Genomic DNA, 72,089 nt, shown 5'->3' with positions numbered 1-72,089 from the left:
CATTGTTTTTGTCCAGGGTAATAAAACATGAATAATCTCTTTCTGAATGAAATGTTCAACTTCCAGAAAGTGTGATGGGAATTGCTGTTAATGATGGAGAAGTCGATTTCTTCATCATGCTTTTATACCTGTACATCCACTATGCTATAAACATGGTTTCCCAGTGATTATAAAAGACCCTTAATGGAGACGGACATAGAGAGAAGAAAGGTAGAAAGACTTTCCTTATGGCCATCAGTTAACCCTACAATATAGCTCCACAATAGCCCACTTTGAACACTAAATGAGGTTATTTATCCTGCCTCTCCACATGGATCTTGAAGACTGCATTGTGATTTTTACTCAGTAAGTTGTGGATACCTAAAAAACTAACTTTCTAGACTAGAAACTACACAGAGCATGAAAAAACAGGGGTTACTGGACAGCTTTTTAACATCTTAAGTGGGATCTGTCATTTGCAAGAGGTCCAGCTCATCTTGTTTGGATGACTATTTTGATGTTGCTGTAGCTTATTGTCCTTGGGCCTCCAGTTCCCCAGGGTAGAGTTGGCTCTAATGAGCCAATAAGAGAAAATTTCCAGAGAACCTTAGGGCCATACAGGTGGACAAAAGATCTTCATCAGGTCCTGCCCATCTGGGTCCAAGGTTATTCTTCATATGGAATGTGTCTGTGTGTAGGTCAGTGTTGGTCTGGGAGCCAGCTTTAAAGAAACTTAAGAGTAGAAATGACACTCCCTCCATAATACTAGCTTGAAGATTTCATATGAGCTGAGCCCTATAGTTGGATAAATTTCAATTTACAAATTTATCACCATAATTGAAAGTGTCTTAAGCCACTTAAGGTCAATTTAATTGCAAGGATTACTTTTTTTTTTTTTCTTGTTTAATGTCCTAACTTTTTGTTCTACCTTGCCAAAGCTTTAGCTGTGGTACAAAATATATGGTTGGAATTTGTTGTTTATGGATTCACATGTATGTTGGGAAATGTGTGCCTTAAAAGACATATGGAAATAGTATTTGCCTTCCTGAGGGGGAAAACCTTGGCCTACCTCAAGAATAAGGATGCTCCCATTAAGATACTATAGTATCACTGATCTGGAATGTCATTTTGCAAGTGGATGAATGACCCTGACTTCCTGATGTTGCCCTTCATGGTACTTGGACCTGCTTCCCTGCATTAAAAGGAGAACAAGGACACCACGCAAAATGAGAAATGGTTATAGTGTAAAATGAAGTGTAAACTAAGAATTTTTTATTTGTTCTCTCATCTCCCTTTTGTCCAAGTGTGAAACTGAATGTGGTTCATGCTTTAGGATAGGAAGATGGGATTTAGGAAATGTAAGGAACTCTTCTAGGTATGTCTAGATGTTGTGAATAGGGTGAGGAAGGAGTTCACTGATGTTGAGGCAGATTTTTTCCTTGTTGATGGCTGCCTATTATAGTCAAGCATTTAGTGGCCAGAGAATGGACAGGGTGCCAAGGTTATTAGTTAATAGCTTGTGTGTGAAGTGGTTTAGCAGCTGCATTACCTCAAGAATTTCCTACATAAATATTTATATTGCATAATTTAACAAATACTACTTTCCTGAATACTAAACAATTCTTGCAAATCTAATATACTGAACATACAAGCACACTGAATTTAAAGTTATCTTAGATGAATACTTAGTAAAATTTAGACCTTAAATTTTGCACCATTGTTGGGATCCTTAGAAGTCTAACTACAAAAATCTTTGGAAGGGATTTAAGCTTTCATTCATTTATATTTTTAGTACCATACAACTCTAAAAGATACTTAATATTTTATCTAAGTGAATTTCCTACATTTAACTTGGTGTGGTCTGCCTCCAGGTCATACTTGTATGTGTGTTGTGTGTGTGTGTGTGTATGTGTATATATAACTATTTCTCATGATTCAGAAAATGTCATTTAATTGAGCTACTTAACAGTTACAGTTTCTCTAACCTTCACTGACATAATAAAATAGTTATACCACATGAACGGAAAACTTTATTTTAAAACACTTTATGACTCATAGCTTTTTAGATTTAATATGTTTCAATAAACCATAGCTATTTTTCTCCTTTTGACACTCAAATCCTCAAACTTTGGCCTGAAAGAACCCCTTTAAGGTTGGCTTCTATGTTCTTTTGGCATGATGCCTTTAATACTGAAAAGCCTCCTCGCTTTCAGGCACAAGAATTTCCAGAAGCATTTATACTTTCCGTCTGCTGGCATGGAATCATCCTTATCCAATTCTGGTTGATTAGTAGAAAACTACAATTAAAAATCAGAATCTGGGCACCAAGGTACATCATAACATTAAATTACTATTGAACTATTTCAGTAGACAGAGCCAGAGAAGAAATGTATTTTTTCTTACAAAGGCATGTAATCTATATTGATATTTCCAATTAAATTCTAATAGTTAATAGTTACCATTTAAAATTTTAATTCCGTATCTGTATCTCCTTAGCTTTAATACTGAAAAATCATACCTAATTAAAAATCATTACCTTTTTGTTTTATATAACAGTACTTACATTTGTTGTTTCATTTCCCTTTTGCCCACGTGTGAAACTGAATGTGGTTCATGCAATAAGATAGGAAAATGGGATTTAGGAGATGTAAGGATTCAAAAGATATATAGATACAAAATCATATGACATTAGAGTAAACAATAAAGTAATTGAATAAAGTTCAAGATTTTTCTATTGTTTTTAGGATGTATCTCACTAATGATAATTACCTAATTATTTTGTTCTAGAGTCACTCTTAATTCTTCATTCTGTGTGACAATATAAGTATTATCTGATGGATAGTTAACTGAGAACCAGTTAACTGATTTTGGTTAACTAAAAACAGATATTTCCAGTTCATTTCAATTTGAAATTGTTGACATTCTAACAACAGTTCTAAGCTCATAAACTATGGAGGCCTTTAGCTACTAGTCTTTTCTTGGCAGAGGTAACACCTCTTGGAGAAAAGATGAGAGTCTGCTCTACTTGACCATAAGTTAAAACTCAGCAAAAAAAAATTTTTGTTTACTGCTTTTATTTCACTATATTGCCTGATACATCTATGATGACTTGATAGTTACAGGTACAAGATCCTTAGATATATAATATCTAATTGAATAAAACAATTCTACTTCCTATTATTTAATTTTCAGTACTATTAGAATCCATGTATTTTCACATATTTAGTTAAGTTTTAACTTTCCTAAATGCCTTCCTAATTTTAACACTTTTTAATTTATCTTGTTACCTTTTCTAAGTTACAAGCTCTTCTTCATTTTATAATCAGCATTACCTTACCAACCTAATATACCGTGCTGTGTTTTGTAATATCAAGATCTACTACTTGAAATTATTCTTTCAATATTTGTCAGAGACTTTAATTTTCCTGCAGGGAGATTAAAAAAAATATGCATAGTCTTGGAATTCCATTCAATTGGTAATAAGTACAGACATTTGAGGTTTTGCCTGAAATCTTTTGATTCATGACCAGAATTCATACTTATAGAATAGAAACTTTAGAATATATTGCTGATATCTTTACTGTAATTTTTTAACCTAGAGCAGAACTTCCATTTTTAAGAGGCCCTTGGATAAACACAGTTATCTTTTTTTTTTTTTTTTAATCATCATTTTATTGAGATATATTCACATACCACGCAGTCATACAAAACAAATTGTACTTTCGATTGTTTACAGTACCATTACATAGTTGTACATTCATCACCTAAATCAATCCCTGACACCTTCATTAGCACACACACAAAAATAACAAGAATAATAATTAGAGTGAAAAAGAGCAATTGAAGTAAAAAAGAACACTAGGTACCTTTGTCTGTTTGTTTGCTTCCCCTACTTTTCTACACATCCATCCATAAACTAGACAAAGTGGAGTTTGGTCCTTATGGCATTCCCAATCCCACTGTCACTCCTCATAAGCTACATTTTTATACAACTGTCTTCGAGATTCATGGGTTCTGGGTTGTAGTTTAATAGTTTCAGGTATCCACCACCAGCTACCCCAATTCTTTAGAACCTAAAAAAGGTTGTCTAAAGTGTGCGTAAGAGTGCCCACCAGAGTGATCTCTCGGCTCGTTTTGGAATCTCTCTGCCACTGAAGCTTATTTCATTTCCTTTCACATCCCCCTTTTCACAGTTATCTTTTACCTTATACTATGTGAATTCTAATTCCCAAATGCCAACAAAGGGATGTTAGATCATATAACAAATGTATGCTACATACATTGTAATTAAATTTCTAAAAATAGTTAGAAAATGTGTCAGAGATGACACTTTAAATTTACCCAGAAAGGTGAGGTAGCAACATTTTATTCAATTCATATCAATTCAAGATTATTTGGATGAATTTTCACAATTATACCATACTTCAATTGCATTATATTTCATTTGCAATCCATTACATCTTTTTAGTGGGAACAAATTATTTCGTTTATAAAACAGATTAACTTACAAGTTAAAATAGAGCTGTTTACAGTTATATACATTTAAATGTAAGCATTTATTCAATGCCTCCTGATAGATAAAGATTCTTTATTTAAAATACAAATAATTCCTCGGCCACTTGGCACTTTTCAATCTAGGCTTTTTCTGAGAAGGGATTGCTTCCAATCATATCTATGTCCACTTGCTCAAAAGCTAACTTTAGTAAAATAAGCTTCTCCTGAGGAGGAATCTTTGTCCACTCAGTGAAGCAGTAAGGCCTCCATTGAGTATAGAATGTCTTCCCAGCACCAGCACTTGAGGACTCCAGTACGATTCTAAGCTATTACTTAAAAGTTAAAGGACATTTGTGATAATACCTTGAGGCTTAAACATTTATCCAGGCATTTTGACAAGTATTCCCGGGCACATTTAGAGAAGGGAAATTGGGAGACTTACAGGGACTTGATACAAGTGTCAAGTAGATCCAGGAACAGGGCTGCTGAGATTTATTTCTGTGTTCATTTTTTTTCAGTGGTTCTGTGTAGTTGTTGTTGTGGTTGTTTTAATAATAGTTACATTTTCCTCAGTGTGACTGATAGAATAAATCAGGTCCACATCTCCCCTAAGGTATGCTCTCTTGAACTTGGTAACCTGTGGCAGGTATCTGAGAAGAATTCTATCCAAATTCTATCCGTAAAGAGGTTTGGTGATGTATTTATATGTAAAGATAATTATGATTGATTTTTTCTTTTCATTCTTTTTCAGCCTAACCTCTTAGGGCAACTAGAATACAGAACCACTGGAGAACCCTGCAAGGCAGTAAAGAATATGCCTCAGAAATATCCAAAACTGAAAGCAAGGAAACTAAAGTATTTATCTCTCAATGCCCTGATTGTAGTTGGTTGATGGAAGTTTCCAAGGACAGACATTAGCTAGCTCTTCAGCATTTCCAATTTTCCCTGCATCAGGCTGGACACACTCCAGTGGCTAGAAGAAAAACATTCAGGTGGTGAGCTCCAAGATTCACAAAATGCAGCCTTCGGCAAATAGAGCTGAATGGACATGGGCAGAGAAAAAAAAACTTTTGCAATAAGGCTTATCTCAGGTAAACCAATTCCAAATTATACTGAAGGTGAGCCTAATGTTTTGCAATGAACTGAGGAGGCACGGGGTTTCATTCTTGACTTTGGACTGAGAAGCCCTCATAGACAGTTCATCTACTGTAAAGAACAAAATAATACACCTACTTTTTTTTAGTTCCAGGTAGTGAGGGGCCATATAGAGGCCAAAGAGACAGGAAAGAAGATAAAGACAGACAAACAGATAGGCGGGAGGCTCAGTTTATAGTCCATAACTGCCACTACTATTCCAGATTTATTGGGAAAGAGTAAACAGACTTGGAATTTAAAACAAAACAAAACAAAACAAAAGGCTGTATTGTTTATGAGTATTGCAAAAAGGATAGAGTCCACATTCACCATCCAGGACAATTAATTATATTTTAATATAATCATATTTCTTGATAATCTATATGCACATTTTTTATATTGAGATTTTTTCTAGCAGAGTTGCTAAGGTCTCTCATTAATCCTAATAATTAATCTATAGATTCTCTTGGGTTTTACTTCTACATAGGCAATCATGTCAGCTTTGAAATTTTTTATTTTTTTCTTCCTTTCCAATTCTTATATCTTTTATTTACTTACTTTTTTCTTACTGCTTTAGCTAGGACTGCCAGTATGATGGTGAATAAAATGGTGAGGATGCATAAGTATTGTACTAATTAAAGAGGTTTGGTGTTTTACCAAGAACTGTGATATTTACTGCATGTTCTTTTCTCCTTTCTTTTAAAGAGTCTTTTTATCAGGTTAAGAAAGTTTCCTCTGTGACAGTGAGATGTTGGTGAAAATGATTGTGTACAACATCTAGATCACATTTTTAGAAGGAAATCATTTACCTTCCATCTCTTCTTTGCCCTTTCCTGTGGCCTGCACCAGAGACATGATGATGCAAGCTAGCCTCATCCATACAGATGAGGACAGCACTGTCAGAGCAACATCTATAGAGATGAGGACAGCATTCTAAGGAATGTCAGAGTGACAAGGGAAAAGGAATATGGTTTTCTACACACATCATCTACCTTCCCGGAACTTTTCCTACCTATGGTTTGTAACATGAGGGATAAATAAACTTGTATTTTTTTTTGAGTCACACTGTATTTTAGGGACTATTTCATATAGCAATCCATCCTATGCCCTAAACAAAAGAAATGATTGATATCTAGCAGGGTGATTTCAGATCAAAATTCTAAAAGAATACCACCTCCCTTCTAAGCCAGTACATGTTTGAAGTGGTCAGAAAAACTCATTATTGTTGGACGACACTGATGTGCATTGGCTGCTTCTTGCTGCTCTTAGAAAGATATACAAAACAAAGAATTCAGATGAGCTTGGCATGCAAGTCATACATAATTAATTTAATGAATGAATGAACAAATAAATTAATGCATAAATGAACAAAGGCTAGTTATGTACTCATGAAGAGAAAAATATACTTATTTTTCTAAAACTACAACCCAGCATGACCTCCGTATTGACAAATGTCATAGTAGATTGAAACCCAGTTAATACCTGGGTAGATCAAACAAATTTAACTTACATAAAGAATACCAAAAGAAGTAAGCACAGTCAGGATATACAATAGAGGGCTAATAATTGTATTCAAAGCTGGACCAAGTTGTAAGCTTATGAGTCTCCCAAAAATGGCCACTCACACAATTGTAGATAATTAGCTTGAATGAACATTTCATCAGACCATTTGAAAGTCTAACAATCCCCATACCAAACCAGCTGTATGTACACAAGAATGGAACATTTCTGCACATGGTCTGGTCTGTATACATACTGGAGACTACCTCATTTGAGACAGTTGCACTTCATGTATTGGACTTTTGCAATATAAAATGATAATCTGCGGTCTCTAGTTAAAATACATGCAAATATGATAAAGCTTGAACCTAGTCCTCACTATCATTCCCAGCCCTCCCAGGATAACACATCCTGACTCAGGTATTCTCATGAACTGAGATCTCTGGAACTAGAATTAGAGTCAGTTGCTTGAGTCTCTGGCAGCAGACAATCCAGTCCTCTTACCCAACTGTAGTACTTGTATTACAGCTGCTACTCCTAATCCTTGCTGAAAGAAACAAAAATAACTAGGAAAGAGACTATGGAATGATTTGGATTAAAATGTCAAAAATATTAAAACCATTAACTTGCTACACTTTCCAAATCATAAAACTGTTGTCCTTATGTGTCCTATTTTGCTTTATATCAAACTCCATAATTATGGGAGAATCTCAACCTTAGCACATCTCAAAGGTACCCAACTACTTCCTGTCACCAAACTTGTTCTTCTTCCTCTAGTCTTACTTTGGTTGTTGGACTTTTCTGTGTGTCTAACTCAAAACCCAGAAGTCATTCTTAACATTTCATTCATGGTACATCCAACCAGTCTTAAGGGACTTTCAATTTCATCTTATCAGTATTGAGAATCTGTCCCTCACTGTTCATATCCACTACTTTATTTTCAGCCCTCGTCCTTCCTCAACTGAGCTACTTCAGTAGCTTCTTATTGGATTTATTGTTCCAGTGTCACCCCACCTAAATCCATTAGCCTCAATGGAGATTTCAGAGTGATTTTCTAAATTCAGAACTAATCATTTTACTTGGTCAACCTGATCAATTAATGCAGCTCTCAGAGTGACTTTCTAAATTTCGACCTAATCATTTTATTTGATTTTATTTGAAAAAGCCTTCCCTGACTTTCTCTATGAAACATTTTGTACATGCAGTCTCACTACCAAGAATAATCTGCCCCTTGTCTTCCCAACAACCACCAACTTCCACTTTAATCCTGCTGAGCAAACCTCAAATTGTTCAGGTTATAGGTATAGATCTCTTGACCTCATGGAGATTTTGACATGATTGGTCTAAACAAGTCATGGTTGCCTCATTCCCATTGGCCATGGCCAAAGTTATCTCCTTCCTCTTGGTTTAAGGTTATGCATATAACCCAGTTCTCAATGAGACAGGAAAGCATACCACAAAAAATTTTCTTTCCCCAAGTAATATGGAAAAGTCTCACAAGTAGAAAGTCCTTCATCCCACTGTTCTTTTTGTTTTTTCAAAAGTAAGCATGGTGCCTAGAAATCCAGCAATCATCTTGCCATTTGCAGTGACAAGCCAACATGCTGGAAAGGATGGAGAAGAAAGATACGTGTAACCTGGGACATCAGTGTCATCACTGATTCCACGAACAATTTATACTGAATTGCCTGCTGTTCTAGTTTGCTAATGCTGTGGAATGCAAAACACCAGAGATGGACTGGCTTTTATAAAAAGGGGGTTTATTTGGCTACACAGTTACAGTCTTAAGGCCATAAAGTGTCCAAGGTAACACATCAGTAATCGGGTACCTTCACTGGAGGATGGCCAAAGCATCCGGAAAATCTCTGTTAGCTGGGAAGGCACGTGGCTGGCATCTGCTCCCAAGTTCTGGTTTCAAAATGGCTTTCTCCCAGGACATTCCTCTCTAGCAAGCTTGCTCCTCTTCAAAACGTTACTCACCGCTGCACTGAGTTCCTTCTCTTTGAGTCAGCTCATTTATATGGCTCCACTGATCAAGGCTCACCCTGAATGGGTGGGGCCATGCCTCCATGGGAATATCTCATCAGAGTCATCACCCACAGCTGGGTGGGGCACATTCCAAGCAAATCTAATCAGCATCAAAACATTTGCCCCACAAGACTACATCAAAGATAATGGCATTTGGGGGACACAATACATTCAAACTGGCATACCTGCCTTCAGACTTCGTGAGAAAAATAAATTCTACTCTTAATTGGGTGTTCTGGTACTTACAATTAAATAAAATCTCAACTTATTCACCTTCAAAACCTTGATGAAGCCTCATCTTTTATACGAAGCTTACTTGAGTCCTAATATTTTGTTTATTGATCAAAAGTGTAAATATCCCATTATTCTTAATTACTTCTGTTTCTTAAATACATTTTATTTATTTTACTTGTCAAATGTATTGCAATTTCTATATTCTCTTTCATTAACTAGAATATGAGCTCTTTATGAGCAAGAAATATAATAGTATTCAGATACTTGACCCTAACCTAACTGATTTGAGCCTGTTCTATCATAAATTCAAGATGACATTATTATGGAATTGTGTCAGTTAGGATGTGTTTAGCTGAAAGTTATAGAAAAGCTCTGACACAAAGTGCTTTAAGCACTAAAGGAGTTTATAATCTCAAAAGAAAAAAGAAATGAAAAGAAAAGGAAAACCCACACAAGAAATCCACAAGAAGGGCAAGTTTGGGGGTTTGCTAGTCAGGGCTCTGGCTCACTTTCTCTGCAATCCTCTTAATTCTACTCTCTGTGTGTTGGAAGCATCCTTATGTTTGTAGCAAAAGACTGCATCAGTTTCAAGCAACACATCCAGATGCAATCTTATAGCAGGCTTACTCATGTCTCATTGGATGAGAATCCCATCACTGCTCATAATTAAATGCAATCACTGGTAAAGAAAATGGAAATCCTATGATTTGACTTAGAATAATCAAGACCCTCTATCTGGGGCTTGAGCTGGGACAAACATCCCCTGAAGCATATATGTGCAGAGTGATTAGACACATGGATAAGACTAAAATTATGTTAGGAAGGAAGGAATATGGATGCTTGGAAAGCCACAAGCATTATCACTGACAACCTGCAAATGAAACTATACGGGGTGATTTTGTTGGTGATATTTAATGGCATTGAAAAGTGTATTTTACACAGTCACCAAAGTTTCAGTAGTCTTTCATTTTTCTTTCATACAGTATCAGTTATTTGAGCATTATGAAGTTTACATATATCATAGATTGTAAAATTTGAAGCGAAAGTATCACTAGTCAAAACATAAACAAATGGAATTCCAGTTTAAAAGGATCATCTTGATATGTCATGCAATAGAGTTTTTCTCCTCTTATTATTCCAGGAGTAAGTTTAATCTGAAATTTGAAATCCATAATATTGAATAGTATTTTAGAGACTAATTATATTGATAATTTAATATATTAAGTAATGAATATCATTGCAATAGAAAATATTAAGGATCATAATTACTATTAGGAAAGATTTATCATTTATCTGTGAAAGGAAAAAGTCAAAATTATTTTAAACTGGCAAATACATTTCTAATTATTACTTAATATCATGCTATATTGTTGTATCCTTTGCCTCCTATGGAATGACACCAGAATTTTGCATACTTTTGGTTGTAATTTGCTTTTTTTCCTATCTCAAATTTGTCTTTGCTGCAGTTTGCAGTAGAGGAACCAAGGACTAATTAAATATTAAAAATACACAAATGTGGTTAAAATAAAAAATCATTGCAAAGACACATACAGCCTCTATATAAATAATACAATCACCATTGAACAAATTCATGTACTTTGTAGAATCTGAAATCTAAGCGTATGGGAATGAGGTTTACATTTGGTGGACACTAATATAAGAAATAATTCTGAGCACAATGAAATTATTGCACTATCAGCTTTTAATATAGTCTCAATATGGAAAATGAGGAAACTTTTATTTATTTAAATGTGTGTCCTTGTTTGATTAGCTTACATTTCAAAAAAAAAAAAAAAAACACAAAGCATATTTTTTTTTTTACTACTGCATGAGATTATGCCTGTAAGGCAAAAACCTACTAGCAAATTGTTGTTAGAAAAGTCAAGACACAAAAGAGAATCATTTATGTACTTAGCCATGATTTCCCAGTTCACCATTCGGCAACCTCTCCTTTCTAATACTATCAATTACATGTTCAACTACGGAAAGGAAACAAGCTTAAGGTGATTATTGAGAATACTCAGAAAAAAAGACAATTGAATTTTAGTCCCCAGAAAACTAATTCACAAATACTGTCCCTCATGTACAAATGCAAACACTGAAGAAGCTATTGCTTATGTATGTACTGTTTATTCATTCAGTCAGCAGCTTACTAAGTGCCAGGCAACATGCCAGTTACCACTGAAATCAAGATGAAAACAAAAGTACTACCCTCAAAGAATTCTAAGACAAATGGAGGAGATATACAAGTGAATAAAGAGGTAAAAAATGAATGTCACATTGGATAGCTATGTTATGGAAAAGGTCCTATAAAAGCCCAAAGGAGTGAGAGGGAAATGAAAGTAGGGGAAGACTACATGGGGTAGGTGACACTTAAGCTGATCCTTGAAGAATCTATAGGAGCTCACCGGGGGCAGCAGAGGGTGGGGGAGGGAAAGAAGGAAGGAAGACTTTCTAGACCAAAAGGCATTGTGACACCAAGTAATTTAGCAAAGTCAGAAGACCATGTAAGTATAGGGAAACAGCAAAAGAAGAGTCAGATATGGGAGACCAGATCATGAAGGACTTTGCATATCAAGCGAAAGAGGTACATACATAGGAAATGGAGCATCACTGTAGGGTTTAAAGAAGCAAGGAATATCTTTGGGTTTTTTGATAGAATCCTTTTGTAGGCACATATAAGATAAATTTGAAGGGACAAGACAGGAGACAGGGACATGAGTTATGATTTATTGCAATAGTCCTAGTGAGAAACAATCTAAGTCAGTCAATGTCTAAACTAAAGCAGATAGACAAGGCAGAGAGAAGGGAGTCGATCTTGAATCAGAGGAAATAAAATAGAATTTTAGACACTATGGATTTTAGCTCTGAGGGTGAGAATGGAGAAGTTCGACACTTATATGGTTGCATTCCATTTACTAAAGAACTACAGAAGGAAGACATATTTTGTCATTATTCTCATTTTTGTTTGTAATTTTTGTTTGTTTTGAGAATGATAGAGGAGGCAAAGTAAATTTGGTGATCTCCAATAGTCAGAAATATATGCATTCAGTAGCAATTTTCTAAATGTTTAACAATCAGTTCAAGAGGCATATAAACTGATGTCAGCTGGAGGGGAGATTGTGGTGCAGAATCTTAGGGCCACCTTGCTGTACCAGGTGTCAGGTCTTTAGCTACTTAGTTGTAGGAACATTTGGACCAGAATATTGTGGGGAGATGATGTGGTAATAGAGTTTAGAGAATAACTGTTAACCAACTGGTATGGAAATATCTCAAACTTTTAGCAATTGTTGTGGCTGTAGAATTCATACAAGCTAAATATCTTTCCTGAGTGAAGTGGGAAATTAGCTCAATTTTTTAAAACTGTAGTGCTTTCCACATTTAAGGCATATGGGGCAGAATACATCTTCAGCAAAGAATGTTCCTGTGCTTGAAAACACTTTAATTGGTATTTTATTTATAAAAGGGTTAAGTCTCAGGGCCTGACGCTACTCTGGAAGGTTGAGGTTGAGAGAAAGAGAGCTAAAAGCCTTTTCATAATAAGCCAAAAGACTTTATCATATATTGGAGAGAAGACATATTACCCCAAACAGATTATTTTAATGCTGGGAAATTTCAGCTTCCTCTCAGGAGCAATGAAATAAGAAATGAAAAAGGATGAGTGAGTCCAACAACATGGTTGTTGACAAGGCCTGAGTAGGAGGATGGTCAGTAGTGCAACTCCTAGTGAAAGAGAAGGGTAAATGTCATACATGGAGCAAAGGGGTCTGGAGACAGCTACAAAACACAAAAGAGCAATGATTTTGTAACCAAAAGTAACAAAGCAGAAGTTAAAAAAGATAAATAATGAGCTGTAATTTAAGATCCCTCTGAGAATATTAAGAATAACTCTGAGAAAGTACTGGATTTCTCGAAGTCAGGCAGGATGTTGGCTTGGCCCATGGTTAAAATGAATGTTAAATGAGAGGTAAAGGAAAACTGGGAAACTTGGTGAAAGCTTGTGTGATATACAGATCTAGTACTTAAGAAAACTTGGGAGTTACAGGATTAAGAGTATTTGACTAAGGGGTCAGTTTTATAATTCAATGATTTATAGATTTAATGATTGAGAGTTTGCAGAATTAGGAGGACTGAAGACAAAATTCTGTAGGACATTAACATCTAGGAAACAGATAGAAAAAGAGGCATCTTTAGAGAAAACCAAGGAATGGGTCTGAAATGTAGAACTGGAGGAATGGATTGTTGCAGAAATTAAGATTTTGAAAATGTACGTGATCAGATAAGTTAATTAATATAGTAGTGAAAAGAATCCATGGTGTTTGGTAATAAAAACACCATTCATAAGAAACATGAGGTGACTCTCATTGACATGGTGGTGACTGTTATGCCTACTTGTTGTGAATTATGGAAAGAATGGGTGATAGGATAGGAAAAGTTAAATAGTATATTTAGACCACATTCTTTTTCTAAATAGATGTAAAAGGAAGAAATGGTGTAAGGCAAGAGCAAAAGAAATTACTTGGTAAAGAGAGGTATTTCTTATAAGATGGGGTGAAACCAAACATATTGATGAGGCAGGAAAGGTAGGAGGAAGAAAAAGAGAGAGGTGGGGAGAAATAAATAGCAATGGGAGGGTCTCAGAAGAGCAAGAAAAGGTAATCCTCTTCTATTATTGCAATCCTTGTCTCTTTACCTTCTGTTTCAGAACTATTAAATACAGAGTACTAAAATGTGGGAGATTACTAAGTGAGAAATTATTTAAAGAGTAAAATTCTCTGTTAATAAGTCATGTAATAATAACTGAAGTTCTCTGGTACAACTTTAAAATAGCTTTCATTATCTAACACTTTCATATGGAAAAGTTATTCCCCTGAGAAGCTGTATAGTCAGGGTTCTCTAGGGAAACAGAACCAACAAGAGATATCTGTAAATATGAGATTTATAAAAGTGTATCATGCAACTGTGGAGATGCATAAGTCCAAATTCTGTAGGGCAGGTTGTGAGCTGGCAACTCTGATAAAGTTCTTTGATGAACACCACACTCCCAATACCAAAATCTGTTCCAGTTTGCTAGAGCTGCTAGAATTGCAATATACCAGAAATGGATTGGCTTTTACAATGGGGGTTTATTAGCTCACAAGTTTACAGTTTTAAGGCCATAAAAGTGTCCAAACTAAGGCATCTACAAGAGAATACCATTGCTGAAGAAAAGCCAAGATGGTGTCCAGAACACCTCTGTCAGCTGGAAAGGCACATGGCTGGTGTCTGCTGGTCCTTTGCTCCTAGGTTTTGGTTTCAAAATTGCTTTCTTCAAAATGTCTCTGGGCTTCTGTCTCTCTTAGCTTCTCACTCTCAACTCCTATGCATTCTTTGTTTTTCTCCCAGGGTGTTTCTCTCTAAATGTCTGGTGATCCTCTCTTAGCTTCTCTGGGGCAAACTCTGGGCTCCATCTCTTAGCGTAGCATCTCCAAATGTCTTTCTGTCTGCATATCCAAATGTCTGTGTCTGTGTCAGCCCCTTAGCTCTCTTAAGGACTACAGTAAACTAATCAACACCCACCTTTTTTTTGGTGATTAACTGCTGCCACATGGCCTTTCCCAATTCAGGATAAAACTTACCCCATTGTGTTTAAGGATTCCAGCTCAGTGACAGCCATTCCCACAGTAATATCTGACCTACAGAGAAGGGCAACTACAGAGCTCTTCAGGGATGACAGAGATAGTCTCACAAATTTATTCCTTTCCGTCCTGGTAAAAGGTGTGCCCTCTGGACATTCCTGGGATGTGTGAGCAGGTCTTCCATGATAAATCCACTCTCAGATTCCAATTTTTCTAAGCCTTTGGGTTCCCTCCTCTACATTATGCCAGGGTATTTCAGCCTTAGTTAATGTCAGCCACCTTTTGACCCATGTTTCAGTCAACCATCCGAACAAACTGTTAATGCCCTTTCTAACCCTTTGAGTGACAACACTGAATGCAGAATCTCTGCTTAGTGGGCCCATATCAATACATTCAGTGTGATCCAACTTTATATTCCTTCCTCCATTATCCCACACCCTTAATATCCATTCCCACACATATTCCCCTGATATTTGTCTACATAAACTGAAAAACTCATGCAGTTCATTTGGAGTAGAGTGTACTTCCTCATGGGTCATACTTTGTTCCTCTCTTTTTGGAGCTTGTTGAGACTTTCATCTGATTACAGGTCTTGAAGAAAAAAGTGGTTGTGGTGGGGGTCATGAAAAGAATTAGAAATATCTTTCAACCCAATTACCTGAGAGTATTCTGTTACAGTTTCATCTGGTGAAACAGGATTAATCTCTCCAGACAGAAGAGTGAGGGCTGTTTCTCCAGGGGAGGTGATTTCAGATTTAGCAAGCACTGAAGGATTAATCTCTTTAGGTGGAGGTTGGATGGCAGGCTCCTCAGGGTAGACTGGAGGTGAGGAAGCTGTTTCCTCAAGGCAGGCTGGAGGTTTGGTAGCTGTCTCCTCAGGGCAGACTGGAGATTGGGTGGCTTTTACCTCAGGTCAGGCTGGAGGTGCGTGAGCTGTTTCCTCAGGGCAGACCATCACAGGTATATCTGGCAAAAACTCAGCAGAATTCAGGTTTCCAAAGTCCCCACTGTCATCATTGTCAACCCACATGTCCCCATCCCAATTTTCAAGATCCCATTCTTTTCCAATCAATACCTTTAGTTTAACAACAGACGTGCTGCAAGGTTGAGATATTAGTTTACTATATAAATCTGCTACTCACACAATGAGATTCTGGGTCTGGCTTTCAGAGATCTTAAGTCCGTGGCCACAGGAAATAAGATTTTCTTTCAGGGCACACATGGAAACCTTTACTTCTTTCACACAGCATTTAAATTGCAAATTTGAAGACTTCAGCTCATCCCTTTCTCTTGTAACTCTATCTCGCATATCTAAGAACAATCAACCAACATCATTATACCTATTAACACCACAAATCTCTGTTAAGGTGTCAAAAACTCTGTCACCCAGAGCCTTGCCTCATAAAAGAGTATGATTAGGAGAATCAAATGATGATATTTGCATATCTCTATTGCCAACCCACACCTTGGACTGTCAGGGCCATCTTGATTAGAGTGATTAGTGCCTTTGAAGGTAATCAGAGTAGAAGACCAATTGCAAAAGCCTATTTTAAGATTCTTTTTCTCAGGAACCACTCCTGGTATCAACCTGTATTAGTCACGGTTCTCTAGAGAAACAGAACCAACAGGAGATATCTGTAAATATGAGATTTATAAAAGTGTCTCATGCAACTGTGGATATGCATGAATCCAAATTCTGTAGGGCAGGATTCACAAGTCCAAATTCCATAGGGCAGATTGTGAGCTGACAAGTCTGATGAAGGTCTTTGATGAACTCCCCAGGAGAGTCTGGCTAGTTCAAGAAGAAAAGTTCTCTCTTCTCCCTTAAAATCTTCAACTGATTGGATTAAATCCAACTGATTGTATTTTCTCATTGCTGAAGACACTCCCTTAGTTGATTGTAGATGAAATCAACCACAGATGCAATCAATTGACCAATGATTTAATAAAACAGCCTTCTGGTTTATTAACTAGGCACAAAATGTCCTTGCAATAATGGTTACTCCAGTGTTTGCCTGACTAAATGACTGGGCACCATCACCTGGCCAAGTTGATACATGAACCTAGCCATCACAGATGCTATTAGAATCATGATTCTGTTTTAAGGACAAATATTTAAATCATTTGTCCAGAATTATTATGAAAGGTCATTTCATTTATGGAGAGACAATTTTACCTGTCTCCCATCAAGGTAGAAAAATTGTTAGTTGTTTTAAAAAGCAGAGTTTCCATTTTGTTGACCTCTTTCTAATGTGAAACTTTTATTTTTTCTTAGCATTTTGACAATTATGTGTTTCTTAAAAATCAGGAAAATGGTTGAATTTTGTACATATGGGTTTGTACATGGCTGAATCTTATCACTGAGAAGAAACTTACCATAGAGGTCAAGAGGGTGGAATCTGAAACTAGACTGCCTAGGTTTGAAACCCTTTCTTTGAGCAAATGTTGGGAATTGAATCATATTCCCTACAAAAGACATATTCAAGACCCAATCTTTGGGTCCTGTGTGAACCCATTTGTAAACAGGACCTTTGAAGGTGTTGTTGCTTAAGGTGTGCCCAAACTGAATGAGGGAAGACCTTAATCCAATAAGGCTGAAGTTCATATAAGCAAAGGAAATTGGCCCAAAAGGAGAAGCTAGAGAGAGAGACAGCCATCTGATGGAGATTTGCCATCACCAGAACACTATATGCTTTGGAGAAAGCATGGTCTTGCTGATACCTTAATTTTGAACTTTTAACCTCCAAAAGTGTAAGCCCATAAATTCCTGTTCTTTAAGCCAAATAGCACATGATATTTCATAGTAGCCCTGGCCAACTAAGACAGAAAGTTACTTATTCTAAGTCACAGATTCTTCATCTGAAATATAGGGGCATAAGAATAGTAACTAACTCAAGAAATTTTTGCAAGTTTTAAGAGAGTGTTTTTGTGTGTGCACACATGTGTTTGTGACGCTTAGAACAGTGCCCCACAAAATAGTGAGTGCTTTATGAGTACTTGCTGTTATTACTATTAAAAATGCATTTTAGGTGGATAGGAAAATGCATTCATTCCAGGACATACTGGGTTCTCTCACTGGAGGAACTCAAGAATCAACTAGAAAACAAAATTATTAAACTGGGTGCTTTCTAGAACCCATAAAAATTCTAAGATTTTGAGATTTTTATGATCTTAATATTAAACATAGAAAAATGCATGGAAGACATTTATTTTACCCATGGCAAGTAGTAAATAAATAAATCCAAAGCTTCTAGACCACCTACTTAATCAAGATTAGCTTAACTTGGAAAATCAACTTAGATTTATTGTGTGTTTGTGTACATGTGCATGATGGCAAATATCACTGAAAGGAATTTGAATAGCAGGTTCTATTATCAAAAAGCTGGTCACTGACAGTTCACAATGCATCTGAATGCCTCTTCTGAGGTAAACAAGCCACTGGAAATATGGAAATTCAGTTATGAATCTCAACAGAGCCATAGAAGACCTATAGATGGATACAGAGCAGGGATGCATATTCTAAATGGATGACATTTTGGTAACACATTCTTTTGAAAGTGACATGAAGAAAGGAAGACCTTTACTAGCTCTGTCTTGGAATGTCAGTGTGGTGCTTCAGGGATTCACTGAACTCCTTATCCTGTTGAACCTCTAACCTTCAATGATCTAAAATTCTTGTTATAAAACAACAAAAAATTGCTTTTCTCTCATAAATTCCTCAAGGAGAAACAGAGACATGAAGTTATAAATTATTGATTCCCTGCCTTTTTAAAAATGGAAAAGTGCACTTTGTACAATGTCTGCAACCTGATTATTTTTTATCTTTTCTCCACACACTACTACCTCAGAATTATCATGCTACAATGAGATTAGGAATCTATATTCAGAAACCAAATAGAGATCCAGGAGGTAGGGAGGGGCTGACTTGCCTGGGGAAAGGATGCACTTTTTATTGAATGTCAAAGTGATAGTCTAATGACAGTTTTAAATGTAAGTTGATCTAAAAGTTCTTGATTACTTCTGATGAAAATAGCCAACTTACAGCATGGTTTGTAAATAACTCCATTGGTCTGAACCAATGTTAATGAGCTCCTCAAACTCAACTTCCATTTTGTGTCTCTCTTTTTCATATTTATGAGAGAAATCTCTAACCCTACTAGACACATGAGTTTCTTAATGAGACTGTCTATCTAAATCTGTGTCTATACTTGGAAAACAAGTCAAAGAAAAATGTAATTTTCCATTAAAAATGTATTTCTAAACCATTTTCATCTTTGTTCTCACTAAAGTGGATGAGGCATGCCTTCTCCATCAAAAGGCAAATTGTACCTCACATGTGCTTTGATTCCATCCCCCTTATTTTCTCTAACACTATTTCTTAACTCTTCTACATCTTCAACATTTTATTTTATTTTTTAACAGCTTTATGGAGATATAATTTGCAGACCACAAATCCACCCGTTCAAAGTATACAATATTTGGGTTTTTAATATTGTCACAGAGTTGTGCAACCATCACCAGAATCTAATTTTAGAACATTTTCTTCACCCTTAAAATAGACCCCAAACCCATTAGCAGTCACTTCCCCATTCCCCCGCCCCTTACATGCCCATCTTCTAGCTCTAGGCAACCACTAATCTACTTTCCATATCTATAAATTTGCTTATTCTGGAAATTTCACATAAATTGATTCAGGCACTATGTGTCTGGCTTCTTTCACTCAGCATAAAGTTTTCAAGATCATCCATGTGTAACAATATTTCCTTTCTGTCTGTGACTGAATAATATTCCATCATATAGATATACTACATTTTGTTTATCCATTCATCAGTTGATGGACATTTGGGTTGTTTCCAACTTTTGGCTATTATGAATAATATTGCTATAAACATTCATATATAAGTTTTGTGTGGACATATGTTTTTACCTCTCTTGAGAATATAGGTTGGGTAACTCTATATTTAACATTTTGAGGAACTGTCAAACTGTTTTCCATAGCAGCTGTATCATTTCATTCTGGTCTTGAGTTTAATTTCCCTGATGCCTAATGATGTTGAACATCTTTTCATGTGTTTATTGGCCATTTGTATATCTTCTTTGGAGAAATGTCTATTCAGATCCTTCATCTATTTATTAATTGGGCTATTTACTTTTTTAATATTAAGTTGTAAGAGTAGTTTATACATTATGCATACATGTCCCTTTAATTTTGATGAAGTCCCTTTTATCTACCTTTTTTCTTTTGTTACTTGTGCTTTTTGGTGCCATATCTACAAAACCATTGCCTAGCAACAAATCACAAATATTTAACCTCTTCTCTTCTCAATTCTTCCCCACTCAAGTTCCAACATCCACATCTCTATGTATTGATCATACATTTTTTGTCTCCTCTCCCCTGATTAAAATATAAGTTCCTTGAAGGCAAGGATTTTGATCTGACTTCTTCCCTGCTGTATCACCAGCATCTAGATAAGAGACAACCATATAATAATTATTCAATACTTAATTGCTGAGTATTTTAAAAGCCTTCTTGTAACAAGGGAGTTAAGGGGAGGTTATACTACAACCTCACATATCACAAGAGTAAAGGAGCAGCACTACAACTTCCTCCAGTTACTTAATTATTTCTCTATGCCATTTCAAAGCCAGTTTCCTTAAAAATTTGTCCAAGCTTAAGAAGGATTCTTTAAAATAATTCACTTAACAATTTATCAACTCCAAACATTCTTATTTAAGTTAGTAATATACACTTATTGTAGAAATAATTGATCTATTTCCACAAGGTTTTCTGCAGTGCTTGGAAGTAAGGCTACCAAACATATGAAACAAACGTTGAGACCCTTCAACCCAGGGGAATTTTTTTCCATTTACTGTTTATAATCAATTTCTGGCATATTTCTCTTTCATAACCTTAAAATTATCTTTTGTGAATTTGAAAATGCATAAATTTAATTATTAAATGTCTTTCCTGGATTAAATATTCAATCTCAAGTTCAATTAAATCTTATCACCTATTCTACCCTTGCAAAAGCTGGACTTCTGGCTCTGTTTTAGTTTCCTTGGTTGCTGAAGCAAATACTATACAATGGATTGGCTTAAACAACAGGAATTTAATGGCTCATGGTTTTGAGGTTTGGAGAAGCCCAAATCAAGGCATCCTCAAGGCAGTGCTTTCTTCTCCAAAACTGGTGCTCTGAGGCTAGCTGCCAGGGATCCTTGATCATGGGCTCCTCTGTCACATGGCAGTGCATATGGCAGCCTCTCCTGGACTCTCCCTTCTCTTTTGATTTCCACTGATGTTCAGCTTCTGGCTGTTCCCTTTGTGGTTTTCTTTTTGTCTGAATTTCATTCTGCTAATAAAGGACTTCAGTAATAGGATTAAGATCTAACTAATTGAGTTGGGTCATGCCTAACAGAAGTAACCTAATTATAATGGGCTTATACCAACAGAAATGGATTAAGCTTAAGAACATGTCTCTCTGGGTATATAACTCTAAACCATCACAGTCCACCATTTGGGTCCCAAAAAGACATGTTCTTTCCACATGCAAAATACACAACATCCCTAAAACCTTAAGTCATTTCAAAAACAATGCTAAGAACAAAGTCTCAACAAAATCAGGTATGGGTGTGGTCTGTCCTGGGGCACAACTCCCCTCAGTCTGTGAACCTGTGAAAACTAGAGAACAAGTTACCTGCTTCTAATATACAATGGAGGGACAGGTAGTGAATAGGCATTCCCATTCCAGAAGGGAGAAGTTGGAAGAAAAACAGGAGTCACACCAACCAATTCCGATATCCAGCTTGGCAAATTCCATTAGATTGCAAGGTCTGAGATATTTTGTCCTCTGTGCCTGACAGGATGGCAGACCCACCCTTCCAAATGCTTACACAATGGCCATGCTCTCCCCTAACAGTGGAGGTGAAGGCCCCAACCTCTCTAAGCACCAGGATGATGGCCAGGCTTTCTGCAAACCCCAGGCACAGGCCCCACCTTCTCTGAGTCCTGAGGTGGCAGCACTCTTCCTGAACAATGGTATAGAAAGCCTGCCCCATCAGTAAGGGGCAGACCTCTCTTTTTTACACACTTGGGTGGGCCCACTCTCCTGACCAAAGGAGATCTCTTCAGTTCAGAAGTTGGCTTCAAAAGTTCTAACCTTGAAGTCATTCTTCCTTGACTTCATCTCTTCTCAGACTCTGGCAATGGTGCTCATACAAGTTTTTCAAAAACCTTGTTGATTTCTTGTGAAGTTCACAGGAATCCAAGCCATCAGAGAGAAGGACTTTCCACAGATCCTCACTGCATAAATGTATTTCCAATCCTGACTTCCACTGAAATGGCTGACTAGATCTGTGTTCAGTTAAATCCTCACATGGAGCCCTACTCTCCAGGACTCACTTTCCAGAAGCTCAGGGAGGTCCCTGATAGAGCCACTTCTGGCCCCAGTCTCAGAGCACACCCTATTTGGATAGGCTCAGAATTTCCCAAACTATCAATTTATGGTTTCTTTGTGTTTAAGAGTTCAGTTTTCAGTTTATCCCTTTCCTCTCACATTTTACTATACGCTGCAAGGAGAAACCAGGCTGTATCTTCTACACTCAGTTTGGAAATCTCCTCAGCTAAATATCCAAGTTCATCACTTTCAGGTTTTGCCCTCCATATAACATAAAAACTCAATTTTGCCAAGTTCTTTGCCACTTTAAAACAAGAATCACCTTTGCTATAGTTTCCAATAACATATTCATCATTTCCTTTTAAGGCCTCATCGGAAGTAACTTTAGTATCCATACATCTATCAACAGTCTCTTCAAACCAATCTGTTTTTTTTTTTTTTTCTATCAGCACCTCACAATTCTTCTAGCCTCTACCCACTGTCAATTCCAAATGCTAGTTCCACGTTTATTGGTATTTGCTATAGCAGCAACCCACTCTACTGGTACCAAAATCTGTCTTTAGTTTCCTTGGCTGCTCAAGCAAATACCATGCAGTGGGGTGGTTTAAACAATGGGAATTTATTGACTCACAGTTTTGAGGCTTGGAGAAATCCAAATCAATGGGGTGCTTTCTTTCTGAAGACTGGCAGTCTGGGGCTGGTTGCCAGTGACCTTTAGTACTTGGCTCCTCTGTCACATAGTAATGCATATGGCATCCTCTTCTGGAATCTCCATTCTCTTTTGGGTTCCACTGATGCAGTGATGTTAAGCTTCTGGCTGCTTCCTCTGTGGCTTTTTTTTTTTCTATCTGCCTTAATTATATTCTACTTATAAAGGACTCCAGTAACAAGATTAAGACCCATTCTGATTGAATTTGGCCATGCCTACCTGAAATGACCTTACCAAAATATACTACTTACATTGGGCTTACACTCACAGGAATGGATTAAGTTTAAGAACATGTTGTTCAGGGGTACACAGCTCCAAACCCGGGGAGTGTGTGAGGGCCTGGTCTTTCATTTAACTCTTCTTCCTGCCCAGAACATTGTCAGTACTTTATCTGACAAAGTTTATATCTGTAATATCTATCCCTCTCAACCCACTGACACAGCACCAAATTTTCAGAGCAAAGAAGAGAAACAGTGGACATGAGCCATCTTTCATTATCGGTGCCTTATTGGTTGTCTAGTAGAATTTGCTGATGTGAGGTTCTCTGCATCATTTTGGGGGAGGGGAGGGTAAGCAGCACTAAAGTTCTTCCTCTCTGAGGTTCTTCTTAGATAGGGATAACTATATGGATTTAGGTGTCCTTCTTGGAGGTCCAGGATGGACTCCATTCTTTAGTCCCTTCAACAATTTTGTAAGCAACTTAATTCCCTGTATTAACTCTATTCCTGCTAAAAAATATTTATAATACTTTCTATTTCTGGAACTGAACCCTGACTGATAGACTCATCATTTTCTGACATAACTGAAAATGTCATCCTTTTGACACTCTACATTTTTAACTCCTGATACATAATTCATCTTAGTTTCTTTCTGACCTTTCAGCCATTCCTGTTAACTGTTCTTTCCTAGATGTTCCTCCCATATCAAACATCTAAATGTTATTCTCCACAGGTACGTCCTAGATGCTCTTTTCATTCTACCATTTATTCCTAGGTGATAGCCCCATACAAATGATTTAACTGTCATCTGTATGTCATCAGCACTTACATTTATATTTTGAACTCAAAGCACTCATGAGTTTCAAATCTGTATATTCAATTCTACAGCTGTACCTCCACTTGGATTTCTTACAGCTATATCAATCTTCAGCAACCTCCTAGCTAGTGTTCCTGCTTACTCTCCTGACCCACCCACTCTCTTGCTTACTCTATATCTCAGCCAGAATCATCATTTAAAATGCAAACCAGTCTTTTTAGGAAACAATCCATAGCACCAAATTAGCTTAGGTCAAGATTTTATAATCTCTCAATCCAAACAATTTTTTTAATGAAATTATGAGTCTGAAGTAGTTACTCATATAACTCTTTTCACACTCCAACCAAAATACAATTCACTATTCAAATTCAGCAATATCATTGTTATTGGGTCTATAATTTACTTTAAATTATTTCAGCACAAAGCATGACTATATATATATATATATATATATATATATATATACATACATATTATATATAAATATATATATGCATTAATTTTAATTTATACAATAGAGGTGACCAATTGCTCCAATGGGAATATACAATTGAGGGCTTACTCCAGAGGCAGCTGTCATAAGCACTTCAGCTAACCCTAGAGGCTGAGAAGATTCTAGACACAGTTTTGTAATGGTAAAATTAGTGGTGTTAAAATTATGTAGAGTAGTTGTCCTGGGCTTTGCCTGGGGAGCGCTGTGAAACCTGGTTCACCACTAGGAGCTCCAGGACTGAACTGGACTGAACCAAACTCATCATCTGAGCTGCAGAATGGACTCCTGTAAATCATAGTAATGGGAAACATATGAACACTTACATGTAATAGTACAGGATCAAGAAAATCCAGCTCATTAAGAAACAAACAATGTGACCTTCTGCCTGAAATATCTCAACTGCTTTAGAAGTATCAGTGCACACAGCAGGTCATGGGATGGTCCTAGTGCCTCCAGAATCACAGCAGGGCTGTCAGGCTGGCTTTTCTTTGTGGACCTGCCCTGCTCTTCTCCCAGACATGTTCCTGCTTCTGAGCCACAGAGCTTCAGCCTCCCAGGACCATGGGCTCAGTCTGCCCTGACTTAGCCTCCCTTGGCATCCAGAACTCTGGGACAGAGGGTCACCAACTCCTGCTCTAGAAGCAGCAATAATATTGGAAATTATAACCAGACCTCCTGGTACTAACAGCATGACAGTTGCAAAAACAATACACAGTGGAGAGGGGCCAAATAACAACATAGAGAGGAGTGGTATTTAGTTAGTCCCCTGAAGCAACTAATGAACAACCAGGAACAACTAGTAAATAATTTGGAATAACTGCTGGGGGACAACCATGACTGTCCACACATCATATACCAACCTGCATTGGGAGGAATGCCAGAGATCACAGCATAAAATATGTAAGTAAAAGCTGCAGAACCACACCAGAAGCCTCCTCCCCCCATGGCAGGCTGAGCTGTAAAATCTCACTATGGTAGAAAGCAGCACTCTCTGAGCAAGTGAATGTAGCTCAGCCCAGCTCCAACTGGGGTTTTAATTAACAAATGTGGACTGCTGAATACAAGCTACAAAACCTTAACAAGCAGACAGAGGCTTTTAGTGATGACTGATCTTAAAGAACTAGAGGACTCATCTGTCCTGGGAGGTGGAACCCAGAAGACAAGGTGTTACCTTAGGCCAATGAGTGAAACTGGTGGTCCGTTTGATTCAGATTGGCTCTGAAAGGGGGCCTTCTTTTCCTTTGTCTCTCTCTCAATCTGCAGGGCTCAATGGAGAGAGCCTCTGCCATTTTCAGTTTACAGTGCTCTGACCCAGACAGGAGTGGAGATAACAGAGTCAGAGAGACAAAGGATATATTCAAATGCAGGTGAAAACTCCCTAGGGGGTGTATTTTTCCTAAGAGGAAGGAGGTGGGGCCCAGCCTTACTATCGGTCTTCCCTTCAGAAAAACACCACAGAACCTGGGGGAAAGCAATCAAAACAGAAACTAAAGGGCCACACCTCCTTACATCTAGTCAGGAGTGGCAGGCTGACAGGCACCACCTGGGGGGCAGGTTAGAAGAAGCACAGTGGCTAGAGACCTCACAGGAAAGTCTTTCAATCTCTAAGACAAACCTGCAGGGAGGGAGACTTGGAACTAAATATAACACCATTCTGAGATCTGAACCCATTCTGGTATGGGAAAAGCTGATTGAGGTAATCAAAGAAACCAGACGCCTATACAACAGAAAACTACAATCTACACTAAGGAAGAAAAAGATATGTCCCAGTAAAAAGAACAAACAAACCTCAATCAAGATACAGTGGCGATATTGTTTCACTTTAATGAAACAATCTATTAAAGATTTTCAAAGAAATATGCAAAATCAAATCAAAAATCAAATCAATGAGTTCATGGAAGATATGGCAAAATAGATGAAGGCTATAAAGAAAACACTGGGAGAACATAAGGTAGAAATTGAAAGTTTGAAAAAAACAATGGGCAGAAACTATGGAAATGAAAGGCACAACAAAAGAGATGAAAAACACAATGGAGACATACAGCAGATCTCAAGAGGCAGAAAAAAACACTCAAGAACTGAAGAACAAGACACCTGAAATCCTATACACAACAGAACAGATAGGGAAAAGAATGGAAAAATATGAGCAATGTCTCAGGGAATTGAATATCAATATGAAGCACAGGAATGTACATGTCATGGATGTCCCAGAAGGAGAAGAGTAGGGAAAGGGAGCAGAAGCAGTAATAGAGGAAATAATCAATGAAAATTTCTCATCTCTTATGAAAGACATAAAATTACAGATCCAAGAAGTGCAGTGTACACAAAACAGAATAGATCAGAATAGACCTACGCCAAGACACTTATTAATCAGACATCAAACATCAAAGACAAAGAGAGAATCCTGAAAGCAGCAAGAGAAAAGTTATCCATCACATATAAAGGAAGCTTGATATGACTATGTGTGGTTTTCTCAGTAGAAACCATGGAGGCAAGAAGGAAGTGGTGTGATACATTTAAGATACTGAAAGAGAAAAACCTCCAACCAAAAATCCTATATCCTGCAAACTGTTTTTCAAATATGAGAGTTTAAAATATTCTCTGACAAACAGACAATGAGAGAGTTTGTGAACAAGATACCTGTGCTACAGGAATTATTAAAGGGCACACTATAGACAGAAAGGAAAAGACAGGAGAGAGAGGTTTGGAACACAATTTTGGGTGATGGTGGCACAGCAATGTGGGTACACTGAATAGGGATGACTATGAGTATGGTTGAGAGAGAAAGGTTAGAAGCATGTGGGACACCAGAAGGAAAGAGGAAAGATAAAGACCAGGACTGTATAACTCAGTGAAACCTAGAGTGCTCAACAATTGCGATAAAATGTACAAACATGTTTTTGCATGGGGGAGAGCAAATGAATGTCAACCTTGCAAGGTGTTAAAAATGGGGTAGTATTAGGGAAAAAATATGGTAAATGCAAACTGGAGAATGTAGTTAACAGAAACATTGTATTATGCTTCCTTTAATGTAGCAGAGGCAATATACCAAAACTAAATGCCTATAAGAGAGGAACATAAGGGAGGGGTATGGGACTCTCGGCATTGGTGATGCTGTCTGACTCTTTGATTCTACTTTAGTTTAACTCTGTCTTTCCTTTTGTTGCTTTTTAGCTATCATGTTTTTTTTCTTTCTTTTTCTTTCTCTTTTGTCTCTCTACCTTCTATGACTCTTCCTCCTTTGTTGTGGAAGAAATGGAGATGTCCTTATGTAGATAGTGGTGATGGTGGTGATGCATAAATATGTGACTATACAGGGAACCACTGATTGTTTACTTAGGACAGAAAGTATGGTCGGTGAACAAATGCATCTTAAAAAAAAAAACATGGATGTAGAAACTTTGAGGGCATTATATTGAGTGAAATAAGTCAGACACATAAGGACAAATATTGCATTGTCTCACTGATATGAACTAATTATAGTAGGTAAACTCATAGACATGAAATATAAGTTACCAGAATATAGAACAAGGCTAAAGAATGGGGAGTGGTTGCTTATTATGAGCAGAATGTTCAACTAGGTTGAACTTAAGTGTTTGGAAATGGACAGAGATGAGAGTAGTGCATTATTGTGAGAATAACTAACAGTGCTGAATGGTGTGTGAATGTGATGGAAAAGGGAAGCTTAGAGTCACGTCTGTCACCAGAAGGAAAGTGGGAGGTTAAAATATGGGAATGTATAAAACAGTGAATCTTGTGGTAGACAATGTCTGTGATTAACTGTACAAATATTAGAAATTTCTTTCATGGTCTAGAACAAATGTATGACAATATAACTAGAAGTTAATAATAGAGGGGCATATAGGGAAAAAATATGCCTATTGTAAGCTATGTCCTGCAGTTAGTATTTTAACATTCTTTCAGCACAGTAACAAATGTACTATAACAATACTATGAGTCAATAATAGAGGGGGGTGGGTGGTTAGGGACATGGGAGGATTTGAGTTTTCTTTTTATTTTTTTGTCTTTATCTACTTTCTGGAGTAATGAAAATGTTCTAAAAGTTGTAAAAACAATTAACTGTGGTGATGGATGCACAGCTGTATGATGGTACCATGGGCAATTTATTGTGTACTTTGGATCTTAGGATAATTGTATGGTATGTGAACCATCTCAATAAAACTAAATTTAAAAAAAATATGTAGACTATTTTATTGTAGAGAATCCCCCCACCCCCACCCTTGCCTGAATAGGGCCTAGAGAGCTCAGGAGATCAATGCCTTTAGGAAAAGCACTCCAGGCTTGAATTATAATAGTCTTGCTTTCAGCCACTTCCTCAAAATTCTTGGTCACCTGGCTTTGGCTGGATGATTAGCTAAATCCTCAGTTGTCTGAGATGAATGGTTTATGCAACGTGCTGTTTGAACCCCTAAAGGACAGAAATGTTGGGCTTCACATAGCTTATAGAACCAGTAATATGACTTTATGACTTTTGTTTGTGGTGTGTGTGTGTGTGTGTGTTTGCTAGTAAATGTCTGCATGTACAGCAGTATACAGTCTGGGACTTTCTCTCACTGTAACCTTTTCTCAGGTTTGTAGGAAAGAGAATAATAATCCACCCCTTCTCCTATCGGAGGCTACCTTTATTTACCATGACCAAATTGGCTTATGTCAATTTGCACCATCAATAACAGAGACATTAAAAGAAGGTCAGGAGGGGAAGAAACCAATCTTTGTGTCAACTTTACTGTAGGGCAGGCACCACACCAGGTATATTACCTCATTATTTCCCTCAATATTATTATTCAATGAGGCAGTTTTTCACAGAAAGGAAATCAGAAGTATTAAATAATTTATCCATATTCACAGTTGATAAATACTAATATTGAGCACATGTCTGAGTTCAAATTTTGTGGTTTTCCACAAAGTCCTGATCACAGACCATTTACAGGGATCAGAAGGAACCAGCTTGATATCTCCCAGTGGACAATGACAGAATATCCACCAAGGCTGACTCTGGGAGAAGATATATAATTCAACTTCTCTCTACACATTCTACCTTTCACATTTAAAATCAGTCAGGAGACAATCCACCTCTAGCCCTCTCCCTTAGGGTGACACCTGGATTCCAGGGTTTAGGATCATAAGATTACAGATAAATAGTAGGAAGGAAAAGCAAAATAATGATTAAATTGAGCTATTGATAATAAAGTTACATTGGCTGGCTGAGTTCATAGACAGAAATCTGCACCTACTACATTCAAAAGTAATTAAAATAAAGTTTATTATATATATATATAGGTAAGATCATTGATAATTTTAAAACCTGGGAAGTTGTATCTGAGGAAATGACTAATATACTTTTAACTGGCTGAAGAAAACATTCTTGAGGCTGTGAGATTAACAGTTTTAATGACAGGAAGCAGAAGATTTGGCAGGCTTGAGCAGCAGTGTTTCAAGAGGAAAGCTGGAAATTTAATGGAGATAATTGGAAGCAAACAAGCAGACTGGAAGAATCATGAACACTTGGATAAACAGATTTAAAATAGCATCTTAGTCTAAATGTGTAGGTCATTTGAAAAGCCACTATGTAGTGTAAACGAGGCAGGTGACGAGGTTAAAGCAGAGGACAAATTGATGGTTTACAGCAGTTTTAAGAAATTACTAGTCAGGCAGGACTAAAGTCTGAGAATGAAAAGATATTAAACTAGACCAGGTGGAAGTTGCTGGCTCCAAGTCTTGGCAGCTGAGATGCTTGGTTGAAAAAATTTGATAAAAATCTACAGGCTCCTGAAAAGCCAATTGGAAAATAACAAAAAATGGATAGTTTGGAAGACTTGCTTTTGGTCCTCTTTTATGTCCATCTTTTACATAGATTGATGAGAAAAGAAAAAATACAAACTTAGATGATTATGGAAATTCTCCTTCCAAACATCCAAACTGGATCTGTTGTCTCTAAACACACTTGGTGATAGGAATTACCTGGCAGCAAGGACAAAATATCTTTCAGTAAACAGAAGGTTTTTCAAAAACTATTCAGTCAAGCAAATGGCTACCTCATTAACCAAACTGGGAAAGATTCCAAGTGTTTACAAAATCACCGTATATACACCTACAGACACAAACTAAGCTTCTTTTGTGGGCTTTCTTTTTAGCTGCATTGAAGCAGTCCACCATTTTCCTAGGTGGCATTTTAATACACTTGTTTTCTGTTTGACAAAGAGTGACTGACAGTGATAAAGAAAATTATATATTAATTTCCCCACCAAAAGCAAATGAATTAAAAAAGACAAGCTCAGATGCTCCATGCTTCCACTGAGATTGGAGTGTGAATTCCAAGCCATTCATTTAAATGAGTTCACGTCATTCTTTGTTTAGCTTTGTATGCAAGCTGAACCAGTTAGATTGCAGAAGACTTATAATTACCATGAATATTCTAGTTCTAAAAATCACTTTAAATACTTTCTGTAAGTGAAATGATTTCAAAGAGCAGCATCCTGTTTTTATTCAGTCCCAGAACCTCTTACTTAAATACATATTGAATGGAAAAAAATCAGGGTTGCTTAATTTTCTTGCAGCAATTCAGAGTATCAAAACAAGTCCAGACTTGAGCAAAAAGATTTTTGTCTGGCATCTCCCTCAACTCCATTAAAGCCAACCTTCTGTTTTCTGTAGATATCTACCCTTAGGCTCTTAGTGACCTGCAATTTCCTCTTTCCTTTTATTAGAACCTTAATAGTGACAACAGTCCACAAGACCTCATGCTTCAGATGGTTCTACCCACTCCACCATGAAAATGCACCAGTCTTTGGCTTTAATTCTTCAGAATTTTGCTCTCTGAGAGGAATCTTGGTATTCAAATGGATTTATTTGTTATGCCTAGCTGTTGATATCATCACCTCTCCAAGAAAGTATATTTAAAACAGAAGAGGGATTTCTACTGATATTGCCTTAGTTCAAAGAAATAAGCCTAACTGTAGTAATGCCAAGCACTATGACAAGCCACTCTGGATACATTCTGAACAAAACATAGGTAACCACATTTTCTGCCTTTGCATCAGGCTGTCTCAGTCCAGAAAATAAATGCACATGGGTAACAAATCTCAAAAGAGCAAACCCTAAGAGGCTAAGTCACAGGAGTCATTCATCACAGTATTAGGCAATTCTTGAGCTTTAGGATGATTGATGTGTTTAATTTAAACTGGCCTGGGTACACTGGATGTGTCCCTGAAGTGGTAATAAGGTGAGTGGGTGAGGTGGAGGAGGAGATTTTTAATGGAAAACAGTTTTCTCTTACAAGCTCTTTTGTGCACATCTTTAAAAAAAAAAAAAAAAAGTTTAATTGTCTCAATATTATACAATCCTAACCTGATCTCTGAGTTTTTCCTAAAATGCCAATGAGGTAAAATTGGTTTTAAGTCTTATTACCTAAGACATTCTTTTTTAAAGTAATAAAGCCATTCATAGAAAACTTGTTTCAGTTTATCATAATTATGGAGTAGAATCAGAAGGACCAATTAAAATTCCACTAATGAAATGTTAAAAGATTTTAACATAATCATGTTCATAGTGATGGACTTAACTTTAGTCTTACTGTTTAAAGGAACACACAGGGAAATTACTGAATTGGAGATAGATGTTACAACAACAGATCCTATTGTATGACTTCCTGGCCTTCACCAGGAATAAATGCTTGTCTATAAAAAAGCTTTTCTATATTTGTAATTTAGTATTTCCAATATTAGATAGTAAAATATGACTATTTTAGAGTTTTCATACTCTAGTATTAAAATTTGGTGCAAACATAAAATATCTAACTAGATTTGAATAAGGAAATGCCTCAGAGTTGGTCTGTTTTGACTGATTACTTCCACATATTAAATACTTAGTCTACTGTGGCCCAAACAGTGTGTGAGATTCTGAATATGAGATGGCAATCTGCTTTAAATGTTACCATTTAGATGAGTATATAGGTATTAATAAAAAAAATTATAATATGTATTTAGTGCTGTGAAAGAAAATTATAGGGTGCTTTGAGAGCATGTCATAGAGATCCTAATGTAGACTGGGAGATCAGGAAAACTCTCCCTAAGGAAGTATCTGAGAAAGTTGTGAAGGATGCTTGTCAACTACATGGTTGGATTAATAATTGGAGGGAGAGCACTATGGGAAGAGGACCTAAGTGGGAAGTGTGCTGCATTTGAGAAATGAAGAAAGATGGCAGTGACTGGAAAGTAGTGGACCAGGAGGATAATTGTGAGAGATAAGGATGAAAATACAGGCAGCAGGAAAATCATGGAGGGCCTCCTAAGCCATTCTAGACATTTTATTTTCATTCTAAAGGCACTGGAGAATTAAATGTTTTAATAGCAGCATGGCATGAGTACACATTCATGTTCACAACATGCTGGCTCCAGCATAGAGTATGAGCTAGAATAGGGCCAGAGTCAAAATGGAAAGATTAATTAGAAGGCTATTAGAAGGAGAAGAGATTGTAAGTTCAAATTTTTTGTTTAATTTTATTTTTTTTAGAGAAGTTGTGAATTTATAGAGCAATCATGTATGAAATACAGGATTGTCATACACCACCCCACCACCAACACCTTGTATTGGTATGGAGAATTTACTATTGATTATAGCACCTTTTTATAATTGTATTATTTATTAAAGTCCATGGTTTAACTTAGGATTCCCTGTTTATGTAGTGTAGTTCCATGGATTTTGTTTTTAAAAAAAATTATTCCATTGTCATATACACAATCTATCATTCCCCCTTTTAATCATATTCAGATATGTATTTTGGTGTTGTTAATTGCATTCAAAATGTGCTACCATCACCACCATCACCACCATCCATTATCTAAGCATTTCCATCTTTCCCAAATTTTCAAATGTACATTTGAAGCCTTAACTTCCCATTCCCTATCCACACCCCATCCCCTGGTAATCTACATTCTAGATTCTGACTTTACAAGTTTGCTAATTGTTTCAAATCATGGGCTCATACAATATTTGCCCTGCACCTTTGACTTTGATGGAAATGACAAAATGGAGAGAAGTGGACAGATATGAGGAATATTTAAGAAGTATGGTGGACAAGATTTAGCAAAGGATGAGTGAAAAATACAGATGTTTTAGAGTTAATACACAGGTATTTGCCTTGTGAAACTGAGTGGATATGGGGTCATTTGCCAAAACAAAGAACATAAGAGGGACATTTGGTTTTGTGTGTATGAGAGTGAATTCAGTTTTGATGATTTTGATTTTTAAGTTCCTTTGTGACATCAAAGGGGGATGTGCTGGTTTTAATCTATTATATATCTCAGAAAAAGCCACGTTCTTTTAATCCAATCTTGTGGGAGCAGACTTATTGGGGGTGGGACATTTTGCTGAGATTGTTTCCATGAAGATGTGACCCCACCCATTCAAGGTTGGTCTTAATTCATTTACTGCCATCTCTATGAAAGGATAAAAGGCAGAGACATTTTGAAAAGAGCAAAGAGATGCTTAGAAAATGCCCAGACATATTTTGGAGAAAGCTATTTTGAGACTGGAGCCCAGGAGAGAACAGCAGACATTGCCGTGTGACTTGCCATATGACAGAGGAACCCCAGATGCCATCATCCCTTCTTCAGTGAGGGTATCCTCTTGTTGATGCCTTAGTTTGGGAACTTTTATGGCCTTAGAACTGTAAATTTGTAACCTAATAAACTCCCTTTATAAATCCAATCCATTTCTGGTATTTGGCATTCCAGCAACTTTAGCAAACTGGAACAGATTTTAGAACTAGAGAAGTGGGGTGCTGCTGAGTTTGCAATTACCAAACATGTTGGAACAGTTTTTTAAATGGATAAGGGGAAGACTCTGGAAGAGTTGTGATATGTTTGATAGAAAAGGCCCAGATTGCTCTGAAGACATGGTTGTTAGAAACATGGACGCTAAAGATGCTTATGACAAGGTCTTAGACAGGAATAATGAATGTGTCATTGCAAACCGGAAGAAAGGCAATACTTATTCTAAACTGGCAGAGAATTTGGCAAAATTGAGTTCTGGTGTCAGATGGAAGGCAGAATTTGAAAGTGATGAGCCGGGACATCTAGCTGAGGAGATTCCCAAACGGAATATGAAAAATGCAGCCTGGCTTCTCCTTGCAGCTTACAGTAAAATGCAAGAGGGAAGAGATAGACTGAGAACTGAACTCTTGGGTACAAAGAAACCAGAAATTAATGGTCTGGAAAACTGTGGGCTTCCAGAATGTGAGACCCCAGTAGATAGTGCACCATGTGAGGATTTAATGAAATCTGGAACCAGCCAGCCATTGCAGGACAAGCCAGGATTGGAGATGGAGTTCTCTAGGAAGGATTTCTTGGAAGTCCTGTTGTCTGGTTTTGACCCCTGTGTGCTGCATGCCAATCCAACCAATTTTTTGCAAGATCTTTATAGATGGAACCACTGCCAGTCTGGACTAAAAGGGATAGCAAAGGGATAGATTGAAGGGAAAATTTCTTCAAAGAAGGCAGAACTAGGAAGCAAAGCTGTGGAGCTAAGATACCTCAGGCCAGGAGAGCAGACCCATCCATGCATGTGAGTTTGCCCTACAGTTCAAAGAGGGTGGAACACATATCCCTGGGATTGGGGAGAGCCTGGCCACCACCCCACTGTTCAGAGAGGGTTGCGCATGTGCCCAGAGGTGGCAGAGAGTCCGAGTGCCTACCCAGATGCTTGAGAAGGGTGAGGCTTAGAACAAGATGGTCTCCCCAATACTTTAGATATGTTGGAGCAATTAGCCCACATTTAGAGAGAGCAAGGCCACTGTGTAAGCATTGGAAAGGGTGAGACTACTGCTCTCTCAAGCCCCAAGGGTAAAACTTCTTTCTATAAGTGACTCTTTGACTTTGATATCTAATGGAGTTTGCCCTGTGGGTTTTCAAAACTGCTTAAGTCTGGTGACCGCTGTTTTTCTTTTAATTTCTTCTTATGGCCATAGGAATGTTTATCCTATTACTGTCCCTCCTTTGTACATTGGAAGCAGATAACCTGTTCTAAGTTTCACAGGTCCAAAACCAGAGGGAAATTTTGCCATGCTTGTAATTGATTTTGATAATACTTTATACTTATCTATTATTCCTAAAATCATTTAACCTTTTGTGATAATGTGATGGAGTGTATTTTGCATATGGAAAAAACATGTCTTTTTGAGATCCAAAGGGTGGAGCATGCTGGTTTGAATCTATTATGTATCCCAGAAAAAGCCATATTCTTTTAATCCAATCTTGTGGGGACAGACCTGTTGAGGGTGGGAACTTTTGATTAGATCATTTACATGGAGATATGACTCCACCCATTCAAGGTGGGTCTTAATTAGTTTACTGGTATCATCTGTGAGAGGATAAAAGGCAGATATATTTTGAAAAGAGCAGAGAGACACTTAAAGGAAAAATGCCCAGAGACACTTTGGAAACAGCCATTGAAACCAGATGTTTGGAGATGCTAAGCTAAGAGATGAAGCCCAGAGTCTTCCCTGGAGAAGCTAAGTGAGAACCCACAGATGCTTAAGGAGAAGGCCACTGGAATCAGAAGCTGAAAGCAATGCAACCCAGGAGCAAAAGACCAGCAGATACCAGCATGTGCCTTCCCAGCTATCAGAGGTGTTCTGGGTGCCATCAGCATTTCCTCAGTAAAAGTATCCTCTTGTTGATAGCTTAGTTTGGACACTTTAATGGCTTCAGAACTGTAAATTTTTAACCTAATAAATCCCCTTCATAAAAGCCAATCCGTTTCTGGTATTTTGCATAATGGCAGTTTTAGCAAACCAGAACAGGGGGATATTGGATAAATACTTGCATATATAAACCTGAAGCTCAGAAGATAAATTGGGTAAGAAATATAAACTGGGAGTTAGTGGCATGGGGATGGCAAAAAAATACTGTGGATTTAGAGAGAAGGACCTAAGAGTTTTGAGGAACAGCATATTTAGAGACAGTAGGAAAAATGAATAACAAAGACTGACTAGGAGATTCCATAAAAGACCAATATGGATCCTTCAGAACTTCATGATGGAGAAAAAGCTGCAAAAATATAAAACCAGTGTTGTTGAAACAATAATGTGTTGTACTGTGAAAGTAGGATGGAAAATTAAGGGTAGATAGGTCTTTTTTTAACTCCATGAGCACAGAGCACAATTACCTGAGAAGAAAGAACAATAGTATACCCAAAACAAATGGAAAGTAAGTTTTCTTTCTTACTTCCCCATAAATTTAAGAAGTGTCCTCAGTGAAGCCACAGAGAGGCATAAAATCTCTGTGTCAGTTATAGCCTTTAGAGTAGCAGATTGAAACATATATAGCAAAGAAGTTGCTTGGGATTTAAAGAGACTATAAAAATTAGGGTATTCCATGAATATTCTGTGAAGTTAGGAAAGTATTTGTTTAAATCTTTCCTGAAATTTGCTTCATCTTCTATATTCCTAGAACTAATTCTTCCCCAAACTCAAGCAGGAGTGTGAATTTCCAATGCATCCATGCAAACACATCAAGAAATCTAGCAATAGCATATTTTTTTGCAATAACACTTCTGAAATATGCTGTCTTCCATTTTCATGCTGGATTGCATGACCTCTTACTTGCTACACAGATGCACAACTGTTGCCCTGGGATTTACCTGCACCCTCATCCTTAGAATTTCCTTTGTCTCTTTTCTGGATCCCATGTTTTCTCATTCTTGATTCCCTTTGTTGTTTTGGTAGAGCACCTCATCCAGTAGTGTTCTGAAAAAGGATATATGGAAGGTAAATTTTTTTAACATTTTATGTCAGTAAACATATTTATTCTACCCTTGCACTTGACTGATAGACTATTAAAGCATTCTAAATTGTAAATCACTTTTTCTTAGAACTATAAAAGCATTGCCTCATTTTCATTAAACTTCCCAAATTGTTGTTGATAAATCTGATGCAATTTTAATTCCTCTCTTCTTTCCTGTTTTCTTTTACCTGTGGGGGAATATTTTTGAATCCTGTCTTCATTGCCAGTGTTTTGAAATTTCAAGCTGATTTATCTGGGTGAAGATCTTCTCATCCATTTTGCTGGGTGGATGTGAAATGGGGTGCCAGAATGTTGGGAACAGAGTGGAAGAAGGTAGATAAGCTTCTGTCTGATTTTTATGTAGATTTAATTCCTGTATTCAACACAGCATCCTTGACCTCTGTTGTGGTTTTTGCCCTTGAATCAGAATCCCTATGGTTCTGTCTCTCCAGAGGGCAATCTTCTTTTCTTCCTTTGGGATGAGGAAGGGTAGTTACAGGTGGCTGGGGAGAAAAACTGGTGAGTCTGATTTCTTATATAGACTTTCTATTAGTTCTTCTGTCTTCCAGAACCATATGCCCTTGCTTTCATTGGTATTTGGCACCCTCAAACTTTGAGCCTATCTCACATTCTGTAATATAAACTATCTTAAGCTATCATAATTCTGTTAATTTAGGTTGCCATTTTTTACTTCCCAATGTTGACATCTGTCCTTTAAATCGGTATCCTCTATTTATCTTATTAAGGAAAAATAGCATTTACTATAAGCCAGAGATTGTTTTAAGTATTTTACAACCACTAAATTATATTGTACCTCAAACAATCCTATGGGATAAGAATTATTTTTGTCTCCATTTTACAGATGAGGAAAATGATGCTGAAAAGAGGTTAGGAAATTGTCCAAGGTCACGAAGCTTGTATATGGCAAAACCAGGATTAAAACAGCCAGATTCTTAACCACTGCTCTATGCTGCCCACTTAATGGACAATTCAGCTACTTTATAATTGCTAATGGATACCTTTTTTCCACATTTATAAACACCAAAAAGGGGCAAATTCTTCCTATAAATTGCTCTTAAGCTTATAAGCTTTGCTTGTTTATCCCTTTACTGGCCATTCCATCATATTTAATCCAAAATACTGATAGTTCTTTAAATAAAATGAGAATGTTCTAAATATAGATTACATGTATATTTAAAATCTGGTGGCTGCATATAGATATCACCCAACAATAAGTCAATTGCACCAAAATTAATGAGAGATACTTTACTTCAAACCAGTTCATCTACTTGTGACCTTAAGAATTTCTTTGACCTCAAATTCAACTCAAAGTATTAACTGGCTGTTAAACAAGATAGTGCAACACCATAAATTAATAGAAAGGGGCCTCAAAAAAATATCATGAAATTCTCCACTGGCCAAATATACCTGTTGAACACGTTTTACAGATTTTAACATAACAAAAGGTGGCCAAGATAATATAAGCTATTGAAAACTCTTCAAAACCTGAAACTCAGGGCATTTTCATCCTTAGGGCAAAGCAACAGGAATTAGGGGAGAGGCCTGGCTGGGAAAGCACAGCCCTATTGCATCAGCCACTGTTGCAGGGCTCCCCTGGCCCCTGGGCAAGTAAATTCACTGGGAGCCACCTTGGAAAAGGAACTTTGGGAAGAAGGCGTTTCCTCAGGCCAGGATCAACTAAAAAAGGATCAAAGTTTTTTTCTGTTCTTGTAGGGCACCTGATGTTAGTATGAAGCAAGACCAGAATATGTATTTGGTAACCATACGAGATGGTTTTGAAGAAAAAAGGCTTGCCAATAATTTTAGCATAAATTATATCTCAGTGCCTTATCACACACCAAAACTTGAAGACATTTGTATTGTGTCATCACACAAAGAAATTCATCTTATAAAGTTCCAAAAACAAACACTTCGTATTTTGTTTGGAATTGCATAAAAAATGAATAGTAATTGGGAGAGGAAACCTTTATAATCTTGAGTCTTCTCATCTAAGAACTTGAAAATTAAAAAAATGTGTATAGGCATGATTTGGATTGCTGTGTTCCCTTTCTGCAAAATCATTTCTTCAATCAAAACCTAAAATAGCATGAGGAGGATGTAAAATTGTTCTGAGGAGAAGTGAATTGGATAGGTAGTAAAGAAATAGCATAAATTGAGTGTTAAAGGGAGATGATTCCTTTCCACCTGGCAGAGCCATAATCATTTAGTTCAGTAAGCAGCCATAAATCTCAATTTCTCAAGATTATTTTCAGCCTTTGTCAGAAGAAATTGAGTATTATTCCCAAGAAACCCGTTTCAGATATTTGATATATGATGAAAGATATCTGATGATGTTAATAGAAGTTGGTATTTTTTTTAAATGTAGAAATTTTTTATATGGGAAACTTTTCAGTAATGCACATAAATTTGAGTATATACTTTTTGAAGATAATTCAGCAACTTACTTCTAGAAAGTAAGTTCCCAACATCACAATATTTTGCAATATTTGCATCAACTTTTTAGAAATTGTAACATTACAAGTAGAATTGAAGTTAACTACATAATGCTCCCTGGTCACTTTCCTCTCCCTTTCTCCCTCCCCTTTCTTTTCCTCTCCCAAGAATTAACCAATAATCTAATTTGATATTTGCTAATCCCATGTATATTTTGTATTATAACTATATTCGTATTACATCTTTTTAAACTTTATAGAAATTACATCATATATATATTTTTTTCTATTAGCTTTACTTCAGCAACAAACAAGAAGTATCCAGATTGATATCTGTAGCTCTAGTTCAATCATTTTCATTATTGTATAGTTTCATTGATTGACTATAATAAAATTTGGAATAAGGTTTCTCAATCTTGCTACCATTGACAGTTTGGCCAGATAATTCTTTGTTGGGAGGAGGGGGCAGGGGCTGCCCTGTGCATTGTAGGATGTTGGTATACATTTAGATTATTTTAATTTATTCATTATTACAGGCAATATTGCAATAAACATTCTTATTTATGTCTCTTTGTACACATGAATGTGAAGTTTCTCTTGGGCAGCATTTTTCAACCTTGACACTATTGACATTTTGGACAGATAATTCTTTGTTGTAAGATGTCAGGAAGCAGTGGCTCTCCCATACATTACTGGGTGTTTAGTGGTATCTCTGGTCTCTACCCACTAGAAACTAGTGGCAAACATTGCTAAATGTCTCCAGACATTACTAAATGCCCCCAGTTGATAACTATTGCTTTAGAGCCTACACATTTAACTTGATTGCTGTTTCCTAGACTATATATATCTTCAACTTAACCAAATTTTTGCCAAATTGCTTTACAAAATGGTTGTAAAAATTTCCTTGCAACCATTAGTGTATGAGATTTTCACTTCTAGATTTTTATTATGAAATATTTATAACATAGAAAAGAAGACATACAATGCAGATGTAAAATGTCAATAGAAATAATAATAAATAAACACCATGTATCCACAACCCAGTTTAAGAAACATCATCATCATAACTTTGATGTCCATGTGTTCCTTTCTGATGCTATCCTTCTCCTTCATGTCTCCTTTCCCCAGAGGTAACCACTTTCTTGATTTTTAAATTCATAATTTCCTTCCTTTTCATACAATATATGCACCCATATCTAAATGCTATGTTGTGTTTCATGTTTTCATATATTTTTCAGTGCTACATACATGGAATCATACTTCTAAAGCTTCGTTGTTTTGTTTTGTCTTTGCTTAACTTCATGATATTGTTCAACATGATGATTTAAGTTTTATTAATGTTCATGCAGAAAACTGTAACTCATACATTAAGAAAATATCCAATTATGAAGCCTTGTATCATGGTCTCCAGAATACCAGTAAAGTAAAAATTCAACCACACTCATTATTATCATTTATATATGAATCTAAAATTTATAAATTAAGGCTTCAAATAAAAACAAAACAGACATGCAGAAAATTAATCCAACCATTAATTTAGTTTAGTTAAATAAATATGGTCATAAATGATTCCTCAGTTAAATAATGGTCATTCGGTCAAATTATTTTAGAAATAAGCTTTTGAAACACAGAGCAGTTAAATGGCCAGGTATAGTTTGCAAAGCAATTTACTTCTGTCATCTGAAACCAGAATTTTCCAATTCTCTATTCTCTCTTTCCAATCACCAGGTTGCCACTGCTGTAAACCTCTCAGAGTAAAAAAATGTATCTTCTACATCTTTTACTGTCTTTCTACTTGACCAAATATATAGAACTATGCTTTACACATAGTAGAGTGAAAATTGAATATTTCAACGTATTTGGAGATGTGTCCTATTTAAGTATGACTAATTTTAAGCTGACAAAGCATTCTAATCTCAGCTGATGATTCAAAGGAAATCAACAGAAATTGGCATTTAAATCAAGAATGCACTTGGATTCATCTTCTGTGGAAGTATGAGACCTAGTATATACCTCCTCCTTGAATGTCATGAGTGTATTCATCATTTAGCAATTCCTTTATGGATGACAGATACAAAACTCCCAGGAGGCAAATGGCTCTTTCAGAATAGCTGTTATAAAGATATGCTACCGTAAAAGATAAACTACAAAGGAAGAAAGGAAAATTGATATGTTTATGATCTATCAGAGGTGAGAAAATAACTTGATAATGATAGTATAATAAGGTATTAGTCTGTGCACTTCTCTCACTCAGTGCCAACCAATTGAAGAACAGCTACAAACTGATAATTGCATGCATATCTGCTATGCAATGTTATTGAACCTGACATTTTAAAAGTGTATTTCCCTTTCTTCTGAAAAGCACATGTAAATGAAAAGGGATGAGAGACTTCTCATCGAAATAAAGTGAGATAAGACTTAGATGGCTCATTTAAAATGTTTTGGAAAATGGCATGATAAAATGCGTTTCTAGTCTGTATGACCTAAAAGGAAACAACAATTTTTGATATTGTTCACTTGCTTTTTCATTCATGTCAGACAGGAATTTTCTAATTAATTTGTAGTCTAAAATGAACATTTCAATCCATGCTAGCTATGGCCAGGAACAGACAGCATGGTATCCCTTTCAGTTGTGCTGCACTTGCTAATACTCAAGGAATCTCATAGGAAAAAAAGTTTGGCCTTAGCTAACATGATAGAATGCACCTCAAGACTGATTATGTGGCAAGAGCACATAATTAAGCACATTGCTATCTCAGCATCTTTATACTGTTTTACCAGGAATGAGATTGTCAGTACCGTGTGTTCTAGTTTGCTTATGCTGCTGGAATGCAAAACACCAGAGATGGATTGGCTTTTATAAAAGGGGGTTTATTTCACTACACAGTTACAGTCTTAAGGCCATAAAGTGTCCAAGGTAACACATCAGTAATCGGGTACCTTCACTGGAGGATGACCAATGGTGTCCGGAAAACCTCTGTTAGCTGGGAAGGCAGGTGGCTGGCATCTGCTCCAAAGTTCTGGGTTCAAAATGGCTTTCTCCCAGGATGTTCCTCTCTTGCAAGCTTACTCCTCTTCAAAACGTCACTCACAGCTGCACTGAGTTCCTTCTCTTTGAGTCAGCTCATTTATATGGCTCCACTGATCAAGTCCCACCCTGAATGGGCGGGGCCATGCCTCCATGGGAACATCTCATCAGAGTCATCACCCACAGCTGGGTGGGACACATTCCAAGCAAATCTAATCAGCACCAAAACATCTGCCCCACAAGACTACATCAAAGATAATGGCGTTTGGGGGACACAATATATTCAAACTGGCACACCATGCATCTTTTCTTCCTCCTCCTTTTTCCATTGAATATACATGGTTTTTTATTCATTGACTCAATGAACTTTTCTTTATTCTATGTTCTATGTACTATGCTAGACCCCAGTGATCAGTCATTTAAAAAAAAAAAAAAAAACAGATACAGTCCAGACATTAGATTGACATTAGACAAATGTGTCATAGTTTCATTGGTCTCATGCAGACAAAATAAAATTCCATGTGTCTGGAAGAGAATGGGGCTGGACAAAGCAAAATGCAACCAAAGTGGTGTTGCAGTTTTGATTTTCTTCAGATGGTGTCTCATTCTTCTGCAGGATCAAGAGAAATAAACAAAATTAATACAGTATTAATTATTAATACCATAGCACAAAGTAATTTAAATCAATTGAACAAAATTCAAATACAAGGACAATGACTTTGTTTTGTTTAGCTCTCTATCCCCAGTGTCTAGCATGACACTCTAAAATCTATGTTAAAAGAAGTACTTCCAAAATGATGAAGTACTGACCTCTGAAATAGCAGTTCGTCTCTTAAGGCAATGAAATAAATAGCAAAAAAAAAAGTCAAAATCAACTTTTTAGACGGCTGAAAATTAAGCAAAGATTTGCAATAATCACAGGAACATCTATCCAAAAAAAATGACAGAATCTCAGTAAGAACAGCAAGCTTTGTAGAGTATTAAATTGTCCTAATTCAATCCTCTCCCAAGCTCAGCAGATCCTTGAAAAGCAGTACCCTCAGAACAGCTTGTAGTGGAAAACCCAGCATTCTTGTAGCACTGAAGAGGTAAATGGATTTGAAGCTCCCAAACAGATTCCATCCCCAGAAAATTGTCACTCTTTGACCTGTCTAGAAACTCCTTGGAAAAAAAAACAAAGAAAACAAAAACATTAATAGGGCCTATCTTGGTTGACCTGACTCATAACTCCCTCAGTAAGGAAAGTATCCTTTTTCCAAGGCATTTCTATAAAGCAAATCAGTGACAATTGTTAAACATAACAACAACTTGAGGCAACAATATCCACTGGAGCAGACAGAAGACTGGTCAGAAAGGTAAAAGGAATAACTGGGCAATGAGAGTCCATAAAGAGCTTTGAAAAAGCTCCAACATTTTAGTGTGGCTTCAAAAGACCAAGTACAGGCCGCTACCTGCTCACAGAGTGTTGAGTGGGAGGTGTGGGCTCAGAGTGGGCATGAGGCCAGCCACGCCGGGCCATGGAGGGCACGTGGCTGGGGAGGTTGGTGGCAACAAAGCCTCCTCCCAGCGCCACGCTGCTGGCAGCTGGGGACCATAAGGGGCAGAGGAAAGGAGGGGAACAGCCACAGTACTTGGAGGAACAGTCAAGCATGCCCCAAGACAACATGGCCTCCCTGATCCAATGGATCGCCTGCCAGGCGTGCCTCACCTTATGGGGCAGTGGGGGCAGCCATGTTGCTTCTCAGCACGGCACCTGGTGCCAATGGCACCAGGCTTTTCAGACAACCTGAACAAACTGAAGGGCCTGGTGACCAAAGTCCATGCCGAGGACCTGAACATTGCCCCACACAAGGTCATGCTGCAGCCACTGCCACCCAGTTTGCTGCCCATCATCTACATGCATATCTACGAGACCACGGCTTCAGCCTCTGCATGTTCTTGCTCAAGAGTGGTACATCCATCCTGCTTCACAGACCTCCCAGGCATGCACAGCATGCTCAAGGTGCTCTACTGCACAGTGTGCATCAGCTGCATGAACAAGCTGGAGGTGGGCTGTAGGCAATGGCCATGGAGCAACCACCCAAGAAGCAGTTGGAGCTGCTGCTGCAGGCCCTAGAGCGGGACGCCTTGCTTCTGGACATGTTGTGCTCGGGGGTGAGTACAATCTGCACCAGATTGACGCCGTGAATGGCCCACCACCTTTCTGAACATCCTGGTCCCTTCCTAGGACCCTGACAATGGCAGGAACTGCCATTATTACCAGGTGCTAGAGCTAGTCAGGTCCAAGGAGACCTTCTGCTCAGCCTGTGACCTACCCCGAGAGGTGTGGCTCCTGGTAACTACTCAGGCAAATGACTTCTGCTGCATTGTGGAGCCCTAACCCAGTCCCAAGGTCTTCCTGTGAGGCTGCTGGCACCCAGGAGCAATGGGCAGAAGACATGTCCCTCCGGATCTGGGCCTAGCTGCCCTAGACCCACCACAAGAGCTTTATCTCTACCCATCTTTTCCTTCAACATTGGATCTACTGGACTGGGCAGTAGCTGCTTCCTCAGGAGCCATGGAAAGTGCAGGCGACTGGACTCCAGCCACTGGACATGGTTGTGGAGGCAGTGTACCCTGAGAGGCTAGGTTGTATTCTGGCCCTGCCACTGCCACTATGGTTTTGATTTGGGGAATTGGGTAGGAGACTGTCTGAAGTGCTTCCATCCTGAGGCCATAATGAAAATATTCTCCCTCCAGTCTCTCCTGTTAGGCAAAACTCCCCACCCCCAACACATACACAATATGCCCACAACAGATACGACAGCTTACATAAAACCTACTCTTAGCTAATGTAGTGGTCTGAGCAAGAACATAAACAAAAATTTTCCATAACATAGTAACCTCCCTGACATCAACTCCTTAGCTTACCCTGAGCAAGCCAATCCCCTGACTCAAAGCCTTACTTCTCTACAATTATTTCCCCAATCCCCCCTGAAAACCTCTAAAACTGTACTCCCACCTTTTTTTGGAGCTGTTGCCACTCTTAGACTGCCTGTGCATGGCTACAATAAAACTTCCTCCAGTTGAGCTTTGATCTCTTCTCTTCCTGGTCAAAAAACCTAACATACTGGTGCCAAAACCCAGGACCAAGAAAAGAAACAAAATCTCCATCAGCTGGGTCAAAACCCACTTGCCTGACTCTAACACCCACATTGGCAAATCGCCTCCTGGTAAGGAGAAAGCGCCTTCTCTCTCTCCAGCTCTCTCTTTCTGTGTTGTCCAGGACAACATTCATGGGAATCCTAGCACTAGGTGAGAGTTGCTTCTGTTGGGTCAGGGATCCTATGGGTGAGTAAGATGGTGGGACACCTCCGTCAATTTGCGCATCACTGCACTGGAGCTTGGGAACTCTCAAGGGGGTATGCCCTCTCAATTGTTCCTAAGCTTGAGAGCTGAGATTTCTCCTTACTCTATAAACCTCAAAGCAGAATAGATCTAAAACCTAACAAGCTCATTTTCTTTTGTAATTCCTCCAGGCCACAATATCCACCTGGTCGATAAATGGAACCCTAATCCCCAAATTCTTTTAACCTTGACAATCATTGTCAGTGTCTCAGCAAGTGGAGTGAAATCCCATATGTCCACGCTTTTTTCAACCTGTGCAGGCACCCCTCCTCTCTACCCCTCTCTCTGCCCCTCTCTCTACCAAACTTGTTCCACTCATCAAATCCTTCTCTTTCTCCTACTCCCAACTCTTTCTTTGAACCTGCTGAAGACCTTCCCGTCAATTCTCCTCCTCCTCCTCCCTATGCAGCCCCTCCTAATCAAGCTGAGGCAGCTGCTGAACCACAGCCAGTAAACAACACTCTCCCATCTCCAGATTCCACCTCAAAACCTCAACCCTCCCTTCCCTCTCCATGAAGGACCTACTCCTCCTGACCTCAGCCTATCCTCCCCCTGTGAGAAGTGTCTAAACCAGAGGAGCCCATCTGTGTCCATGTTCCCTTTTCTTTTTCTGACATTTCCCAAACTGAAAAGTACCTAAGCTTGTACTCTATTAACCCTGCCCAATTTCTCAAAGAATTTCAATACCTTACTGTGTCCTGTGACCTCATCTGGAGAGATCTCTATGTCATTTTTTCTACCTGCCTCACCCCCAAGGAGAAGGAACAAGTATAGCTAGCAGTTCAAACTCATGCGGACACCTTAAATAGACAGGACCCTAATAATAGCCCTGTGGGAGCCATCTGCAGTGCCCAGAGAGGAACCTTACTGGAATTATCAGGAAGGAAAGCCTGGCCAGCAGTCTCACAACCTTATGATAACTTGTCTCACAGCAGGACTGCAAGCGGCCACACATAAAGTGGTTAATTATGATAAGTTAAAAGAAATCTCTCAAAAGAATGATGAAATCCCAGCAGCCGTTCTAGGCAGGCTTAGGGAACATTATACTAATCTTGACCCAGACTCCCCTGAGGGCACCTTACTCCTACATATGCATTTTATTTCTGTCAGCCCTTGACATCTGCCAAAAACTCCAAAAGCAAGAAGCAGGGCCCCAAACTAACCAAAGTGAGCTAATTGATTTAGCCTTCAAAGTTTTTAACAATAGGAATATAGAGCAGACCCAGCAAGAAAAACTTAGGGAGGAAGCCAAAGCCAAATTCTGCACCCAAGCTTACCAACTTCTTGCCTCAGCACTGAAAGAGACTCATGACTCTCATAAACAAATAGGGAAAAACACTGCTGAAAACTTGCTTTAAATGTGGACATCCAAGCACTAGGCCAGTCAATGCCCAAATCCACAACTACCCCCAGGGCGGTGCCTGCTCTGCAAGCAGGAGGGTCATTGGAAGTCTGACTGCCCCTGGGCTCCTCAAGGCATGGAGACATCAGTTACCCACCCAAATAAGACCCCCATCTTTAACCTCCCCAAACTCCTGGGACTAGCAGCAAAGAACTGAAGGTGCTCATGAACTGCACAAAGCCCTGCGATGATCACCCACACGGAGCCTCTGGTAACTCTCTCAGTAGCAGGTAAACCAATTTATATATATATATATATATATATATATATATACCCCCTCACCTAAAACTCTTCTATCTACTAATAAAAACTCAGCTTATGTATTATTAAGCCACTCAGCCATCCCAGTTTAATACTTACTTACAAGTGCTGTTAATTCTTGTTAAAAATTGTGTATTACTGCCTCAGTAATGAATTAACTAAAGTGTTTTAAATATTTAGCATTATTCTAACAAGTTTAATTTTAGTGGTTATCGTATGTTATATAAAAGGTATAAGGAATTTTTTTTAAGTGAAAAAAAAAAAAGAAAGGAAAATGGCCTTGTCCTAAATAACTGGTTGTTTAAAAACATGGGATGGAGTCTGAATGGATACAGAAAGTTGAAGAAGGTTTGTGAAGGGGGAAGTTTATTTCTATAGTCAAAGTTGAGAAATAGATACAGAAAGTTGCAAAAAGTTTGCAAAAAGAAATTTGTTTCCGTGGTCAAAGTTAGGAAATGGTAAAAGCTAGCAATATCACTGCTTAACAATGGAACCTCACCACTTTAAAAAGTGGTTTTGTAAAACAGAATAGCATTAAATATTCTAACCGCCACCCAAAGCAGTAATTAATATTCAGTGTTGTGTGGATGTGCCTAATAATTCATAAAATGTAAACATTCCTCACCCTACTGCAAGCTCCTCACATTACTGTCTCCTGTGGTTTTACTATAAACCCTGCCACCCTCCTTCCACTTATCTCCTCTACATTCATTCTTGGAGCTTGTTTCTTAAAACTTCTAACCAAGTTTATTAGCAGAACTGTTTAAGCTGTAACAAACCAAGTGGCCAGCAAAATGCTATTCCTCCAATGAAAACACCCCTACCAGCCACTACCCTGCAATGAATCATAGGGACAACTCTACACCCCCCACCAGCAGGAAGCAGATACAGAAGATGGATCTGTGCCCCTCAGCACCCCTAGAAAAATAAAAGAAAAAGTCAGGAATGTTAGGCAAAACTCCCTACCCCCAAAACATACACAACATACCCTGAGAAGCTCTCCCACAACACACATGACTGTTTACATAAAACTCACTCTTAGCTAATATAGCAGTCAGAGCAAGAACATAAACAAAAGTTTTCAATAATGTAATAACCTCCCTGTTGTCAACTCCTTATCTTGTGCTGATATCAACTCCTTATCCTACCCTGAGCAAACCAGTCCCTGACTCAGCTCCTCACTTCTCTACAATTATTCCCCAACCCCTCTCCCAAAAAGCTATAAAACTGTACTCCCACCTTTGTTCGGAGCTACTGCTACTCAGGCTTCAGTACGCCTGTGCATGGCTACACTAAAAGTTTCTCCAATTGAGCTTTGATCTCTTCTCTTCCTGATCAAAAAACCTAACACCTACCCTACACAAAATACACTAAAAGAGTTCTTTTCTTTCCTCTTCAGTTAATAGCATTTGTATTTCACTTTGTCCTTATGCTCTTTAACTCCTCATTGTTAGATTTTTAACTTATTGACTGCTCATAACCCAGTGGCTTGAATTGTTTTTAGTTCAACTCATTGGTAAAAACTAGGTTTAATGAGATGAACTACTGTTTAAAGCATGCTGCCCTGCCTATTTAATTCATTGTAAAAAATAGTCCTTTTCAGAGCTGTGGGTCAGCTCCCAAACATAGTTATGCATGTAGAAGAAAAAAATGTATTTTCTTCCCTCCCCTTACCCAGTTGTTACATCTGATTCACTAGGTCATAACCTACTAAGAAATTCAACATCTGCATGTCTCAATCGCAAAAGGTTTAGAGCTTATCTTCCTCATGAACCTCCAAATTTAAGTTGAGAAGATTTCTGGTTACAGATTCATCTTTAATGCAAAAACTATATTATCCTCAAATAACTTTTTTCCCTATTTTAATGTTGTTCTAGATTGCTAATGGTGCCAAAATGCAAAACAACAGAAATGGATTGGCTTTTATAAAGGGGGTTATTTGGTTACACAGTTACAGTCTTAAGGCCATGAAGTGTCCAAGGTAAGTCATCAACAAAGGATACCTTCACTGGAGAAAGGCCATTGGCATCTGGAAAACCTCTGTTAGCTGGGAAGGCACATGTTTGGTGTCCGTTTGCTTCTAGTTTGTGTTTCAAAATGGCATTCTCCTAAATGTCTGCATCAGCTTCCAACAGCTGTCTTGAAAATGTCTGTCTCAGCTCCAGCTTCCTATGATCTCCTTCTGTCTGAGCTTATATAGTGCTTCAGTAAACTAAACAAGCCCATGCTGAATGGGTGGGGCCATGCCTTCATGGAAATTATCCAATCCAAATTATCACTTACAGTTGGCTGGGCGATATCGACACTGAACCAATAGTTTCCAACCCAATCCACAATAATATGTCTGCCCCTGCAAGAATGCTTTAAAGAATATGGTTTTTTCTGGGGGACATAAATATACAAACCAGCACATTCCACCGCTTGGACACCAGAAAAAGATATTCTTTCCAAATACAAAATACATTCATTCTATCACAATATCACAAAAACTTAAATCATTTCAGTAGCAATAGGAAAATACAAGATCCCATCAAAATCAGTTACAAGAATGGTCTGTCTAAAAGCAAAATTATCCTCTGGCTGTGGACCTGTGATACTTAGAACAAGTTATCTGTTCCAATATACAAAGGAGGGACAGTCATAGGGTAAACATTCCCATTGCCTTAAGGAGAAACTGACAGGAAAGCAGGGTTTAAGGGACCAAAACAATTCCTAAAACCCACAGGGCAAACTCCATTAGATTTCAAAGTCTGAGAGTCATTAACAGAATGACATTGTATCCTTGGGGCTTGAGACAGTGAGAGTCCAACCCCTTCCAAGGGTCTTTGTGGCAAATCTTTTCTCTCCAAACACTGGGGTGAGTACTCCAACATATCCGCACATTGGGGAGACCCTTTTCTTGGTCCCACCCTCCTCAAACATTGGGGCAGCACCCGGATTCCCTTCCATCTCTGGGGTACACGCTCAACCCCTTCAGAACAGTGGGGTGGTGGCCAGGATCTCCCCAATTCCCTGGGAATGTGCTCCACCCTCCTTGGGGCTTGGGGTGGCAACACTCTTCCTGAGAATTGAAGCAGAAGGCCCACCCTTGACCTCCAGGGCAAACTCACCATTCCCATGCATGTAGGCCACTCTACTCTCCCAGCCTGAGACCTCTTGACTCCATATCTCAACTTCCATGGCTCTGCCTTTGGAGAAAATTTTCCTTCAATTTGTTAGTTGTCTGCTTCCTCCAGTCCAGGTCAGCAGCAGCTCCACCTATAAAGATCTTACAAAAATTCTGTAGTCTTCGCATGAAGTACACAGGGGTCAAAGCAGTCAGACAATAGGACTTTCCACAAATCCTTTCTGGATAATTCCATCTCCAATCCTGTCTTGTACTGAAATGGCAGCTCGTTTCCATGTTTGGTTAAATCCTCATGTTGGGCTGTAGCCTCTGAGGTTTCACCCCCTGGAAGCCCAGAATTTTCTAAACCATCAGTTTCTGGTTTCTTTGAACTCAAGGGTTCAATTCTAAGTTTATCTCTCTCCGCTCACATTTTACTATAAGCTGCAAGGCACGTGGTCAGTGTCTGCCTCAAGTACTGGTTTCAAAATGGCTTTCTCCCAGGATGTTCTTCTCTAGGCTTCAGCTTCTCTCCAAAATGTCATTCTCAGTTGTTCTTAGGGCATTTGTCCTCTCTTAGCTTCTCCAGAGCAAAAGTCTGCTTTCAAAGGCCATGTCCAAAATGTCTCTGTAAACTGCAGTTCCTCTCTCAGCTCCTGTGCATTCTTCAAAGTGTCCCTCTTGGCTGTAGCAAGCTTGCTCCTTCTGTCTGAGCTTATATAGTGCTCCAGTAAACTAATCAAGGCCCGTGCTGAATGGGCAGGGCCACACCTCCATGGGAATTAACCAATGAAAGATCTTGCCCACAGCTGAGTGATCACATCTCCATGGAAACAGCCAATCAAATGTCTCCAAACCAATCAACACCAATATGTTTGCTGTCCACACAAGACTGCATCAAAGATAATGGCATTTTGGGGGACATAATACATCCAAATAAGCACAGGTAACTTCACTGGAGAAAGGCTATTGGCATCTGAAAAACTTCAGTTAGCTGGAAAGGCATGTGGCTGGCATCTGTTGATCCACGATTGTGTTCCAGCTCTTCCATCAGTTCCTGTGCATTCTTCAAAATTTTGCTCTTGGGGCATTTGTCCTCTCTTAGCTGCATCTCCTCTTCAAAATGTCACTCTCAGTTGCTCTAAGTTCCTTCTGTTTGTCAGCTTGTTTATTATGGCTCCAATGATTTAATTCATACCCATCCTGAATGGGTGGGGTAACAACTCCATGGAAATTATCCAATCAAAGCCTTGCCCACAGTTGATTGAATCACATCTCCATGGAAACACTCAATCAATAAGTTCCAACATAATCAACACTAATATATCTGCCTCCACAAGATTACATCAAAGATAGTGGCATTTTGGGGGCCATAATACATGCAAACTGGCACATTACACCCCCTGGACCCCAAAATGACATGATCTTTCCATATACGATATATATTCATCCCATCACAATATCACAAAAACTTTAATCATTTCAGTAATAATAGTTAAGCACAAGATCCCATCAAAATCAGTTACAGGTGTGGTCTGTCCTAAAGCAAAATTCCCCTCTAGTATGGACCTGTGAAACATATAACAAGTTATCTGCTGCCAATATACAAAGGAAGGACATTCATAGGATAAACATTCACACTGTCATAAGGAGAAACAGTTAGGAAAACAGGGTTTAAGGGACCAAAACAGTTCCTAAAACTCACAAGGCAAACTCCATCAGATTTCAAAGTCAGAATCATTTACAGAATGATATTTTATTCTTGGGGCTTGAGAGAGCAGGAGTCCAACCCTTTCCAAGAGCCATCACAGCAGCCCTTTTCTCTCCAAATGCTGGGGTGAGTGCTCCAACATATTCACACAATGGGGAGACCAACTGCTTGGCCCCACCCACCTCAAATGTCAGGGTGCCACCCAGACTCTGCCTCTCCAGGGCAAAGACTCTCTCCTCTCCAAACTGTGGGGTGGTGGCCAGGATCTCCCCAATCCCTGGGTAATGTGCTCCACCTCTCTGGGGCCTGGGGTGGCAGCACTCTTCCTGAACATCGAGGCAGAAGGCCTGCCCTCTGTCTCCAGGTGAACTCACCCTTTCCACGTGCATGGGCCACTCCATTCTCACAGCCTAAGACTTCTTGAATCCAGATCTCAACCTCCACAGCTCCACCACTGAAGAAATTTTTCCTTCAATTTCTTCCTTCTTCATTTCCTCCAGTCCAGACAAATCTGTTTATTCAGATTTTTCAAAAATTCTGTAGGCTTGACATGCAGTTTAAAGGGGTCAAAAACATCAGACAATAGGACTTTTCACAGTCGTTTCTGGATAACTCCATCTCCAATCCTGGCTTGTACTGAAATGGTGGTTGGTTTCCATTTTTTAAAATCCTTATGTGGGTCTGTAGTTTCTGGGGTCTCACTTCTCGGAAGCCCAGAATTTTCTGAACTATCGGCTTCTGGTTTCCTTGAATCCAAGAGTTCATTTCTCAGTTTATCCCCTACTGCTTGCATTTTACTATAAGCTGCAAGGAGAAGCCAAGCTAGTTTTGAAATCTCCTCAGCTAAGTATCCCAGCTTATTGCTCTCAAATGCTGCCTTCCATTCAACATCAGGACTCAATTTTGCAAAATTCTCTGCCACTTTAAAAGAAGGATCATCTTTCTTCCAGTATGCAATGATATACTCAACATTTGTCCTCAAGTTCTCATCAGAAGTATCTTTAGAGTCCATATTTTCACAGTCTCTTCAAAGCAGTCTAGGCCTTGTAGCACCTCACAATTCTTCCAGAATCTTCCCCTTATCCATTTCAAAAGCCATTCCAACATGTTTGGTATTTGCAAACTCATCAGCACCCCACTTCTCTGGTACCAAAATCTATAAGCTTCTCTGGGACAAAGTATCAGCAAAAGTCTGCTTTCAAAGGCCATCTCCAAAATGTCTCTCTAAGCTGCTCTAAGTTCCTTCTGTTTGTCACCTTGTTTATTATAGCTCCAGTGATTTAATTCATACCCACCCTGAATGGGTGGGGTAACACCTCCATGGAAATTATCCAAAGTCTTGCCCACAGTTGATTGAGTCACATCTCCAAGGAAACACTCAATCAATAGGTTCCTACCTAATCAACACTAATATGTTTGCCTCCACAAGACTGTATCAAATATAATGGCATTTTGGAGGCCATAATACATCCAAACCAGCACACATATGAACCATCAATATGCTGCTACAAGAGACTCATCTTAGATCCAGTGACACAAAGAGATTGAAAGTGAAAGAATGGGTAAAAAAATATTCCATGCAAGCTACAGCCAAAAGAAAGCAAGGGGTAGCAATGCTAATATCAGATAAAATAGACTTTAAATGCAAAGATGTCATATGAGACAAAGAAGGACACTACATACTAATAAAAGGGACAATTCACTAAGATGAAATAACAATCATAAATATTTATGCATCCAATCAAGGGGCTCAAAAGAACATGAGACAAACATTGACAAAACTGAAGGAAGCAATTGATGTTTCCACAATAATCAAAGAAGACTTCAACACACCACTCTCTTCTATAGATAGACCAACCAGACAGAGGACCAATAAGGAAATTGAGAACCTAACCAATGTGACAAACAAATTAGATTTAACAGACATGTAGAGCATTACATCCCAAAGTACCAGGATATACATTCTTCTCTAGTGTTCATGGAACTTTCTCCATGATCATATGCTGGGGCATAAAACAAGCTTCAATAAATTAAAAAGATTGAAATTATTCAAAGCACATTATCTGATCACAATGGAATGTAACTAGAAGTCAGTAATCTGGAGATTAAACAGCACATTCCTAAACAATCAGTGAGTCAAAGAAGAAATTGCAAGAGAAGTTACTGAATATCTAGAGATGAATGAAAATGAGAATACAACATATCAAAACCTATGGGATGCAGCAAAGGTGGTATTGAGGGAAAAATTTATAGTTCTAAATGCTTACATTAGAAAGGAAGAAACAGCCAAAATCAAAGAAATAATGGAACAACTGAAGAAACTAGAAAATGAACAGCAAACTAATCCTAAAGCAAGTAGAATTAAAAAAACAGCAAGGAGTAAAGCAGAAATAAATGATATGGAGAACAACAACAACAACAAAAAAACACAATAGAACAAATAAAATCAAAAGTTGGTTCTTTGAGAAGAGCAACAAGATTGACAAAACCTTAGCTAGACTGACAAAGTGAAAAAGAGAGAAGACACAAATAAACAAAATAATAAATGAGAAGGGGGACATTACTGCAGAAACCAAAGAAATTTTAAAAATCATGAGGATACTATGAACAACTGTATACCAACAAACTACACAATTTAGAAGAAATGGATAATTTCCTGGAAACATGAATGACTAGACTGACCAGAGAAGAAATAGAAGACCTTAATAAATCAATCACAAGTAAAGAGATCCAATCAGTCATCAAAAAGCTTCCTACAAATAAAAGCCCAGGGCCAGATGGCTTCACAGGGGAGTTCTATCAAACTTTCCAAAAAGAAATGACACCATTTCTACTCAAACTCTTGCAAAAAATTGAAGAAAATGGAAAACTACCTAACTCATTTTATGAGCCAACATCATTCTAATAATAAAAACAGATGCTATAAGAAAGGAAAACTACAGGCCAATCTCCCTCATGAATATAGATGCAAAAATTCTCAACAAAACACTTGTGAATCAGATCCAAAGACATTAAAAAAATCATATACCATGACCAAGTGGGGTTCATCCCAGGCATGCAAGGGTGATTCAACATAAGAAACTCAATCAATGTAATACAACACATAACAAATCAAAAGGGAGAAATCAAACGATCATCTCAATAGATGCTGAAAAAGCATTTGACAAAATTCAACATCTTTTTTTGATAAAAGCACTTCAAAAGATAGGAATTGAAGGAAAATTCCTCAATTTGATAAAGGGCATATATGAAAAACCCACAGCCAGCATAATACTCAATGGTGAGAGACTGAAAGCCTTCCCTCTAAGATCAGGAATGAGACAAGGATGCCTGCTGTCACCACTAGAATTCAGCATTAAGCTAGAAATTCTAACCAGAGCAATCCAGCAAGACAAAGAAATAAAAGGTATCCAAATTGGAAAGGAAGAAGTAAAGCTGTCATTATTTGCAGATGACATGATCTTATATTTGGAAAACCCTGAGAAAACAATGACACAGCTACTTGAGCTAATAAACAAATTCAATAAAGTGGTGGGATACAAGATTAATGCACATAAGTCAGCAATGTTTTTATACACTAGAAATGACCTAACAGAAGAGCCACTCAAGAAAAAGATTCCATTCTGAATAGCATCTAAAAAAGTCAAGTACCTAGGAATAAAATTAGTCAAGGAAGTAAAAGATCTCTAAACAGAAAATTACTTAACTTCACTAAAAGAAAAATAAAAGGGGACCTAAAAAGATAGATATTCTGTGTTCATGGATAGGAAGACTAAATGTTGTTAAGATGTCAATCCTACCCAAACTGATCTACAGAGTCAATGCAATTCCAACCAAAATACCAACAACCTATTTAGCAGAATTGGAAAAGCTAGTTATCAAATTTATTTGGAAGGAAAATGGGCCTTGAATTGCTAAAAAGATTCTAAAAAAGAAAAAAGAAGTGGGAGGACTTATACTTCCTGATTTTCACATTTACTATAAGGCCACAGTAGTAAAACATCATGGTATTGGCAAAAAGATAGACAGATTGATCAATGGAATTGAATTGAGAATTCAGAAATAGACCCCCAGATCTACAGCCAACTGATTTCTGATAATGCCCCCAAATCCACTGAAATGGGACAGAGCAGTCTCTTCAACAAATGGGGCTGAGAGAACTGGATATCCATATTTAAAAGAATGAAAAAGGACCTCAAACTCACACCCTATACAAAAATTAACTCAAAGTGGATCAAAGACCTCAACATAAAAGACAGTACCATAAAACTCCTAGAAGATAATGTAGGAAAGCATCTCTAAGAGCTAGTATTAGGAGGTTGCTTTTTAGACCTTACACCCAAAGCACAAGCAATGAAAGAAAAAATATATAAATGGGAACTTCTCAAAATCAAAATCTTCTACCTCAAAGGACTTTGTCAAAAACTAGAAGAGGCTGCCAACACAATGGGAGAAAGTATTTGGAAACCATGTATCTGACAAGAAACTGATATCTTGCATATATAAAGAAAGCCTACAACTCAATGCTGATAGTGCAAACAGCCCAATTATAAAATGGGCAAAAGATATGAAAAGATATTTCTCCAAAGAGGAAATACGAATGGCTAAAAAACACATGAAAAAATGTTCATCTTCACTAGCTATTAGGGAGATGCAAATCAAGACCACAATCACATATCATCTCACATCATTAAGAATGACTGCCATTAAACAAACAGGAAACTACAAATGCTGGAGAGGATGTGGAGAAATTGGAGCTCATTCATTGCTGATGGGACTGTATAATTGTATAGCCACTCTGGAAGACATTTTGGTGGTTCCTCAGAAAACTAGATATTGAGTTACCCTACAATCCAGCAATTTCACTTTTCAGTATATACCCAGATCTGAAAACAGTGACATGAACAGATATTTGCACACCGATGTTCCTAGAGGCATTGTTCACAATTGCCAAGAGATGGAAACAATCCAAATATCCTTCAACAGATGAGTGGATAAACAAAATATGTTATATACATATGACAGAATACTACACAGCGTAAGAAGGAATAAGGTTGTGAACATATGACAACCTGGATGAACCTTGAAGACATAATGTTGAGTAAAATAAGCCACACACAGAAGGAAAGATATTGTATATTACCAGTAATGTGAACTCCATGAAAAATATAAAATAAGTGGTTTACAATGTAGAATATAGGGGACCTATACATAGACAGAAGCTAGTGAATAGGGAATGATAACCTAATATGTACAGATATGATAATGAGGGTGAACTTATTGGTACGGTAATGACTATAGTTTGTTAATGGGATTATAGGAATCAGTGACTCATTGAAGGTGAACATGTTTGTAAATGGTTGTTTAAAGGTACATAACCTGCAGAGTAGCACCACAAATATAAACGTGTTAGCATGATATATTTATAAGGTATGACACTGGTGCACAGGGTTAACAACAGAGTAGTGTAAGGATAAACTACCCATTACATATTAAAGACTATGTTTAACAGAAATAGCTTACCAACGCTAATAGTAGGGATGCTGTGGCAACACGTGACCTGAACGAAACAGGCCTGCAGATCTTTGGTGCACAGCAGTCTGCATGACCTAGGCAGCTAAATGTTTAACCTATTGTCTTTCTAAGCCAGTAAAGGGAAAAGGGGTAAATTGACCTTAAAATGTAACTTTATGCAAGCAGGCAGGAAGTGAAAGGCTCTTAATCTCACAAAAAGAGCAAAATGTAATTGTTTAAGTGCTATTCTAGTCCTTCCTGCACCACCTCCTAGGTCAAAGTAACCTGTTCCTGCATCTATGCTCCCCCCACCCTTAGGAAGGCCTTTGTCTTAAACCCTTATAAAAGGCTGTCTGCCCTTTTTGCATTGCTCAGTCATCTTCTCTGCTAACGTGATGCCTGCCTGGCCTGAGAGAGCCGTCATGATCTCTCCACGACTTCTCACCCTGTCAGTAAGCCCTGAATAAAAGTTCATGTATCAGAAAATACTCATTGTCTTCTTTGGCCTTTGGACTGGCATGGCCCTCTTGGGCTGCAGCATATGCATAATTAGCAGCAGATAAGAGCTCTGGGATGTATTGTTATAATTGTTTAAACTTGAGAGGGATGAGAATTTTACAACTAAGTGAAGCTAACTTATGAAACTGACTGTTTACCTTAGGATAGAATATATATTAAGTGAAATTAAGAACCCACTACTTAATAAATCAAGATCTTGACTTGAAGCTTGCTCTTGTGAAACTGAGGGTTGGAAATGGGAGGCTGAGCCTAAGAGACATCTCCAGGGAACCTCTTTTGTTTCTCAGATGTGGCCTTTCTCTCTCAAAGCCCAACATGGCAAATAAATGCATTAACTTCCCCCTCGCCAAGAGAGATATGACTCCCAGGGGAATGAATCTTCCTGGCAATGTGGGACATGATGCCCAGGAATGAGCCTGGTCCTGGCATCAAGGGATTGAAAATGCCTACTTAACCAAAAGGGGGAAAAAATAAAGTTAACAAGCTGAGGTCACAGTGGCTGAGAAATCCCAAATAGAGTTGAGAGGTTATTCTGAAGGTTTCTCTTATGCAAGTTCCAGCTAGACATCCTGAATGGCCACAGTATGCCATGACCTTACTGAAAGTAGTCCTCAAATACCTAGGTCCCTACCTGAGATTCTACAAAATATTCACTCACTAAGTTTTATCTCTCAGAAACTTAAATCCACCAGAATGTTCCTATGCCAGACAAGTCCTAAAACCCAGAGGCAACAGCCTCTATAAGAACAACAATCATATGTAGTACCCTTCCCCATACTGTCAACACCTCCTTTCAATATGAACAAGTTAGGGCACTCATTGCCTAGACACCCCGGAAGATGGAGAAAGATTAGGTGAGAGGAAGGGGTAGCAACAAACAAGATAAGAATTAACAATTAACAAAGGTCTATGAAGACTGAAACTTTATATATATATATATATGTATGTATATATACACACACATATATACATATATACAAATACACACACATATATATATATGTATATAATAGATGCTTGGTTGTTGGAATTGCTGGAAAGAGGTAAATGACTTGGTGGAACTGCAACCTATAACATCCTTTGAAATTTGCTCTATAGCTATTTGTTGAATTGTGCTTTGAATGTCTTCACCTTTCTGTATATACCCTATATTGCATAATAAGGATAGAACAGAAACTGTGGAACTACAACCCATAACAATTTTTGAAATTACCTATATAACTGCTTGTTGAGCTCTACATCAGAAGTTAACACCTTTCTGTGTGTATTTTATATTTACAATAATTGAAATAGATGAAGTTGTGGAACTGTGACCAATGATATTCTTTGAAATTTGCTAACTGCTTGTTAAATCGTACTTTGAAAGTTATCACTGTTATGTATATATGTTAAAGTTCACAATATAAAAATGCATTAAAAAAAGAAAAAATATAAGGCCACGTACATTGCATGGCAGAGCACATGCCTAAGAAAGACCCAGGAAGGTCATAAACTCTGCTGATTGTCTGACTTTGAAGATCTGTGAAAGAAAGAATTGAAGGCTATGGCAGAGTTTAAAATTGTAAGAGCCTTAAATCAGCATACACACAGGGCCCCTCAGAAAAGGGGGGAGACATTGATTTCATGTATTTAAGAAAACATCTTTAGGTGCCATCATTAGGAAACACAAAGCTAACTGAACAGAAACTGCAGTGGCTGCACATGACAAAGAATATAGACTTTACAGAATTGTTCCAGGAAAGCCACTAAACCAATAAACAATAATAACAAAGAGAAACAACAAGAAAACACTGCAGATGAGGAGGAATCTAATTTCCAGTATTGCACATTATTTTATTTAACATGTCCAGTTTACAACAGCAACAACAAAATATGAGGCAAGAAAAGAAACAGGAAAGTATAACCCATATACAGAAAAAGTTAAGTCAATAGAAATTATCTCTGAGTAAATCCAGATGTGGACTTACTACATCAAAACTTTCAATCAGCTATTATAAATATGTTCCAAGAACTAATGGAAACAATGTTTAAAGAATTGAAAGTATGAGAAAAATGTCTTATGAAATAAAGAATATCAATAAAGAGATAAAATCACAAAAAAAGAATCAAGTAGAATTTCTGGAGGTAGAAATTATAGTAAATAAAATTAAAATGTCACTAGAGGGAATTAATAGGAGATTTGAGCTGCAAAAGAAAGAATCAGCAAATGTGACAAGAGGTCAATTGAAATTATCCAGTGTGAGTAACAAAAACAAAAGAAAAATGAAAAACAATGAACAGATGTTCGGAGATATAAGGTATAACATAACACATATGAACACATAGTTAATGGTAGTCCCTAAAGTAGAGAGAAAGGGGCAGAAAGAATATTTGATGAAAAAAAATCATCAAAAGCTTCCCAAAAGTTGTTCAAAAAATAACCTATGCATCCAAGCTCAATGAATTCCATTAAGATAAACTGAGATGCAAAGATAGACATATTACAGTCAAACTGTTAAAAGCTAAAACCAAAAGGAGAATATTGAAAGCAGCAATGAACCCCACAGAAAGAAGGGATCTTCAATAAGATTTATATATGACTCTTCATCAGAAACAATGGAGGCCAGAAGGCAATGAGTTGACATACTCAAAGTGCTGAATTCCATACCCAGCAAAACTATCCTTTGAAAATGGAGAGATTAAAATATTTGCAGATAACAAAAACTGAAATAATTTTCCCTAGATCTTCCCTAGAAGAAACACTAAGTGGAATACTTTAGGTTGAACTAAAAATACACTAGACAATGACATAAATCCACACAAAAAATAAAGTTACTGTAAAGGTAACTACACAGATAAATATAAAGACAGTAAAAATGTGTTTTTGTTGGTAACACTCTTCTTCTCCTATATGATTTAAAAGACAATTTCATTAATAACTATAAATCTCTGTTGATGGCCTTATAATGTATGAAGAAATCATTTTTATGGCAGTAATAACCAAATGGGGGAAGGTAATATTGGAAAAAAAAGATTTTGTATACAATTGAAATTAAGTTATATTAAACTGAACTAGGTTAAAGGTGCTAATCATAATTACCAGGGTAACAACTAAGAAAATAACTCAAAAAATATATAGTACAAAAATGACAAGGAAATTAAAATAATACACTATAAAACATCTGTTTAGCATAAAAGAAAGCAGTAATGGATGAATATAGGAACAAAAGAGGACATGGGATATGTGGAAAACAAATAACAAGATGGACCTTATCAGTAGTTACACTAAGTGTAAATGGATTAAACACTACAATCAAAAGTCATAGATTAACATAATGGATTAAAATTAAAAAGAAAAAGTACCATCCTTGTACACTGGAAACAACAAAATATTGTTGAAAGATTAATGAAGACTTAAATAAATGTAAAGTCGTCCCATATTCATGGATCAAAAGACTTAATATTGTCAGTATGGCCACAGTCCAAATACTGATCTACAGATTCAACACAATGGTCATCAAAATCCCAATTTCCTTTTGTGCAGAAATTCACATGACAATTTTAAAATTCATTTGGTAAATTCAGGAACCCAGAACACACCCCCCTAATCTTGATTAATAAGAACAAAATTGGAGGCATCAAACTGCCTGCTTTCAATACTACAAAGCTACAATAATAGGACAGCTTGGTCCTGAGATATTTGTAGATATATAGACAAATGGGATATAATTGAGAGTCCAAAACTCTTACATTTATAGTCAGTTGGTTTTCAAAACAGTGCCAAGTCAGTTAATGGAGGAAAGGATAGTCTTTTCAAGAAACGGTGTTGGGACAACTGGATATACACACACAAAAAGAATGCAGTTGTACCCCTACCTCACACCACATGCAAAAATTAATTCAAAGTGGTTCCTATAGACCTAAATGCAAGAGCTAAAACTATAAAACTCTTAGAAGAAAGTGTAGAAGTAAATCTTTGTACCACAGTAAGGCAATGAGTTTTTAGAAATGACACCAAAAGCACAATTAACTTAGGTCTCATTTAATCCTCAGAAAGAAAAAATTGGACCCTCATTTGCTGAATTTGCAAAGCTACTTACTCAAGACATTTAGCCAGTTAGTTGCAGAATTAAAGGTAAAAAACTCCAAAGCTCAGTCTTTCAATTAGACCACAATGCCTTCAAAAAGAACCCAAAGACTGACGCTTGATGTGCTGAGCCCTCTGTCTTGGGGCTGGCCCCTATGAAGCTTGTTGCTGCAAGGGGTGGCTAAATCTGCTTATAATTGTGCCTAAGAGTCTCCCCGAGTGACTCTTTGTTGCTCAGATGTGACCGTCTCTCTCTAACTAAGCCACCTTGGCAGGTAACCTCACTGCCCTCCCCCCATGTGGGACCTGACTCCCAGGGGTGTAAATCTCCCTGGCAATGCAGGATATGACTACCAGGGATGAATCTGGACCCAGCATTGTGGGACTGAGAAAATCTTCTTGACCAAAATGGGGATGCAAAATGAAACGAAATAAAGCTTCAGTGGCTGAGAGATTTCACAGGGAGTCTAGAGGTCACTCTGGTGGACATTCTTACACACTATATAGATAATGCTTTTTAGGTTTTAATATATGGGAATAGCTAGAAGTAAATACCTGAAACTACCAAACTCCAACCCAGTAGCCTTGCCTATTGAAGATGTTTGTATAACAATGTAGCTTACAAGGGATGACAGTGTGATTGTGAAAACCCTGTGGATCGCACTCCCTTTATCCAGTGTATGGATGGATGAGTAGAAAAATTGGGACAAAATCTAAATGAAAAACAGTGCTGGATGAGGGGTGTGATTTGGGTGTTCTTTTTGATTTTTATTTTTTTATTCTGATTCTGATTGTTTCTGGTGTAAGGAAAATGTTCAAAAATAGATTGGGGTGATGACTGTACAACTCATAAGATGGTACTGTGAACAGTTGATTGTACACCATGGATGGTTGTATGGTATGTGAATATATCTCAATAAAACTGAATTTTAAAAAATGCCATAGAATAGAAATTTATCTTTTTTGTTTACTTGAGAAAATCTATGGCTAACAACACATCACCTTGAAAATTTGAAATATTTCAAAAATGAAAACTGAATTTTGCAAATATGCTTGCACTTATTAATAATGTATTTTCTATGTTCAAAAAAAAATAACCCAAAAAAGCAAAGGAGATTGGGTGTGTGTTTGTGTGTGTGTGTATATATATATAGACATACACACATATATACTTTTATTAGCATATAGCATGCTTAAAATAAAGCATCACAGTTCAAGTTTAAATCCCTAAGTTATTGTATAATTTTTTAAGGAAAAGAAATTTTGTCATTACTTATAGCTAACTTTAACATTTTGGTTCAAAGTTGGATCTCTTATCTCCATTATTCCTTTTCTCTACACACCTGTATCTCCTAATATGCTAAGTTTATGATTTTCTTTCTGTGTGCCATATTAGTAGCTTTGCATGTGTGATTCACTATCTGGAATTCCCTATCCTGAACTGGAGAAATACTATCATGCATGATGCAGTTTATGTTTTACCACTCTGGAAAGTATGCCCTCTCCCTTGGTTAGTTGGTTATAAACTACTGTCCATTCCCCCAGCAATTTCCTCACTCCACTGTAGCACTAATTTCATTGTATTAGAATTATTTATTTGTCTCTCACCTCTACTAGACAATAAGCATTCGGACAGCATGGCATATTCCTTATGGTAATTTTTACCCATCAGTACCTAACATACAGTAGCTATGCAATAAACTTTGGAAGTTTTTGGAAAAGTGCAGCACTTTAAAAATAGTTCTTTCCTTAAGTATATTTTTCTCGGACTGTCATACATTAAGAGGTGGAAGCAAATGCAAAAACAGAGTTCATTTTGTACATATCCATATAATTAGAACACTATTTGCTAAACTATTAAGAATGCATATATGCATATCTTAAATAAAATGATGACTGCTAGGGCTCAGAGGCAAAACTCTTAGGAAGAAACTATTTTCAGTTATGTGTTCCTTTAATGATAGTTGGAATTTCCATATTTCAAAAATGGGAAGATGAAAATATATTTTGATGAATTTTTGATATTTTAACACTCAGTTTATAATCATTTGTTATGAGAAAACTAGTGAAAAATTTAAAAGCTTTACAGAAATATTCTTTCTGAATCAGCTGAGATGGCTTTTAACAGCAAATTGAATAAGGCCCCAGAGTCCTTCAATTTGAAAGCAAAACTCACCTAAATATTTGTACACACGAATTTTGTGACAATATTATATTGAAAAAATTTAAGGCGTGCAAGGTAAAATTTCCATTTATCAAAAAATTTGAGCCAAGTTTTCTATATAGAAACACACATACACACAGACACATGCAGACACATACACATTTATTTGGCTTAAATTATAAAAGAACATATGCGATTTAGGGCAAAAGAGGGCCAAAGGGGATTTCAAGCCATCACACTCCAGAAAAATCTCTGCCCAACAACAAAGAACAAACCTATTAAAATTGTAGGTATTTTCCTCCCTCCTCATAGTAGACACCAGATGGTATGTGAGGTACAGTGTATTAAACCAAACATACATGGGAGGAGTTGCCAAACACATCCAACTGGAACTAAATGGGATATTGTCACACTATACAACAGAATTCAACATCCCTCCTCACTGAGCCAAAACATCCCTGTTAATTTACTTTTATAACAGAGATTGGCAATCCACCCAGGTAGTGATTTAGAATGTTACCCATAAATTTGCTTGCTTCTCAATGCTATTTCACAGGTCTGAGACTCTTTATACTTTAATTCCAATGTTGATTCAAGTTATCAATCATACATTACCTGATTGAAAAATGCAGGCCCTGTAACTTCATTCCTTTGTTTTACTGTGAAAAGTATAGCAAGATTTAAAAATTTTGGAAAAGAATTTCACTGGCTAGTATTCATCCACAAAGAAAACATGATTGGCATTACCAGAGGTAAACAAAATCCTTAAGCTAAAGCCTAATCAGCTTGGTCATGTTTGCAGCCACTTTGCAATAAGTTTCTCAAAAGAATGAGCTCAAAGATGAATTCTTTGAGCTCCTATTTATTTACATTATTCTAATAACTGCCACCCCTAAAATCTGAAATTCCCACCTAAAATTTCAGTTAATCCCTCACTTCTCGCCACTTGGAACTAACATAATTTTTCTATCTTTCTCTTTGTAGATGGGGACCTGATGATAACCTAGAATTTCTTGGTGATTGACCAGTCTATAAGGCCTCTGACCTTTGTCATCTAAATCAAGAAAGAATCATTCATCTAAATGGATAACTTTAAAAAATATGCCTTCTGGCATATGAACATTTGAAGGGTGGGATACAATATGTTTCAGCTTCGATTATTTCATCAAAAATAAAGGAACACTATGGATATTCCTTTACCATCTCATCAGTACCAAAATGAAAGAAAGTAAGGTCTTAAATGCCTTTCTCTCATCCTTTTGCTATAATCAAGAAAGAGAAGGTTGACCTTGATATCTTGGAAAAGTTACCATCCTAATGAAAATTAAGAATACATGTTAGAACTGGGAGTGAGGGGAAACTTTTCTATACAGAATATAATTTAGGATTAGTTTAATATATCTATTTGTTGATCTCTAGGTCATTGGACCTTAGTCAGTTATGCAGACAAAAGGCTAAAAGGGCAATCAAGAAATGATAAACTCCTTGTTAGAAAAAATAAGAAAGAAGCAAAGAATAGTAAGAAAGGGCAAGTGGAAGAAGAATAGCATGTTTCATACCACACAGCCACTTAAATGGTATTGTTTCACAGCTGCTCAGATATGCTGGGATTCTTCATATTCATTTTCTCTGTTGTTTTATCTTCCCGGTATCCTTATTCAATCTAATGCTTAAACATAGTATATCTTGTTTTATCAAGTTATTATATCTTGGCTTCTACAATTTAAATTTAAGAAATAAACTTTCCTATATATACTTCCAACTTTCCTCCTCTACATCCACCAGAAAATTTTGTTACCTATAGCATTTCTTTGTCACTGGAAAAGTTTATATTATTTATGTTTTTCCATAACTCTAATTAAATCTGTGCTTTTTCTATAGATATAATTGCAAAATTTCAAAACTTACCAACAGTGATTTTAGTGATGATTATATAACATTTTTTTACATAACTATTTAGTGTAATTGAATGCCTAGAGAGAAGTGGAAGCAGAATCATTAAACATGTTATTCAAAAGGGATTGCTTCAAAAGAAAATGTCAAATGGATTACTTTCAGAGACTATTTTCATTGAAATATGCAGGTGATACCAAGCCATATTTTCATTTACTTTGTACTTTGATCATGATTTTCTTGTAAAGGCTTGTTTTTTGTTTGTTTTTTCTTTTTCTTCTCAGTGACCTATGACTTTGCAGTTAACACTAAGATCACGTAGCCTCTTAATCATACCATCTATTGACTAGAATCATCTTTTCTTAAAAATGTCCTTCCTTAATCTCTCTGATTTAGGTTCCAATCTAGATCTTGTTACTATAAGCTTATTCCTTATTAAATTTCTTAACAATAATTTCAATGGTATTTAGGAAATAAGGGGATTTTTTTTAGGAAATGCATGCCAGGGTTCTGAAGGAGTCATGTCCTTAATTGAGATTCACTCCAGATGACCTCTTCCAAACCTCTTCACAGCTTCTGCCTCTGGCTACTGGACTACCCTTGACAGCAAACAGCTCTCTTGAGTAAGGGTACTGCCAAGACAGCTCAAAACTGGTTCTCTTCTATTTTGTGTTCTTAGTGCACAAAATCGCATATGTGACTACTTGTATGTGTGTGTGTGCATGTTTGCGAATTAGAATTCTAAATCCCAGTTCTGGCAAGAGATGAGAGCTGCCTGCATCCTAATGAGGGCCACCACATTGCATCAGTATCAATATATTAGAGGAGTGCAATTTACATACACACAAAGCCTCAGGGAGATGGATGGGAATGGCAGAGACAGCATGTGCACTAATCATATCTACTATGAATCTCTGGCTAGAAGCCCTGAATCTTGCTCTTTTGAAAGTCCTCATATTGTAGTTAATCCACAGTGTGGCCTAGACATCTGTCAAGAAGAGAGAATTCTTACCTACAAGGCAAATAATGAGCCATCACAGATTTCCCCTAGTGGTTAAAGTATTGTGGCCCTTTTTCCATATTCTAAAGGAATACGTGTAGGTGTTGAGTGTTTATTAATATGAAGGCTTATTTTAGACAAATTTTGTGGCTTCATATTGGTTAATCTTTTGTTGGTTGAATATTTTATAATAAATATAACTAATTAAAAAATTGGACCTCTGGTTCCCCATTATTAGGTCAAATGTCAGTAGACTAAATGCACCATGGTTCACTTAGACACCCCCATAGTTTTGAAGACCACCAAGTCAAAAGAAGGAAGGCTGTTCTGGTAGATATCATGGTGCACCACCCAGATCATTCATGTGGAATTAAGAACTTATTCCCCTCAGCTGCTGGAATAGAGCCACAAGGCAGCCCTCAGTTGTCAGCCATCTGTAGGAATGAACTCAGCCAAGAAAAAACTGCTTTATGCAAGGTCTTGCCTCCATCCAGGGGCAGCCTGCCCAATGACTGATCGGTGCAAGGCTATAAATGCTTAGCCCCTTCAATGCAATCAGGAAAATTCTGATGTGCCACTGCAGTTCCAGAGCTGCAGAATTGAGCCTTTGTTGGGTTTGAAATCACACCAACATCTCTCGCTGTTCAATCATGCTTCCTTCCTTTCCCTTACATAGGGGTCACTCCCAAATATGCTCCCTAATAAATGTCTTTCATCCTAATATGAATCTTAGAATCTGCTTCTGAAGAGATTCAGCCCATAACAGATGCTCTTGCTCTTTGCCCTGTCATCAGTCTGTACTACCTTTCTCTCTGATCAATTAGGTAGAGAGAATATATCAGCAATTTGCTACATAAACTGATATTCAACCTAGAAAAAGAATGTAGTCTCCCCTTCTTGAAGACATTCCTAATTTCTATGGGTGATTTTCTTGAAGCTCCCCATAATTAGCTTGGCAAGATGGTGAAAACCTTCTTCTTCTAATCTAATTTATCTGCAGTTGGAATTTTCATGCTCACTCATTCCTCCAAAATCACAGATATACAAAGCAGATCCTCCAAAGTGAATTTCCACTTCACTGCACTCCAGGAGGGGCACCAGGAGAACCCATGATCTGGCAGTTCAGAAATCTAACAGAAGAGTGAATTTCCCATGCCCATTATGGCAGGTATCTTCATTCTATGAGTTTTGCTTATACCCTCCCTCATTTGTATATTTATTTTTTTAGAGAAGTTGTAGATTTACAGAAAAATTATGCAGAAAATAAACTTCTATATATATACCCTATTATTAACAACTTGCATTAAGTTGGTATATTTGTTACAACTGGTAAAAGAATATTATTGTAATTGTACTATTAACCATAGTCCATGGTTAACAGTAGGGATCATTGTTTGTATTATACAGCCTTATGTTATTTATGTTAATTTCTATTCTGTAGCATAGTTATTCCCTAAAATTTCTCCTTTAAATAACATTAAAATGTATAATTCAGGGCTGTTAATTACATTCACAATGATGTGCTACCATGAACACAACCCATTACCAAAATTTTCCATCACCCAAAGAAGAAACCATGTACACTTTAAGCATTAACTCCTCATTCCCTACCCCCACCCTGACCCCTAGAAATTTACATCCTAGTTTCTGACTCTATCAATTTGCTTACTGTAATTATTTCATATCAGTGAGATCATACAATATTGTCATTTTATTTCTGGATTTTTTCATTCAACTTGGAATTTTCAAGGTCCACCTATGGTGTCACATGTATCAAATTCATTTTTATGGCTGCATAATATTCTATTGTGTGAATATACCATATTTTGTTTAGCCATCCATTGGGTGATGGACATTTAGATCATGTCCATCTTTTGGCAATTGTGAATAATACTGCTATGAACATTAGTGCAAATATCTGGGTCCCTGCTTTCAATTCTTCAGGGATATATCTAGAAGTGGGATGGCAGTCATAAGGTAATATATACTTAACTTTCTGAGGAACCACCAAACTGTCTTCAACAGTGGCTATACCATTTTACATTCCAACCAACAATGAATGAGTGTTCCTGTTCTACACAAACTCTCCAGCATTTATTTTTTGTTTTTAAATAGTTGCCATTCTAGTGGGTGTGAAATGGTATCTCATCATGGTTTTTATTTGCACTTCCCTAATGGATAATGATGTTAAGCATCTTTTCATGTGCTTTGTGGTCATTTGTATATCTTCTTTGGAGAAAAATCTATTCAAGTCTTTTGCCCATTTTTCAGCTGGGATTTTTATCTTTTTGTTATTGAGTAGTATGGTTTTCTTATAAATTCTGGATAATAAATCCTTATCAGATATGTGGATTCCAAATATTTTCTCCCATTCTTTAGGTTGTCTTTCTACTTCCCTGATGAAGTTCTTTGATGTGCAAAAGTTTTTAATTTTGATAAATTCCCACTTACATATTTTTCCTTTTGATGCTCAAGCTTTTGGTTTAAAGTCTGAGATACAATTGCCTAACACAATGTCCTGAACATGCTTCTCTACATTTTCTTTTAAGTGTTTTACAGTCCTGGCTCTTAGATTTAGGTTTTTGATCCACTCTGAGTTAATTTCTGTATATGGTATGTGATAGTGCCCCCCATATTCTTTTGCATATGAATATCCAGTTTTTGCTATACCATTTGTTAAAGAGACTATTCTTCCCCAATTGAGTAGACTTGGAGGCCTTACAAAAATCAAATGGTCATAGACATGAGGGTCTATTTCTGAAGTCTCAATTCAATTCCATTGGTCTATATGTCTGTCCTTGTGTCAGTACCATGCTATTTTGACCACAGTAGTTTGTATTACGTTTTAAAATCAGGTAGTGTGAGTCCTCCAAATTTGTTGTTTTGTAAGATGGCTTTGGTGACTCTGAGCCCCTTACCTTTCCAAGTAAATTTAATGATTGGTGTTCCAGTTTTCTAATGCTGTCATTATGCAAAATACCACAAATGGATTGTCTTTTATAAAGGGGATTTCTTAGGTTGCAAATTTATAGTTCTACATCCATAAAAGTGTCCAAACTGAAGGATCACCAAGAGGATACCGTCACTGAAGAAAGGCTGATGGTGTCTGGAGCACCTCTGTCAGCTGGGAAGGCACATGGCTGGTGTCTGCTGGTCCTTTGCTCCTGATTTCTGGTTTCAAAATGGTTTTCTCCAAAATGTTTCTGAGTTTCTGTCTCTCTTAGCTTCTCTCTCTCAGACGATGTACATCCTTGCTTGTTGTCTCAGGGCATTTCTCTACAAGGATCTGGGAGTCCTCTTTAAGCTTCCCTGGGGGGAAACTCTGGGCTTCATCTTTCCATCTGCATCTCCAACTGTCTGGGTTTGTGTCAGCTCTTAGCTCCTCCATGGGGAAAACTCTGGATTACATATCTTAGCTACTTTCCAAAATGTCTCTCTCAGCTTCTCTGAGCTCCTTGTCTCCATGAGCTCTCTTAAAGGACTCCAGTAAACTAATCACTGGATGGGTAGGGTCACATCTCCATGGAAACAACCTAATCAAAAGGTCCCACCCTAATCAAAAGACTAAAAAGTCTGCCCACACAAGATTGCATTAAAAAGCATGGCTTTTTGGGGGGAACATAAGAGATTCAAACCAGCACAATTGGCTTTTCCATTTCTGAAACATGGCTGATTTGAAATTTTGATTGACATTGCATTGAATCTGTAAATAGTTTTGGGTAGAATTTACATCTTGACAATATTTAGTCTTCCAACCCATGATCTTGGAATGTTCTTCCATTTATTTAGGTCTTTTCGAATTTCTTTTAGCAATATTTTGAGTTTTCCTTGTACAAGTTCTTTACATATTTGCTTAGATTTATTCCTAGATATTTAATTATTTGGTTGCTGTTTCAAATGCAATGTTTTTCTTCATTTCTTCTTCAAATTGTTCATTAATAGTGTATAGGAACACTACTAATTTTTGTATGCTGATTTTACCCTACCACTTTGCTGAATTTATTAGTTCTAGTACATTTTTTGTGACTTTCTCAGGATTTTCTGTAAATAAAGTCATGTAATCTGCAAATAGGGAAAGTTTCACTTTTTCCTTTCCAACAGGATTCCTTTTATTTCTTTCTTTTGCCTAATTGCTTTGGTTAGAATTTCCGGTACAATGTTGAA

The 72,089-nt window shown here is 37.4% G+C and overlaps 1 pseudogene; it reads left to right on the top strand.

The window, feature by feature from the left end:
* The first annotated feature begins 44,551 nt into the window (after positions 1–44,551).
* On the top strand, positions 44,552–45,306 carry LOC119507668 (annotated as a pseudogene).
* Positions 45,307–72,089: the final 26,783 nt, after the last annotated feature.

Source organism: Choloepus didactylus, chromosome 13, assembly GCF_015220235.1.
Source record: "Choloepus didactylus isolate mChoDid1 chromosome 13, mChoDid1.pri, whole genome shotgun sequence".
Taxonomy (NCBI): domain Eukaryota; kingdom Metazoa; phylum Chordata; class Mammalia; order Pilosa; family Megalonychidae; genus Choloepus; species Choloepus didactylus.
This window is presented reverse-complemented; position numbering and strand designations above follow the sequence as displayed.